Here is a 60,948-nt window from a genome sequence, read left to right as displayed (position 1 = left end):
GGCCGTGGCTTCCCAGGCCAGGATATATGGCTGATCTGTTAGTTTTCAGCAGTGGAACGAATTAATCTAATACCACTGAGAGAAACGCTTACAGAAACATTTAAAATGTTTCTGTGGTAGGCTGCGCCGTCATTGGCAAGCATCTGTAGAAATTTAGAGGCATGAATTTGCAACTAGAATAGAGAGAGTTTTGCAAAAATCCAATGAATACTCAAAAAGCTTTAGGCATCCAACAATTGATGCACTTCAATTAATAAAGCAAACTCTACATGGAGAAACTCCCTGATTTTACTGTAGTACCTGGCTAGAACCTACTTTACAACATCATCAAAAGCTCCTAAAATAATTTCTTTTAAAATAAACTATATACCGAAAGGCTGCAGCCATCCCTAAATTTGAAGAAGGAAGCTTAAACTAGCACTCAGCAACACTCTACAACAGACCAGGATAGACTAATGCCTCATCCATGTTACATCATAAGTGAATTTTAGGTAGTCAGGTGACCTAACAACCCTATTCCTAAAAATAAATAATTTAAAAAAAAAGTCACTTGGGATTTTTTACTGGATTAGAGTCAATAACTCAAATATATGCCTAATCCAAACAGCATTGGAAAACAGAACAGAACAGTTCTCAGGACACTGCTTTACTGCTGACACCAGCTAAACCAACTTCCCTCAGCAGGGAGACTACTCACTGGATTATTAGCAACACTTCCCCACCTCCCACCCCGCCAACTTGACTTGAGTCAACATTGACAGTCAAGTTTCCAGGAAGGGAAGCCAGAGGCCTGCATACAATTCCACCCCAACATTTGCACGTGCAACCAAATAACTAATTAGGAGTCATGTCATCTTACCCATATTTAACCCGAGTTACATGTAAGCAAGTACAAAGATAGTGCGCTTTACACACAGGCCTTCGACACCCTTGTCAGCAAAACATGGCCCTGGCTCTAAAACAGCAAGCCGTTAAACTATTACAGTGTGTGTCACAGAAAACTCCACTGAACCGTGGCTCTCCCCTTTTACATTTTCATAATTTAAGGATGATGCCTGGGTTGCTATTTCTGGATCACTGTTACTAATCCTTCTCGGGAACTCTAGAAAACTAAATGTTATAGAAAGGTTTTATTTGTTTACTAAACATAAAGCTGCCCTATCAAAATGTCAGATCTGTTACCTAGCAACAATAATCGTTTTAATAAAAAAAGTTACAATCTGAAATAAATTAACTACTGTTTTCAGTGTCGTTAGTTAGGCTTTCTGCAAGGTCACTTAATCCAGCTTTGTTCATTGCAGTAATCAGATTCTCAGGTGTTGCATGTATCCCCTCTTGATCCTGCCAGGCAACCAGCAGCTGCTTAGCTCTCATCTTCACATCCTCACTATCGGACTCAATCTGTCTTATATCAGAGTCCTTCATTTCCAAGTAGGGGGCCAGAGTCTTCCATTGTTCTCCAAGCTTGTTAGCAAATGATTCAATTTGTCCCCCTGTCACGGGTTTGTCTCGTTGTACATCTGGACCTGAACACACACACAGAAAGAGTAAGGTTATATCCTCAGGATGATGCAGCACTCCACATTCCTTGCGATCTGCTAAGTTTTAAACCTATTACAGCAAAACCTCAGTTATGGATTTCAGCCACACAGGGGTTGGAGCTGCAGCTGCAGGGGGGACAGGGCTCCACAGAGGGCTCAGGCCTCTACCCCACGGGAGGACTGGGGCTCAGTGCTTTAGATTTGGGGGGAGTGTTTGGGTTCCCGGGTTCAGTCTTGCGGAGGGTGCTGGGTATGCTTCTGGCTTCAGCAGGTGGGGGCCTCAGCTACAGGGGGAGCACTGAAACCTGGGGAACAGAGCCATGGGGCTGTAGCCCTGAGCCCCACCCCCGCCCCCTTCCCAGTGTAAAGCCCTGAGTCCCAGTGTCCGCAGCCCCAACCCCCTATGGCTAAAAGCTCTGAGGCAGTACTGAATTTGCCTTTTAAAAAAGGAAAAAAAAAAGTCTGCGCTGCTGCCTGATTGACGGGTAAGTCTAACTCTGGAGTTCATACCTTTGAGGTTCTACTGTATTTATAAAGAGACTCTGACTGTTTTACCCATTTCAGCTAAGCATCTTATTTTATATTTATGCTCTGAAACAGTCCTTTAAACCCTACTCAAAAACGGTCAGCCGTCAATTTTATATAATCCAATCAATGCCTGAGTAAGAGAAACTCCCCCCATAGGTGTATTATTGAAAGACTGTCCACTATGAGGGTTTCTAAACCACTAGTCCAATCTGGTACAGCTACTATATTCTTAGGTTAATCAGAAGCAACTGTTTCCATTGCTGAGTGTAAGAAGTCTATTCTTACAAGCCAATGCAATTTTCAATACTTAGGTCGATAGGAGCCTTAAAATCTAAAATTGTAACTGGAATTTCACTACATCTGGGAAGGTTTAGGTTAGTTAAATCAAGCAGAGCTAGCCCAGTTTAACTTGTCTGAGTTTGTGAAAAACAAAATTTGCTTCCCTCTAATTGTATAACTAAAAGCACAGAGAGAGAATGAAAACTCTGGTCTTCCTGCTTACAGTGCAGCCTGCACTGGATTATACAGCAGTTAATTTATACAATTAAAAAGCAAATCTTTTTTCTTAGTTAAACGTTTGGCATCAAGATAATAACACTGACCTTTGTGTCTTGCTGAGAAGACAAACATTTGGTGATTATACAAGTGAGTTTACAAACTTGTAGTGTATTACTGCTTGTCGTCTATGTGCTCTGCTGACCATGTTTATAACATTTCCAAAAAACAGCAATGGATGAAGTTACCTATACAAGGAGTTGGATAATGTTCTGCATCAATGTGTCTCTCCTCACCCAGCTTCGAGAGCCAATTGGCATGTTCTGAATGTTTCTAACTCTCTCCACTGCTTATCAGTCCCACTCATTTATAGGACATTTCACAAAAATCTAAAACCATTACATCAAGGGTTAGGAATTGAAGTCCATGAACAGCATGGGACAAAAGCAAACAGAACATTTCCATTATTGCTCAGAGGCAGAGCATGCATATACTGCATCAGACCACAGCCATCTCATCTTTACTTTAAAAGGAGATGGAAAGTCAACAAAATGGAACTGTGAAGGCTGTTCCAGGTATTGTTAAATTGAAGAGAAGGCTCTTGCACCCAAAGTAACAAGATTGTCCTCTCTTCCCTTCTACAAGTGCTAGATGAAAGAAGGCAGTGGAGTAGATACACAGAGAACCATGAAAGGTTTTAAAAATAAGGAAAGATGTTTTTTAATTAGATCCTGAAGTGAATGGGGAGCCAGCAGGGGTGTCTGGGGATGGGAATGAAATCACATGCAACTCCAAGCAGCACACATCACATGGATACTGGAAAGCTCAGCTAGTGAAAGACCACACAGGAAAAAGCTGGAATGAGAGGATTGCATGGATAAGGATGGAGATAGGCAGATTCACTCACATAAGGGAGGAGAGATCAGAGTAAGAATATGCCAGGATTATGGGCAAGAGGCAAATGAGAAGTCTGATTAATGGAAAGGAAAAAAAAAAGGTGGTGGCATTATCAGGAAGAATGCTCTGTCACAGAGAAATTTCTGCATCCGAGACATTTAGCTGAAGAAAGATCTCAGTGATCTTGGAGACAGGTTATATACTACTATTATTGGAAGCACTGCATAGGGTATTTAAGGTCTATAAGTAAACACTATCCCGGGGCAATGTAACTTGTAGTTACAAAATAGACGCAGAGAATTCAGAGAAAGCATTTCACATAACTGTGCCATATTTTTGGCTTTTAACATCTAGTTACACAGTAAACACACCCTACCCAAGAGGAACATTGGGAGAGATTGCTAATTATGTGTTCACACAGTTCAAGTTCACACTCCTCAACTCTGAGGAGTGGAACGCTTTCAGTGATGCAGGGGTCGGGGATATCCAAGTAACTGCTAGCTTTGTGGGACTTGATATGGTGCTGTTTGTCACTTTCAATATGAGCATTGGTGCTAAATGTTGACAGGAGAGAAGCAGAAGGTGAAACAGGACAGATGACCTTGGGGAAAAAGCATGATAAAAAAACACACCTTCTAAATATGGATCAAGAGTGAAACTGGGGGAAAAAAAAAAAAGTAAATCTTACTTTCATTGTTTTCCTTTAATAAAGCATCATTATCTTCCTCATCTTCATCCTCTCCTGTTTTTATTTCTTCAGAAGGAGGCTATAATGAGAGACAAATATCACTTGATGGCTTTTGTGTTTAAAAAGAAATGTTATAGCTGCATGATGGTCCCTGACATGCCTGCTAGAATAGACAATTTGACAAGACATTTGTGTACAAAAAACCCCACACATTATACTTCTGTAGCCGAAAACCCTAACAGCAGCAGCAACAACAAAATACTACTGGCCTGGTCACAGGAGAATCTCCTGCTCTTTTCAAGAAAAGAAAAGCTTGCCTGGAACGTGCTCACTGTAGGAGAAACTAATCATTCCACTATGATCTATGATACTATGGGATATTCAGTGCTGCTTGTTTTTTCCAAACCCTGTTCCCCACTCTCCTGCCCATTTTCCCGTTCATTAGCCGATGGTGACATCCAATGGAAAAAATATTGAGCTTATGGCCTTTTTTGATGGATAAAAAGCCTGAGAGGATTAAAAAAAGGTTCCTGCTTGTTCAACATTTGAAATGTTTTGCTGTAGGACCAGATAGATGACTATACAACTAGTAGGATGACAGAGTAACTATGCCAAGTGAAACATGATTGAAAGGAATGCGATGTTTACTGAGTGTTAAAAACAATTTAACAACTGGTTAATTCAAATGACTGAACATGCTGAAAAAAAAGCTTTTTATTAAGAATTGAGTTTCCTCTCTCTTCATCTTCAGGTTAGGAATAAGAAAACTCCCAAACACAAGTATGGATCCTCCAAGACTGATGACAAACACCACAATCCTGATATTTCTAAGGGATTAAAAAAAGCAGATTTAAAAAACGAAAAATCCCACCTAACTTTTCAGGCCTTCTTCATATAACAATGAAAATAAAAAGGGCACAAACCTAATATTTCTCTTGTTCCTTTTAAGGTCCCCTTTAACACGCTTAAGACAAACTGACCCTACACCCAGGGCTGCCCCGGAGGGGGGGAGGGGGGGAAGAGGAAAAACGTGCAGCAAGTGGGGCAATTTGCCCCAGGCCCCACAGGGGCTCCGCGAGTCGCTCCCAATGAGTACAAGCGCTGCAAGCAGTGGGGGGGGGGGGAAAAAAAAGCCACGATCACGGCACTTAGGCTGCTCTACTGCTGCTGCTTCATTTTTTGGGGGCGGGTCCTTCCCTCCGAGAGGGACCGGCCGCTGAAGACCCGGCCCTGCCCCAGGCCCCCTGAATCCTCTGGGTGGCCCTGCCTACAACACATGAAAGCTGAATGTTTCTGCAAATATTTTAAGAGAGAGTCATAATTAGTTTCTCTAACAAGCCAAAATTTTAAGCACATGACAGCAAATCAAATCTGTTCCAAAGTCTAGCATCAGCAGGGTCTTAATGTATAATACCAGTTTTATTTGCAGTTTTTATTTTAGCACACAACCATATGTATGAATATAATTCTTTTGCCATGAACCAAACATATATATGATCGTAATTTACCATTCTGCAGAATAAGAGACCATCAGTAGGTCAGTTAGCATAATTTGATATAAGTACCAGGAAATATTACTTACAGGCAACTCCTTGGCTAATTTGATTACCATGTTTTCTAAGTATTCTGGTAAACTCTTAAATTGTTGATTGGTTGGCTGGAAGAAGTGGGGACTTCTGCGTGCTAGTAATCTTAATGCTCTCCAGCCATAATTAGAATTGTTCACAGCCCTATAAAAGACAAGCAGTGTTAGTTACATGTTCATCATCTATACATAGGGTTTTGAAGGCAAAGAAAGAAAAATGCAGCTAGAGAACTTATTAGCATTTGATTTAAGGAGATTTACTTTGTATATTTTGATATGTGATGTTGACAATTTGTGTTTTAATGATTGCAAAGCTTTAACTTTTTGAAGCCCAACATCTGTTGTCATTATGTAATTGTCTAATACCCCAACTGTCTGACCCCCCTCAATTTCCCACAATTGTGAAAGTTTAAATAAGCATTTAAAAAAGATTAAAACCCATAATTTTGCAAAAAAGTTTGAAAATTTAAATTTAAATTGACAAAAATTTAAAAAATGTTTTAAAAACAAACATTGATATTTTTGTCAACTACAAAAAACAAATTCTATCGGTTCAAGACAGAAAAAAAAAAAGGGGGGGTCTCATTTCTCAACTAATGTCATGCTGTCCAAGCTTACTAGCCTTCAGGACAGACGTTCAGACCTGCGGAGACATCAATAGTCCAGAGAACAGATTATTTACTTCAGTGACTCAAGCAAACGTTAAAAAGAGGGACACAAATTAAGAATAAAATAAAATCTACTCACTTATATTCATTTTCAACCATGTTTTCAGGATCTGCCTGCTCAATAGCCTCTTCAAAGAACTCCTCCAGTGTCGGCATATATTCCCTATGAAATAAATCAGAGTTTTGATACTCTGACTAATCTCTATTTATCACTCCAATTAATTCATGCATACTTCAGTCTTCCTTATGAGGCAGTGATAGATGTCCTGATTTGGACACTGCACTGAAGTGACAGATCAAGTTTATCTATGCATTGCTAATGTTGCTAAGACATGAACTACTGCTCCATCACTAAAATGCAACAGAGGTGTAACATGATCTATCAGTTCAGCACCATACAAGATAAGACAGAATCCCTGCCCTGAAGAGCTTACAGTCTAGGCCCTGATTCAGCAAAGCACTGACTTCAAATAGGACTTAAGCACATGCTTAAATGCATTACTAGATAGGGATGGGAATAGTCACGTAGTTAAGTGTTCTGCTGAACCAAACTCTAAATTAACATATGACATAAGGAGATACAGTACATATTGGGTGGGAGGGCAAGAGATACAGTAATACGATTACATGGTTGCTTTGATTACTAATATGCATGAGTCTTCAAGATTTTGTAAAAATACTGATTATTATTTAAATTACGAGTATTATGAAGGAAAGACTAGGATGCACAGATTGCATGAGAGAAGTGTGTTTTAAAGAGAGGTCTGAAGAAGAGAGAGAGTGGAGGCATGGCTGATCATATCAAGAAGGGCCAGGCAGATGTAGGAGTCAACAAAGGTTGTTAGTTTTGTGCAACCTGGGTGAAACTGAGTAGGGAAAGCACAGGTCCTTACCACCTCATCTGCTAATCACAGAACAACAAAGTGTTTGATATGGGCCGCATATTTCCCTTCCATTCAGTTTATTTCTGGCCACTGATTTTAGAGGAAAAATTTTAGACATTTTATACTATACTTAACATCAGAGGGGTAGCAGTGTTAGTCTGGATCTGTAAAAGCAGCAAAGAGTCCTGTGGCACCTTATAGACTAACAGACGTATTGGAGCATGAGCTTTCATGAGTGAATACCCACTTCATCGGATGCATGTATTCACCCACGAAAGCTCATGCTCCACGTAGCAGGTTGGTTATCCACTCCTGCCCTGAGGGGTTTAAAAAGCAGCCTGGCAGGGCTTGAAAGCCCAGCTCTAAAAGCTGGGCTGATTGGGGAAACAGCCACAGCTGGGCCACACCCTAATCAGGCCACAGCTGGCCTGTATAAAAAGGCCAGGGAAGCCAGGAGCAAACAGTCTCCCTATGCCTGTAGAGGGAGGAGGGCCTGGCTGCAGGGAGCTAGACACAGTACCTAGAGTGGAGCAGGGCTGGGGAAAGGCAGAGGAGCTGGGGAGCTCCTGCCTGGAAAGCCTCAGGCTGTGGCCTAGCATAAGGCCAAGAGGTACTGGGGGTTGCAGGGGGTGGCCCAGGGGTAGGCAAGGCAGCAGGTCCAAACCCCTTTGCCCATGATGAGTGGCTGATACTACAGTCTGCCCCAGTGAACAGGGGCTAGATGGAGACTGGGCAGTAGCCAATACAGAGGCAAAGTGGGGATAGTGGGGGTTCCCCTGGGAGGGGGAGACCCACTTAAAAGGGCACCGGGGTCCTGTGAGGGGCACCGGGGCCAAAAGGTCAGGCAGATCACCTGCCTGCAGAGGGCGCTCCTGGCTGGAAACTGAGCTAATTCCTGGAAGTCACCAGCAGGAGGTGCCACAGGGGTGAGTCTGGCCCGTCTACACTCCAATACATCTGTTAGTCTACAAGGTGCCACAGGACTCTTTGCTGCTTATACTTAACATGTTATTCCCATGCTGATGGATCCCACTCCTGGTTGAACATTTCAGTAAGTATGGTTTTGCTTGTTTTTCCTTCACTTGCAGTGTGGCACATGAGATAATTACTGTACATTTAAGTTAAAGAAATCAACATACTCCTGAAGACTTAGAGGATCACAAAATTTCTTAGCTTTATTTATAAGTCAGTATCTGTAGTTATCATACACCGTTTTGCTAGCTGCAGTGTTACTGTTATTGCAATAGTCAGCAGCTACTTCTACTGGATAGTCAAATCTGCACTTAATACTCCTGACAGAATATGGTGCAGTTTTCTGTGCCCCCTGTGCAGAACCCCCCTCCCCCAAATCTGCTGGGGGAACATGCCTCTTCCCCAGCAGCACATCTGTTCTGGCATGCTTGGAGTAGCCTCAGAGATGGGGGCTGGGCGTGCATGCCTGCATGGTTGATCACTGAGGGGAGGAAACGGGCCTGGGCATACATGCATACCAACAAGAGAGAAAGAAACAGACTCTGCCCCTCTCTCTTGGGACTGCAGCTCCCTGGCGTGGAAGGGTAGGGCTTATTATATAAGAGGCAGGCTAGAGGCAGAAATGTAGCAGCCTGACTGTGTAGTAACATTGTTAAATGTTCTAATTGTTAGTTAACTGTTCCCATATTCAATCAATTTCCCCAGGAGCATAAAACCTGTGAAAGTTGTAAGGCCATTTTAAAAAAAAAAAACTGAGGGCAAATAAAACATTCACTAAGCAGTCAATAAAATGTCAGGACAATCAGAACCAAGAACTTCCCAAAGTACACAGCCAGGTCCCGGACAATGATTAGTAAAACTGTATGACTTTCATGTGTGAAAGTCTGAGCAATTTAGAAAGACATTCTATTTTATTTTTGGAGGGGAGGGGAGAGGGATTGGCGCTGTTCTATCACGTAATTTAAATGAAAATCCAGGATAACTGGAATGCAGGGTATTAGTTACCAAGTGTTCGTAACTTAACTTCCATGTGTTTAGGAAATGCTGAATATTATTGTGACATTTTTCTGCATTATAGTTTATTTAAACTACCAAAATAATTACAACTGGTGTGATTATACTGTATTATTTTGACAAATAAAATATGCAGAATTTTGCAAAATGATTTTTTTTGGCACAGAATGTTGAATCTGTTGGTGCAGAATCCCCCCAGGAGTAACTTAAGTACCTGATGCATCTAAGAATATGCACAACCATCAAGATAGTCTCTGAAACAGGAACTAAACTATGTTCTTTACAACTATAGGGTACTGTGATATGTGCATTCTTGTATCACAATTACAGCATAAGAAAGATTCATCAGGCATCAAGTCCTCATCTACATGCACCTTATCCGAGGTCCATTCAAGAGAGGTTTCACATTTGCCTGAAGAGGTGGATATCATGGAGCAATAAGGAAGCAGGGAGGACACACTGTAGTACTGTCATGAAGACATCTAGATAAACTGACTGATTTTGTTTTGAAAAGTGGGTTTTGTCCCAATTGAGATTGTGCCAGGTACAGTACAAAGTCAAAACTAGTCCCCACCCAACAGAGTTTACCAATATAGACAGAATACTGGTGTGAGAAAATAAATATTATCCTATTGTATAGATGGGCATCTAAGGCACAGAGCTGAAGTGACTTGCCCAGAGTCTCAGTCCAGTACCTTAACCATTCAATCATCCTTCTCAACCACTCCCATCATGATAAAATAAATGGTAAATGGCTTATTGTTTCAGGTTTTGGCGGGGGGGAAATCAATGTGCTGATGCATGTGGAGTAAGGGGTTGGATTTTTTAAGCACTACTCTATCTGCAGCACTTTTCTGGTACACAGAGGGCCAATCCACTTCAGCCTCCCCAGCCAAGCTAGCATGGCTCCACCCTGGCAGAGATTCTGAGGCTCCCTCCTGCACAGGTTAGAAGCCTCACAGCTGAAGAAAGCACCTCTTGTGCAGAACTACTACAATCTGTGAAAGCAGAGACTCTGCAAAGTTCCAGTGGAGCAGCACAAGCATCTTTCCCTGTGTTTGTTTTGGCCTCCTCAGCCACTGCCTAACACTCTACTGCCCCCATCCAATCTCCATGCTCCCTGGCTAGCCACTGATGCTGCACAAAAATAGATTAATGTAGCAATGTTAGCAAAGACAATTATATGGTCAGGTGTAGAGCCTTATAATTGCACAGTACAGAGGGCCTTGAGAGTGGCACAATTGTAAGGAGTAACTGAAGAGTGCATTTTACATCATTGCCTTAGCACAGCTGGAGTGTTAAATCACAGAGAAATCATGGCAACAGATCTATTCCTAGTACCAGAAATAGTAGCCAGCTTCACCTCAAGTATGCTACAAACATACAGGCTCGCAAATCCCCACCATCTCATTTTATTTCCCTAAGCATTACACTTTTAATACAGCTTAAACATTTCGAACCAGATTCTGCAACCCTCACCTGCCATGACTGGTAACCACTGTTGCCAGAATTATTAAGAGCAATGGGACTACTTGCATTCAGTGAGAGAGGGCTGCAGACTGTGGCCTTTAGTTAGAATTTTACTTTAAAAAAAAAAGTGAACAGAATTGTTGACAGCATAAATAGTTTTATTAAACTGTTAGACAGTTTCTTTGATTTTAAATCTCGTATAGTCACAGTGCAGGAAGTTAGCTTGTAGGTAATGAAGTACTTTTCCTACTTACCTAGTCTCAGATTTACAAGCTTCCATGTTGTCCGGACATAAATTCCAAAGCCGAGTTAGCTCCTCACTGCAAAAAGGAATACAAAAGTGTGTGTTAAAACTGCACATTAATCATTTACTAAAAGAAAAGGTACAAGAAATATTCCTACAGTAGTGCTCATCTAAAAGACCCTTTCACAAATCATGTCAGTTATGAGATGTACATAGAATTGATATGTTCTGGGTTTATAATGTCAATAACTGATGTACTTTTGATACACAAGGGGGGGGAAAAAGGATTCTTGGAGTGTTGCAAAGATCAATGCAATCAGTGTTGCAAAGAACTTCAGCTTGGAGTGTTGCAAAGATCAGATTGTAGGCTTTTCTACAAAAGCGTATCTTAAGAAAAGATGTAAGGCAGAAGAGGGAAAGGTGATTCAATAAGTGGCCGAGAAAAATGGTGAACATGAGCAGCTTCAAAGGGGGTGATTAAAAGGAGGCATGAAATAAGGAATTAGAAGACACTGTTGTACTCTGAAAAGATATTTCAGTAGTTTAGCTCATTCTCAAAATTTCATACTTTTCTTATCACCAAGTCATCAATACAAACAATGAACATACTTCCCCATGAGAATTTTTTTGTTTGGTCCTTTCCCTAGGAAATCCTCTGGAGCTGGCCTCTTTCTCACAAGTCTTGTTGGCTTGGAATCTGATGGTCTAAGTAAAAAAAACAAAAAAACCCACCACTTTTTTCAATGTCAAAATTACAGTATTTGGAGATCCAAAATGAGGACAACAGCTTCTAACTGAATCTCAATGAAAACTTTCCACAGAAAAGATTAGACATTAGGATTTTTCGGGACCCGTCAGATACCTCAGATTCATGAGATAACTGACAAAGACATCTCAGAATTTGTCAAAAAGAAATAATTCCCGTTTATTCCAGCAGTCCATATTATGTGTGATCTACCCTACTGTGCATGTCATCTGCATGCAACCTCTAAGGGATGCAGGTTCCCTCTCCACAATGCCCCTGAAGCCATGGAAGAAAGGAATGGAACTCCCAGACCACTGAGACAGCCAAGGTGAGACTTACCTAAACTCAAAAACTCTGGCTGGGATCTGGAGAAGTAGGTAGGACATTCAGGAGTTATAAAATTTGACTTGTTATAATTATTTGTAGCTTTGTGGTTTGTTAGAAATTCCTCCCTTCCCTCACCTCTTCTCCCATCTCTGCAAATGGGTGGAATCAAAGAAAAGGTGCTACCAAATTCCCTCCTCAGCATATCAAGTGGTGACCCAGCTGTTCTCACCACTGAAGATGCCAGTTAGTCACTTTTTAACTGCATGGGGACCTTTTACTGGCTGTATGCAACAAAACGAAGAAGTTTTCTTTCGGGTCACTCATTGATCATCACTGAGTCCTAGGCCTCACTCCAGCAAAGAGATCCTCAGGTTTTATGTTCACTACAGCCAAACTGCCAGAGACCCTATTACTGGGAATCCACACCACAAGATGTGGGCATATGGGAAAGTATTTCAGCTTGAGCTATCTTACTTTTTCATTCTGAGCTCTGCTAAGTGCAGGAGGTGGGGAAGAACATGACACTCCACCACTCTCCAATCACAGAGTCCTTAGTAGTGTCCAGGGGAAAAACACGCTACCATGGAGGCAGTTGAGCCTCCTCCTCCTGCACAGGAGAGGAAAATCCATATGTGCAGAGTCCCCTATGTACTTGGGAGCACAGGGGCATGACGGGTCCCTAAGATTTTTACCCCAGAGACCTAAATGCTAACACCACACACACCAGGTAGGTCTACACTCGAACGGCAATCACACTTTCAGTTGAAGAGGGCACACTCGCATCAGCTTTAATCTAGCTAACATGACTAAACATAGCAGAGAAGACAAGAACTTCAGCATGGGCTGCACAAGCCCGCACAGAACCCTGGGTATGTACTTGTACCACCAGCCCGTGCCATGGTCTGTGCTGCCCCATGTTCACTGCTACTTTTACCTGTGCTAACTACATTAAAACTAGCATAGGAATGCCTACTCCAGCTGCAAATCACAACTCCAACTGCAGCATAGACATACTCTGGGTGTGATACCCAACTATTCTGTTTAGCAAAGTTACCTGCTAAGTCACAAAATGCATAAATGTAGGTACACATTCTTGAGTGGAATGGTCATTTCAAGATAATTATAAAAGGGAATTTACTATTTTACTAGTACATTTACCTTTCTTTCACAAAACTTGGGCAGCCTTCATTTTTCCAGGTGTTCCAGTTTTCTTCAGTGTTTAATATATGCTGAAAAATAAGTAGACAGCTAACATCATTAAAGGGCACAGTCACCTTCCAAAAACAGTGCCTGCATTTTTTAACTCACTACTATTAGAAATACCTGAGAATGCCAGGCAAAAGTTTAGAGGGGAAAAGTCAGTTTTTCAGTATGTTTGCCCACAAAGTGCTGTAAAATGCACTAAGGAATCAGTTACACCATTTTTCTTGTATAACCAATCTCCCTTTATTTGTTTTATATATGTGTATGTTCATGCATGCATATTTCTCCCCTCAGCAACAGGAGAGAGAAAAGCATTTTAAAGAAATATGAAAATGTGACTGCATAAAAAAATATTGATGGGAGAACTGGAGTTGCTTATGGCACCTAAAACTTCTACCTCATGCCTTAAAAACTGGCTAGATAGATATCAAGTCAATGACATTCTTTTAGGGCCTACTTTGATTCTGTTTAAGACAGATGGAAAAAAAAATTACAATTTAGTATAAATACTTACCTCTACCATTTTTGAGAATCTTTCCCCATCTGGGGGGTTTTCTGAAAGAAGCTGCAATTGGAAGAAATCATATGACTAGTATTAACTTTGGTAATAGAGTATGTAGCAGAACATTTGAATGAAGGTAAACAACCAAAAACTGTGGTAACCACTTAATGGGTAAGAAATGCTATTTATCTACCTTTCTGGTATTTTCCCCAAGATTTCTAGTGTTCTTTCACATTTAGGAAGACAACACAGCTAAACTTCTACAGTACAGCTGTGTTGAATTATTAAAAACTGATAATACAAAACAGCAAATGGAATAAGGAAGCCAATTCAGAGAGTTCCTTTTATGAGTTACAAGAAGAGATTTAGAGCTTGCATTGTTTGTTCTCTACTGTACTGACCTGGTAAACCAATTTTGTAGTATCTTCAATCCAGAGGGACTGTTCATCAGTTAGAACGTAGTTTGAACTGGGGGGGAAGGAGGGGGGGGGGGAGAGAGAAAAAAAGTACTGCGTAAAAACAGGCTGGCACATGAGATGCTATTTGTAATGTGAATATTAAAATTTTCTATATGTGAGGAATAGGTTATGTAGTAAGCCAGCAGTGTTTGAAAGGAACCAATTAATTTAGAAACAGTAAGCAATGAACTACAGTAAAAAACCCACATTCATCTCAAACAATAACTTCAGACTATTCTGTAGCTTTCATAAAACAAAGGACATTGCTTTCTGTATGCATCTGGAATCTCAACAGGAGTGGTAAGAGGGGAATGGGAGGAAGAAGTGAAATAAGATCTATGACTTGAGATTTACAAAAGAGGAGTAATTTTTACAAACTGAAAATGAACTTTAAATTCTATTTTTGAGTTTACACTGGTGAAAGAAAAAAGTCCATTTGTAAAGAGGATCCCTGGGAATATAAAGCCTGAATCAAACCATTCAGTAGCAACACAATATGTAAAATTTCATCTTTTTTGTGAGGCACCAGCTATGTTCAACAGTAAATATAACCATGGTTATTGGTAGTCAACTTATGGCAGAAAGATTTCTGCAAGGAGCCCTCTAGTTAGAAGAATGTGAAATTTGTTAACTTTTTTAGAAAAATCAGTATTATCTTGCTATATCTATATGAAATGTTATGCTGCCACATTCCTATTTTATTCCAGGTTGGTCTACACTAGCCTAATAAATGAATACTTATGTAGACAGGAAAATAAAGTCAGTATGTGTGTCTGAATTGGACTGTAGGGCAGTTTTGCCCAGTGGATAGGACACTGGGGTGGGACTTGGGAGACCTGCATTCTATTTCTGCCTATGTCACTGCCCCGCTGGGAGAGCTTAGGCAAGTCACTTCCTCCTCTCTAGCAAATGGAGATAATACTCCTTTATAAAGTGCTTGGAGATGTGCTAACTAGAAGCACCATAATAAGAAATAAGTATGATTAAATTATAATTAAGGATACAATTTGGTCACAGAGGTCTTGGAGTCTGTGAATACCGTTTCAGCCCCCCACAACTGGCGGGGCTCCGACTTCCATGATTTATGGTTTATTGCCTATGTCCTGCCAGTGAATTTTAATAAAATTCCTCATGCCAAAATCTTAACCTTAATTATAATAAAGGCAGTAAGCAAGTCGTATGTACGCAGCACAAGAAATGAATGATCTAAATGTATTAGTGGGGTAAGTCTGGAAATTGCAAAAATTGTTTTAAATTTAGAATGTTGTTCTCCAAGACAGCAAAATTAGAGTGTTTGGCAACATAAGAAAACTGTTATGTCACTTTAGGATAATAATAACAACAATCACCACCACCACAGCCATTGCTGCTGGTATTTTGGACACACAAAAAACCTTTAGCAAACAAAGGGCCAGATCCTTCAACCACATGTTCCTCACTGTCAGATCTCTCAGCCAGCTCAAATCCCACTGTCAGATCTCTCCCTAAGTTTTACAGAGGATTTTTTTTTTTAAATGGAAAAAGGACCAGAAATTTGGTCTCTCTTTAAAAGTGCTTTAGTCTGCTTAAAGGCATCAAAGAGTCCTGTGGCACCTTATAGACTAACAGACGTATTGGAGCATAAGCTTTCATGGGTGAATACCCACTTCATTAGATGCATGTGTCTGACAAAGTGGGTATTCACCATGAAAGCTTATGCTCCAATACATCTGTTAGTCTATAAGGTGCCACAGGACTCTTTGTTGCTTTTTACAGATCCAGACTAACATAGCTACCCCTCTGATACTTAGTCTGCTTATAAGCCCAATCTCCCCCAATAAGACAAACATTCCCAACTTACCTTTTAAATTTGACCTGTCCCTTTAGATACTGAAATAGTATTAGATACTGCAGCAAGATGTGACGGCGGAAGTTACTGTCACTCAGCTGTAAATCCATTAGCTAAAAAAAAAAAACCAAAAAAGTTGAGTTAAAAAAACCCCACACCAACTACACATGATTCATCTGATCTAACATATTTTCAGATCATCTTCAAGCTTTCAAATGAAAAGCCTGCATGTATTTGATAGGAGCAGTCTCAACTTAGCCTACATAAATCTGAAGTTATTCAAATATAGTGAAATCTATAGTCAAGATTGTCTATATGTGGCAATTCATGTTAATGGTCTTCAAATGTATTATGCATCATTCTACCCCACTTTTATTAGAACGCCTTCTCTATTAAGACACCAACTTTGATGTCTTGGGTGATATATTAATGTGACATCTGTTAAGAAAAGATAAAAGCGTAAAGAATGGTGTATATGGGCGACTCATAGTTCCTTGAATCCATTACAAATATTTTATGCTGTTATGTAGCCCAGTTATACAGCATTCTACCTGAGGCATCATTCACTTCTAAGTGTGCAAGGATTTGGACAACCACCACAAATGCGCTCACAGATGTAAAACTATTTTTCCCTTTACCAGCATACATTTGCAACCCTGAAAATCTATTCTAAAATCTAATTGCATAATTAAAAGTTTAAAAATCAACAAAAAAAGGGGCTCTCACTTTTTTCCAATGCAACATTTGTGTTGCAGCACAGATCTTTCAAAAAACATCTCGTTTTTACTACCAGGTTCAAGTTCTCCCAGCAAAACTTCCTATTGAGGTGGCCCAGTGCTTGGCTCCAAACAGTATCACCGCTACATGACTAGTCAAGGAAAATAATAAATGTTGACAGTTCCCTTTACTGTGCAAAAGGGGCTATCGTGTTAGACACTAACTAGACTTGGGCTCTGTGAAAGGGTATTGGCAACACTATTCTCTGCACCACACTTTTCATTGTCTAAAGTAACAGATATGAAACAGTTTCATGCTCCCCTATACAAGATGGCTAAGGAAACTCAAGGAGAACAGCGAGGAGGTGGGGGGGTGGTACCATATGAATTATTTCAGAGTTAAATGATGTATATTATTTCACAGGGTAGATATTTTAGGATTTATCAACTTAAAATCATGCAATTGCCATAAAGTACATAATTCCTTGCATTCTATGCACACTACAACACTAAGATTTGCAATAATTTCCTCAAAAATTATGATACAATAAAGCAGAAAGTGCAGGTAAAACACAACTGTATGCTCATTTTAAGTGTTGAAAGTTCAGTTGTGTGTGATAAGAAAAAAGCAGATTGTAAATACAGTATTTACTTTTGCTCATTTTCCTTCTAAATTTCAACATTATGGAACAATATAGGTCAGACGGTACAGTTAAAACTGTACCAACTTTTATTGTGATCCAAGCTTTTCCTTCTTTATACAAAAACAGAAGTATAATACCTTTTCACTAGTTAAGAACTTTGCAAAGTAGACATGTTCTCCCCCTGTTTTTAGCTCTTCCAACTTTTTTCTGGAGGCCTGCGTGTCATCCAATTTGTAACTTTTAAAAACAGCCAAAACTTCTTCCGAGTACTGTAAAGCAAATGGTGGTACTTATGTGAAAATACCAGCTATGCATTTTTTATTAGGAGAAGAAAACAAAACAAAACCACACACATACCACACAGGACCAATCCTAGAAGATTTTTGAGCTAGTGAATATAAGTTTGCTATTCACCATCAGTAGAAACATCTGTGTGGAGTGTTAGCCAAAACACAAATGTTATCCACTTAAGTCTGATGAAGAATGAATTTTGCACAGGAAAATCTGTTAGCTTCTTGAATAATCCAAAACGAGGTACGACTATGTTGTCCTTCAAGCGTTAAGTGAAAATTACTGAAAACTTAAATAATTTACAATGTGCAAAAAAGGAAGCTGACTGGTATTATTGAAGCTATGGCTCCCTACAGTTAAAGTTGCAAGACAAGTTCAGTTCTAAGCCCTATATTGTCCCTGTCTCCCTGCTCCATTTTCTAACATTTTCTCATACACAAAAAACTTTGGCCTGAAAAGTCTCTCTCAGAGTTATACGAAAGGAGAGGGTGTGTGAGCACGAAAATTTCACGGAAACTGACAGACACTTAAATCTGGAAAAAAGGAACATGAAATTTTAACTATCCTGTAATTTGTTTAGCCATTTTGGGCTACTCACTTCCCAGAAAGCACTTGTTTCAAACCTTCAATACTTCTGAAGCTCTTCGTTTTCCATAGGAACTAATGCACAGAGTACATTTGACAATTTAATCCTTAAAGTGAAAGTGATATGAACTCTCTATTTTTAAGATATACACAGATTGATTAAACAGGAAAGCACTAAGTGCTTTCTCCATAATGGTTTTAGTGCTATACTCAGGCACCACACTTCCATTTGCACATGCTTGAGCAGGTACTAATAGTTAAAATTAAGTCTCTACTTTTAGAACTAGTTTAAAATGTACTTTAGTATAATTTTTTAATGACAATTCATTTTCACGGAGAACCCTTGTGAGAATTTCCAAAACTTTGGCTTGTTTAAGTCCTGCCATTCTCGGTAACCCAAAACAATACTTTTCTTTTTTTAAAGGGAAAAATGTTTTAAAACCTTAACCAAGATGCATCTTTAAATAACATCTGCTCATGAGATCAGGCATTTTAGCAGTAACACATATAGCAAATGGTTTAAAATAAGAGAGGTTTCCTTCACCTATATAACAAAAGGTAGAATTTTAAGATGAGTGATTATATGCCATTGTCTATTACAGAAACAGTTTAGCAATTACATTTACTAATCATCCCGATATCTACATACCTGGCAAAACTGAAACATTGTTATTCACTATCCAACTGGTAGGATGAGGTACTAGGTGTATATGGCAGCTTCAAGTCACCACAAAGTCCTGACTCTACAAAGGGACCTGCCTAAGCAGAACATGATCTTGCATACAATCCCACTGGAATCAACAGGACTCCAAAGAGGCACATCCGCCTGGATTCATTTGCAAGATTTAAGCCTAAAGCAAATATTTTTTTCTTAGCTAGGAAAAAAACCAAGCTCTGTTTTTTGCTATTAAACAAAAGAAAAACGGCTTTTGATATTCTTGGAACACATCAGCATTTCTATAAACGTCAGGAAAGCATATATACATGTAACTTTGTTAGCTGACCTACTGTGTGTACAAACAAATAACTTCATGTCTAACTTTGCACAAAACGTATAATGCATGAACTCATGCACTCTTACTTTCCAGCATCATGAATAGTTTAACCTTTGGAAACAATACTTTCACTTGTGGAACAAAAGGTGAACTGCTAAACAGGTTTAATATAGGAACACAAATTACCTTAAGAAATGTCTTCCACGAGATCTTCTCATAGCACTGCACAGGATTCCTAAAGTAATCCTGAAGCGACCAGAATTTTCTATACAGGTTGTAATCTATTGGAATGGAGCTAACAAAGCAAATAATTATTTTACTCTGGCTACAGTTTGGGATAAATATGCTAAACAAATAAAGGTCCATTTTCATTAATACAGACAGAATGGCTGAAAACAAAACTACCACTATTCTTGTAAATCAGAAGAACGAAAAGCCAGTAGTAAGCCCTTCCTACAGTCAATAATTCAGAAGATCAGGCCAAAAGAGGGGGAATTCATTCAGCCTGTTCATTTTCAACTGTTATTTTAGGATCAGAACACTTTTCTTGCACCCCTTCTCCAAGTTCAACTTCAACACTTCCATAGGCTGAGAAGCAGTACAACCTCCTCTCCTCAAAGCATACAATAATGACTCATACTATAGCCCGTCTATGGACGCTTGAAGACAATGTATGTTGTCTGTCCTCTTTTAGGCAACCCACATTAAAACATATTAAGACATACTGGGGCAGTGCCTTTACCTTGTAATGGCTAGAGAAACATGAGTCTAGAGACTGGATTTGAGATGGCTGTTGCGGGTAGCAATTTATTATGCAACTATCTGGGCTCCTGAATTGGCCATTTAAATTAAACACCAAACAAGTTTAGGTTCAGATTCTGCACCTTCTAGGAACAAATTTTAGAACTGCTCTCATACGTGATCTGAGACAGTGATTTCACATGCACCGATAGTAACTGTGCATGCATATTAGCCAGTTTGATTTGTAATGGTCATTCACAGTCTCAATCATGTTAAATATGCCTACAAATTCTCTTTCAGCCTTTGGGGCTGAGATCAGGTGGGGAACAAGGCAGAAGAGAACATAACTGCAGGAAGGGACATGACCAAAGACCATCCATTTTAAAGATGAGCTTGCTGCTGTTGCTAAAGCAACAGTTAGCCATTTGAAAGCTGTCTGGCTTCTCTTCCCACTGATGTAGTGCCTTCTAGGAGGAGCTAGCTACACGGTAATAGGCTGAGATAGTAGCTTGTTAATTTCTCTTTTCCAATGGTATTCACATTAGCCATGTGGGTGACTATACTATGTTCCACCCCTCCCACAAACATGAGAGGGTAGGAGAGAGTAAAGAAATTAGGATATTTAAAAATAGTGTGTTTAAAAAAAAAAAAAAACACAACCAAAACCAAAACAAAAAAAAGACCACCACAGGGGAGCACGTGGACAGAAAGGAAGAACAGTACCAACTCACAGACTTAAAGTCAGACTGGACCATCATGATCATCTAGTCTGACCTCCTGCATATTGCAGGCCACAGAACCTCACCCACCCACTCCTAGAAGATACCCATAATCTGAGTTACTGAAGTCCTCATATCGTGATTTAAAGACTTCAAGTTACAGAGAATCCATTATTTACTCTAGTTCAAACCAGCTGTTCCCCTTGCTACAGAGGAAGGTGAAACCCCGCCCCGGGACTCTGACAATCCGACCTAGGGGAAAATTCCCCTCGACCCCAAATATGGTGATCAGTTATTCCCTGAACATATTGGTGAGACCCACAAGCCAGACACCTGGGAAAGAATTCACTGTAGTGACTCAGAATCCTCCACATCTACTGTCCCATCTCCAGGAACTGGAGATATCTGCTATCAGCCATGGATGGGCTATGTCTTTGTAGGCAACCTCATCATACCATCCCCTCCATAAACTTATCAAGCTTAGTCTTGAAACCAGTTATGTTTTTTGCCCCCACTGCTCTCCTTGGGATGCTGTTCCAGAATTCATTCCTCCAATGATTAGAAACTTTTGCCCAATTTCAACCCTAAATTTGTTGATGGCCAGTTTATATCTATTTGTTCTAGTGCCAACATTGGCCCTTACTGTAAACAACTCCTCTTCCTCCCTGGTGTTTATTCCTTGGATGTATTTACAGAAAGCAATCATATCTCCCCTCAGCCTTCTTTTGGTTAAGCTACACAAGCCCAAGCTCTAAGTCTCCTCTTGTAAAGTAGGTTCTCCATTCCTTTGATCATCCTAGTAGCCATTCTCTGTACTTGTGCTAGTTTGAATTCACCTTTCTTAAACATGGGAGGCAAGAACTGCACACAATATTCCAGATGAGATCTCGCCAGTGCCTTGTATAATGGTAGTAACACTTCCTTATCCCTACTGGAAATACCTTGCCTGATGCATTCTAGTATTGCATTAGGCTTTTTCAAAGCTGGATCATATTGGTGGCTCATAGTCGATCAGGTCTTTCTCCTCCTCTGTCATTTCCAACTGATGTGTCCCGCAGCTTATAGCAAAACTTCTTGTTGTTAGTCTCTAAGTACATAACTTTGCACTATTAAATTTCATCCCATTTCTATTACTCCAGTTTTTAAGGTCATCCAAATCTTCTTGTATGATATGCCGATCTTCCTCTTATTGGCAATACCTCCCAACTTTGTGTCATCTGCAAATTTTATTAGTTTACCCTCACTTTTTGTGCTAAGGTCATTAATTTTTCTTTTTAAAGTGTTGAATAAGATTGTCCCAAGACTGATCCCTGAGAAACTCCACCAGTAACCTCACTCCAGCCTGACACTTCACCTTTCAGTATGACTTGCTGTAGTCTCTCTTTAATCAGTTCCTTATCCTTATCCAATTCTCATATTATCTACAGCTTTTCCAATGTAACTAATGTAACTTTTCCCATGTGGAACTGTATCATGCGCTTTACTGAAATCCAGGTAGATTAGATCTACTGCATTTCCTTTGTCTAAAAATATTAGTTATCTTCTCAAAGAAAGAAGATTGGTCTGACGATCTACCTTTTGTGAAACTTTACTGAATTTTATCCCAATTACTTCCATGTCCTTAACTACTTTTTCTTTCAAAATTTGTTCCAAGACCTTGCATACAATTGAGATCATATTTACAGGGTTGTAGTTTCCATGATCATCCCCTTCCCCCCTTAAAAACAGGTTCTATATTAGCACTTCTCCTGTCATGGGGTATGCCCCCCTAGTTTACAGATTCTTGCTGCTGGGCTTGCAATTTCACGTGCCAGTTCCTTTAATATTCTTGGTTGCAAGTTATCTAGTCACTCCAATCTGATCCCATTAAACTGTCTGAGTTTGACTTCCATCTCGGATGTGGTAATTTCTACTTCCATAACCTTGTTTCTATTAGCCACCCTGCCACTATCCCTAAGCTCCTACGTATCCCTTATTAAAAACTGAAAGTCAAGTATTTGTTTAGTTGCAGGGCCATGCCTAGATTATCTTTAACCTCCACCCCATCCTCAGTGCTTAGCAGTTGCCACTTCTTTCCTTGTTTTCCTTTTATTTATATGGCTAAGAACCTTTTACTATTGGTTTTAGTTTCCTTTGCAAGGTCCAACTCTGCTCGGCTTTTGGCAGTTCTCACTTTTCCCCTATGCCTTCTGACTTCCCAGTGGCAGCTTTCCTTGCTGATCATCCCATCTTCCATTCCTTGTAGGCTTTCTGCTTTCATGTGCTCAACTGCTGTCCTGATTCGGAGCAGTCTCTCTCAGGTTATGGTTTATGACAGCATTTTTATATCAGTAATGTCCCTTGAAGTGGGTGCATTAACAAACATTTCTGGCTTTAAGGGAATGCGGTGTTAAGTATGTGTTAACTCATTCCTCAGAAGGGTATGTCAGTGGTAACACTTACAAACTTTGAAACATCAAACAGCGGCAAATCTATAAAGCTATGCATTTTCTCATTCCTTCAGTACTACAATTTTTTTTAAAAAGTGATCATGGTATTGATATATCAATCCTTACTGTTTTAGTGCAATATTTTCTAATTATTTGCATATACTTCACATCTGGCTCATCTGATCTGGAATCCATAGCAACAAAATCCTAGAGCACAGCTTCTCTCACACTAATGATTCAACCACTGTGAATGCAGCACTATTACAAGCTTATATTTACTGCTTCTGCCTCACTGGTCCACTCCTCTAAGAATATAGCAAGATGGCAAAGGGCACCAATTTGTGGCTTAGTATGGCAAAATGAACAAACATGCTGTTTAGTACCTGTAAAACCAATTACACTAATAATCTGAGCAGAAGTGCGTTCTATAAATGCTGACACATTACAAAAAAAAAAAAGCACCTTGTTGATTATGCCTTGCACCTCAGTGTCTCCAGCTCTCCCTCTGGGACAGGTAAAGCCACTTAAATGGAATGTGGATAATCAGAAGGAAGCTTGTTTAACATAAAAGCCTCAGGGAACAAGTTTTTTCCTATTACATTGAGCATTTTCTTGATCGAGGACAATGGTAAACTGTTCAGCCACTTTACTGGAATGATTTTCAATCTCAGTGCCAATTACACTGTCAATTACAATTAAGGTGGTGATGTGAGCTAGAAGTCAAGTACCTTGCAGTTTATCCTCTCTCCATGCACCCTCACATTGCAAACCAGGAAATAGAGAATTTCTTTTAAGTATTCATTTAGTATTTGGAAAATTAGTAATAAGTTTTTGTTTAAGTCTTTTCTTAATTAAACTAATTTACTTCTAACTTAAGTCTTCAGATACATTAACTGAACTGAAGATAGTTATTGCCTATGGGTTTATAGTACACCTCTACCCCGATAGAACGCGACCCGATATAACACGAATTCGGATATAACGCATTTATTCCACCTGAGCCCCGCTGCTTTACCGCATTATATCTGAATTCGCGTGGTGCCCCAGGCCCTTTAGATCCCTACCCAAGCCCAGCTGCCAGAGCTCCGGTGGTGATTTAAAGGGACCAGGGCTCCCCACAGCAGGTGGAGCATCAGGCTCTTTAAATCACTGCTGGGGAAGCTGGTCCAGTCCAGCATGGCATACCGGCTCTTGCCGGTATGCTGTACCAGATCGAACCCGATGTAACGTAGTCCCACCTATAAGGCGGTGAGATTTTTTAGCTCCCGAGGACTGCGTTATATCGGGGTAGAGGTGTATGTCAGTTGTGGGTACTGAAGTTAGGCATCAAATAAGTGGCCTGCTTTTCAGAGCCATCTATTTAAATGCCTAACTTCGTGTACTCACATTTGAAAATTCTGGCCTAAGATCAGTTTGGATAAATACTGTTTAAATGAGATGGATCCCAAATACCAGCTATCAAGAAGTCTTATCATCCGAGGCCTTGTCTATACTACTGCAGTAAATCAACCTAAGTTATGCTACTCCAGTTACGTGAATAAAGCTTAGGTCAATTTACCGCGATATCTACACTGTGCTGTGTTGACGGGAGATGCTCTCCCACTAATTTACTTTACTCTTCTTCGGAGCTGGAGTACAAGAGTCAAGGGCAGAGCCCTCTGCCATTGACTTAGCAGGTCTTCACCAGACTTGCTAAATCAACACCCGCTGCATTGATCACAGCAGTGCTGATCTACTGGTAAGTGTACACTCGAAGTACTAGACCTTATTCTCAGAAAAAAGGATTAAACTGTTAACACAAAAAAGTGTAGGCATGGCCTGTCTTATACTGTATTCAGTTTTTAGTTCAACACCACTATCAAGTGCTTGTTACAGTATTTTCTGGTAATGTCAAAAATGTGGCTTCTTTCATTATTTGAAGACAATATTGTATTAAAATTAATGTGAATGCTTAGATTGGACTGGATGATTTTTTTACATTAGATCATAACTGTTTAGAGAAAGGAATAATTCTGAATACAGCATACAAGAGTATAGTTCCTAAACGATACATTCTTAGGCTAAAACTCCAGGAGTTTTCAATTTACCACTGCATGCTTTCACTTCATAACAATTTCAAAAGCTAAACTAAAACTTTAAGCTCACCAACTTGTAGGAGCTTCATCATCTCCCATTTCACCTTCTTCTACTTCCATTCCTTCATCTCTCTCCTCTATGTGCTGACAGAAACGGGGGGGAAAAACGTACAATAAGTGTAGAAACTACATATACAAATTTTAATCTGCAGGTCACTCTCATTATTCCAGTTTCCTAGACCTTCATTATTCAGTGGAACCAAAACAAAAACATCCTTTGAACAGTTTTTGGTTTGTTCATTCTTAAGCCAGGTCTTCAAATAGCAACTATTAGAACACTGAAGCAGCGTTGCTATAGGTAAAGTAGTGAGTGCTTCAATCTGCATTTTAAGTAAATATGGAAGTTAAAACAGGTCTTAAAGTGTGATGACTTGTAAAGGGAATTCCCCTTCACTTTAATCCTTTCCTCTCTAAAGGCCTAAATTCAGGATAGTCTCCATATGAAGGGTGCGTAAGCATGTAAAGCAGTGGAACTTAAGCATGTGATTAACTGCTTTCCTGAATCTCAGCCTATATTATTTTTCCCTTTCTTCTCTCCCCATCTCTTGGGGAGTTATGCTCAATTTTCTTGAATTGAAAAAAATTAGGAGCGGTCACCTAGTGTAATTTCTGGGACATAGAGAAATACAGGTAGATACAAAATACATCAAAGACATTGGAGGAGGCGGGGGGAAGCCATCAGTAGCATACACTACAATTTTGGTCTCTTAATAAAAAAAGAGGAAGTTAGAAAATTCTGGAATTTAAGAACTGCTTTAATTTTTGGTTCAGAAAATTTAGGACAATACTGAAAAGAAAAAACCTCTAAGTTACTGTATCCTACACTACTTGGTCCCTCTTACAAACTTCACTACCTATTATAAATACACACATTCTCTATATATAGGAGTGAGTATGTGTGTATTTATAATAGGTAGTGAAGTTTGTAAGAGGGACCAAGTAGTGTAGGAAATATAAAATATAAAAATAAATAAAAAGTATCTATGGCCCTGATTCTGTAATCGACTATGCAAGGGCATACTCCCTAACTTCAGTGGAGCACCGTGAGGGCTCGTACAGGCTCTGAAACTGCAAGTAAGAGAGAACGCATGCTAGCACTGCAGTTTCACAAGTAGTCAGGAAAAGCTTATCTGATTAACAAGATATTAAACTCTCAAACCTCAAGTTAAAGGTTCAGAATTCCCACATCCCATCCTACCTATAATGGTTGCTGACAAAGTGGGTGAAATATATGTTAAGTTTCAGACCAGAATGATGTTTTATGGGAGTGCTATAACCTGAGTTAGAAGTATATAATTCTAAATACTCGTTAAAAGTGGTTGTGATTTTTTTGTGCCAGATCTCCTATAGTTTTACATAAATTTTCTGCAGACACATTGAGCATAATGCATCAATTCTCACCTTCTGTCCCAGAGTGCTCTCTTGTTCATTAGTATTGAAAACTGTGACATTTTCCAGATTAAACTGACTTTGCAAATTAAGTCCTGTAAAAAAATACCAACTTTTAAAAAAGAGCAAATATGTCAGTCTGGGAAATGAAGTTCATAAAGCCAGCTCACGATTATTACCCAACATACAATAGCCAATCTGTAGGAAACAATCAAGTAACAGTTTGTTTGTATTTATAAAAAGTGAATAATTTTTAAATTCTATGTTAGACACATATTAATGTCAAAGTTAGAAGCTGATTTCTGGTTAAAGTCAATTTTGTTTGGAATAAGATTATTAGAGACTGGAATATTTAATTTGTTAAGATACTTTTCTTTCATGTGAAATGCACAAAAAAGCTCACCTGACTTCTCTGAAAGAGGAAATAATCTAGCCAGGAATAGCTGAATTCTTCCACAGAAGACTGTGTTCTGTGATTTAGATAATCTTCTTAGGAGATCTAAGTAATGTAAAAACAAGAAAGCAGAGATAAGCATTAATGTTATCACATGTATCATCACCCAACTTTTCATCCATTTTGTCTCTAGCACTCATTTTAAGAGTTCAGATAGGTGAGACCTACATAACTAATGAAATAAAGTTGAGACATCTGTAAATTTAAATGCTACTATCTTAAACGACCCTTCCTCCCTCAGGCCTCAAGTTTTTTTATCTAATGTGTACTAGTGGACCAACTCTCTGAATTCCCACAAACCAAGAGCCCTAAAACTGTCTTTAAAGATAACTGCAGAAAGAAACCCATTGGATCACTCCTTCCAATACAGCCTCTGGCAATGATGAGGGCTTAAATGCTACTCAAACTTTCTTATAGCTTCTCTCTCTCCTTCTCTGTGATGAGAAATCTCCCCATAATCAAAACGGAGCTCATATTGAATAGCAAGGTCTTGAGTACCTACCAAGACAAACAGCTCATCATTTTTAAAACTATTACAGAACATATTCTAATATGACTCAAATATTAAGACCCTAGCTTTGTTCAGCTGTTTCTGGAGCTGCATTGCACTTCCCTGAAAGAGTGCTACTCACCATTGCACATTCTCAGCAAGTAATTCTTCCCAGCCGAATAAAATGTATTCTGAAAAACAAAGCAAATGTATCAGTCTCATTTGGGGGATGCTGCAATCTTCTTCAATAGCTTTTGTCTTTTCAACTCAACAACAATACAAATCACATTGATATTAGAAATAAATCCATCTGAGTCCTTCCTGTTCTTAAATCTCAACTATGAATTTCCACTTATTTAAGAAAGACTCCACAAAATGAAAACACGAACAAAAAAAGTCCCAAAAATTCTAAGAAAATTTCTACTTCATAATGCAACTCAAGCTTAATGCCAACCTCTATTCAAATAGAAGAAATGCCGGTAATTCATGTGCTTTTTCAGAAAAAAAACAACAACAACAACAACGAGTCCAGTGGCCCCTTAAAGACTAACATTTATTTGGGCATAAGCATGTTGCTTTTGTGGATACAGACTAGCACGACTACCCCAGGATACTTTTTCTGAAAGGCTCTTAACACAGTGAGAGATATGGATTTGTATCCCATTTTTATTTTTCCCTGTATGTGTTTTATGCATAAGATGTAAACTTAAGTGAAGCATGTAAACACAAGATTTAGAACAGCATCAGCTGACATTAGAAATCTGCCAGTACAAGGATGATATTCGGGATGATGACAGAAGCAAGTCCTGTTGAGATATCAGAAAGACAAGGCTGCTCTGAAGTGGAAAGGTCTGCATGCCTGTCCCAAATGGCTAGATGGTCACATTTAGATCAAGGAACAGAGAAAAATTATTTGAGGCTGCTGGGAAGCTTTTTATGGATAAATCCAAAGAGCTGCCAACACTAAAGATTTTGTAAATGTTGCAATTCTGGGCTGATTTTGAGGAGTTCTCATGATCATGCAATAAAACTGGAAACTCAGGAATACTGTTTGAAATGTCCAGAGTTTCCCCTTCAACTTCTGGATGCTGCTGTTCTTGTGCTGCAGGCAACCATAATAGCCTGCCCACCCCTCCGGGTTCAATGGTGGCAGCAGCAGATTTACCCCCACCACGAACCACAATCTAGGAAAGGAGAGTTACTGAAGGAAGGAGCCCAAGGGAAGCCCCTTCTCCCGCAGACTAGAGGGGAGGAAGCTGCTGGGGAAGGAAGAACGGGTGGGTGTAGAATGACCAGACAGCAAATGTGAAAAAATCGGGATGGGGTGGGGGGTAATAGGAGCCTATATAAGAAAAAGACCCAAAAATTGGGACTGTCCCTATAAAATCGGGACATCTGGTCACTCTAGGTGGGTGTACATGGCAGCTGAGGCCTGCATTGTGTGTATGCACATTCTGTATGCATTTTGCATTGAATTTCCAACCAGTTATTGTCACAGACCATTTGGGATAGGCAGGGGATTTAATAAAAACAAGACGACAGGCCAAAAATTATTTTTTTTTTAATCAATCACGATTTTTTAACTCCTGAAGTTAGCAGTACTGAATCTGCTATATTAACAAGCTTACCTTTTGTGTTTCCTATAAGCAGGCAATACTGACAATATTTATTCTATTATTTCAACACAAGACTAAAAGACAAAAATCCATCTTGTTAATTGGTCAAAAAATACTCACTGATTTCCATGTAGTGACATTTTTTTCAACAAAGGTAAAAATTTTGTCACACTGATCCAAAGGCAGGCAATCCAGAACATCTCCCAGAAGCACAAAAGGGGTTGATGCTGTGCAGATACCTTTAGAGAGGGGTGGGAGTGCAAGGATCATTTTAGTCAGAAAGACTTGTATCTAATAACTGTATTAACAAAGATGGAAGAAGGAAGTTGCAAAGTATCATCCGAGAGAGAAGTTACCACAAAAAGTTAAAGGGTAGGGACTAAAATGTAAATTCTTCTATTTTCCTGTGTGCGTGTGCACACAAGCATGTACGGTACCTTTGTAGGTACCACTGTACTACAAAGAAGATACTGTAATAGTATCAAAACTCGGTAGGTCCCCAAATTAAGAGATGTTGGAATTTTTGTTTAAATGTAATTTTATTACAATGAAAAGGTATTGGGCAGCTTTTTTCAGATGAAGAAAGTGAAACTATAGTGGGGCCTACTGTTATGCAAGGCTTTTTTAAGTAGAATCTGCCCCCTTCCAAGAAACAATTCAGAAATGCCAGAGTGACTAACTCTTCAGAATTGAAGAGGCAAAGCCTCGTATTCCCCCCAGGGCCCATCCTCATTTTTCAGACTTCCAATTTAACAGTTCTACTTCTACTTCAAAGATAAACCTTTTGATCATGGTTATTATTGTCATTTAGTCTAGTGACTATTACAATGGTGCTCTGATAAATGGATGCAGAAATTACTGGAGGTACACAGCTTATGCAACCACACCTAAATGGTCAGACCTTACACTTAAAATTTATGAAATACAAACATTTTGACAAAAGATGATTACTACCATTAATATAAAATTTTAAATCAACAAATATTGAACATGAATACATAAGTGTTTTCCCATTCATAAACAAATGGAATTGATGACCAGCGGTTCTATGCAAGGGGGGTTCCACCATTGTTTCCATTCACATTTCTAAAAAGACATCGTAAATACAAAGACTCAAACACTACCAACACAACTGTGTTTCAGCAGGTCAGTTACTGCTGGGGGGCCAGCATAGATAGCCAGGAGATAGGTTTCTATTCCAATAAGATGTTATATGACTTTCGGCAATTAACCTCGATGACATTCTCTTCTGAATAGTAAAATCAGGATAACAAAACCCACATTTGTAAAGAGTTTAGAGATCTATGGACGAAAAGTGCTATGTAAGTGCTATTAAAACTTAAGAGAAGAGTCCAGAAATGAACTCCGACTCCCACTATGCTTTAAAAAAAAAAAAAAAAAAGGATCCACTCCAACAGGTACAGCAATTACAAGTTCAGCTAGCAGAAGCTAGTCAGCTGTCCTAGGCAAAGAGCTCTACTACTGTTAGAACAGCATTTGTATTTTGCTCATCACCATAATAGCTTAGCACCAATGCAAACGGTTAAGCTAAGGACCATGCACTAGCGGAGTCAGCGTTGTAAATACTAATAAAAGAGGGTGATATGGTAAATACACTCAAACGTATACCTCAGATCAGGCTGTTTTAGACAATTACTCACCATCTGTAACTCCATTAATAGCAAGAGAAATAATAGCCAAGACATTTTCACATGAAGCTTGATTTATCTAAACAAATGTGAGACAGATTTATTACAGAGTCCAAGTAATTTGTACTATTTTGATCAGATGCATTTACTAAAGCCAGAGAAAGCTAAAGTCTTGTTTTACTCAAGTATATTTTATATTACAAACGTTTAAAAGCTCACTAGGAGCACAAAGAAAAGTCAACGTTCATCTTCCCATTAATTTAAGCACACAAGGAAGTAACATTCAGTAGCAAGCATTTCATATAAAACTCATGCAGTTGAGCGACATTTCCTGATTACTTTTGGTCATTAAAGACTTTATAGCACATTATGCTTGGCCAGCGCTATTTGGAGTACTCTTATTCCAACATGTGTAGTTACAGTATCTCTAGATTTCCTCTGCAATTTCAAATGATCTGATGCCACTCTTTAGGAAAGGTATGATCTATGCTTAAAATTTAGATCCATATAGCTATTGCACTGCAGAGTATGAAAAATCCACACTTTTGAGCACTGCAGCTATGCAGATCTAACCCCAAGTGTAGATGCAGCCAGATTTACAGAATGTTTTTGTCAACCTACCTACTGTTGCTCAGGGACCTGGAGCTCCTACAGTGACATAAAAACTCTTTCATCACTTTGGACTGTGTCTTCACTATGGAGTTATGTCAACATAGCTACAACTATGCTGCTATAATCCCCACATGCTGGGTGCTATTAAACATTTAACATGTTCCCTATCCCCCTTCTCCCCAAGGGATCTGCATTTTGCTGCTGGGTGAAATGATTCTGTCTATATTTTGTAAAGTGCTTTGGAATGAACAGTGATAGTATTCTAATCTAATCTACGATTAAAAGGCACTTATGAGCCTATACTACAAATGTGCAACTTTTTCTTTTTTTAAATGTTTCCTTTCAAAGGGCCAAAGGAAATCCTTTAAGTCTACACTCTGAAAACAATAACTTGCATCAAAAAATATCTGACAGTTTTGTTTTACTTTTAGGATAGTCCTTCAAGGGCTAAATAATGAAAAAGCACTCTTAGATCCTATTTAAAAGCTGTTATCATACCCCCATTCACTATTATGGCACACAAATTTATAATTTGCAACTAAAATACAGCAGGTTTTTAAAAACTACTATAAACAATAAATGCTCCAAGAGAGATTTTATAAAAGTCACTATGCTATAAGACATTTGTGAAAGCATCTTTTAATTGCCATATTTTAAAAATTATCTATCAAAGTGATTCATGTTTCCAACAGATAGCCTAATAGTTTCTGCAAGTTTTTACTAGTAGTCAACATAGTACACTCAAATTAATTTAAATGTACAATTTCAATTTATAATCAACAAATAGAGTTACAGTGCTGTGAATGAAATACTTACAATTTCCTCTTCTAGAACAACTCTGAACGATTGATCCAGGGTGCATTTCTTTTCATTTTCACTACAAATAGACAAGTTTTAGTACTGATGAAATGTTCAGGATCAATAATTATTTGAAAAGACATTTTTTTTTAAATGTAATGATAGCTTCTTACCTTCCAGGAATCTGGTTGAATGCATTCAATAAGGGTTTGATAGTTTTATTGGTCAAAGCATCACGAGTAGAATTCTAAAAAAAAGTTAAATGATAAAATAGGTTGCAAGTAACTCCCAGTACAAAAACAGAAGGAAATCAAAAGCAATCCAGATAGGTCTCCCTTTTTTAAAATCTGACAGAAAAAGGGAAATACTAATGCTTGTGCTATTAACATGGGGATTAGAGCAGATTGACTTCTATTAATAACAAACTTATGCAATTTGGTGGGTCATAATGCCTCAGAAAGTAATGTCCTTTAAAGCACCAACATTTATGTAAAATGAATTAACACACTAACATGACTGACCCCAGTTTGAACACAGGCACGGTTTTAAACTGATTTAACTAAACTGGTTCAAGTTTGCCTGTGGACACTTGTACGGGTTTAGCGCGCAGTGATAAACCGACATAAAGTTGCCCACACAGAACTTTACACCGTTTTAATTTAACTGATTTTTTAAATTGATTAAACTGAAACTGCTGGAGCACCTACGTGCAGGCCAGCCCCGAGATGCAGCACCGATTGGTGGTCCCAGTCAGAAAGCTACCTGCGCAGAACCCTATGGCCAGGCCAGGCCAGGGGCGAGAGTTGGGTTGGTTTTTTTTTTCTTTTCCTTTTTTCCTTTATTCAAAGAAATCTCAGTGTAAAAAACAAATTTAACAGCTACCCCGGCCGAGTGCCCGACTCCACCCCTCGCACTCGGGCGAGCTCCACGTCCCACCCTCTAAAACAACCCTGCCAGCGACACCCATGACATGGGGCTCAGACACTAGACCCTCCCCCCCCAAAGCGCTGGGAGCCAGGTGGCTGCAGCAGGCCCAGGTGCTGGCTGGCATCAGACACCGAGCGGAGGTGGTTGCTGGGTCCGTAGCTGGCTGTTCCTGCCCCCGCAGCAGCCGGGTCACCTGCCCCGCGGCGTGTCGGGGGAACACGCCCCCCCCGCGGACAGGGCCGGGGGCCGCGTGGCGGGGGAGGGGGCGAACCCCCCCGCGGACAGGGACGGGGAGGGGGGACGTGCCCCTCGCGGGTAGGTCGGGGGGAGGCGCGCGGCGGGGGGAGGGGAGGCGCGCGGCGGGGGGAGGGGAGGAGGAGTAAATGCCTGCGCCGGGCTCCGCGCCGAGTACGCAGTGGCGTACACCGGGCACCACCGCCAGGTCCCGCTCCGCGCCAGGCGAGTCCGTGCCTCGGCTCCGCGCCCGCGCTGCTCACCGTGAAGCGGAGCCGCGCCTCGGGAAGGCTGAAGAGCGGCGGCGACATCGTCCCTCTTGCAGGCCCGGCGCTCAAGGCCCGCGCTTATGACGCCATCGCTCAGCGGCTCTGTGTAGAAACCATAGAGAACACCGAGCTCCCCCCCCCCTTCCTCGGCCTAGAGCGCCCTCAGCCAACGGTCTGTCGCATCCCAAGGGCCAGAGAGATGCAGGGCCCCGGCTAGAGGAACCCCTGGGGAGGGGTCACGTGACTGAAAACACCGCCTTGTTCCGCCCCCCTCCCAACGCTGCCCTGGGTTAGGCGGCCGCGCCCCTAGCAGCCCCCGGCCCGCCCGCAGCGCTGGGACCCAGGGTGCGAAGTGGCCCCAGACTGCCTGAGTCTGGCGGGAGCCTGATGCAATGGCTCTGAGCGTGCCCTGCCTGCGGGGCGCTGGCCCCGTGTCACCGCCGCTGCTCTTGTGAGCAGAAATCAACTCTATTTGTTGATATAACACACTCCACACAGGGCATCCCATAGCTCCGTAGGTGTCAAGGCCCCGGCTGCCTTCTTCTCAGCCCCCAAAACCTCCCTCTTCCCCCCGGCGCTTCCTACAATTCACTTATGTGCTGTCCAGACAAAAGTGTTGGCATATCAAGAACTTCAAATGTGGGGCGAACATGAAATAGACGGAATTGACCATCAACAGGGGCGGCTCCAGGCCCCAGCACTCCAAGCGCGTGCTTGGGGCGGCATGCCGCGGGGGGCGCTCTGCCGGTCACCGGGAGGGTGGCAGGCGGCTCTGGTGGACCTCCCGCAGGCGTGTCTGCGGAGGGTCTGCTGGTCCCGCGGCTCCGGTAGACGGTGGCGTGCCTGCGGGAGGTCCACCAAAGCCGCGGGACCAGCGGACCCTCTGCAGGCACACCTGCGGGAGGTCCACCACAGCCGCCTGCCGCCCTCCTGGCGACCGGCAGAGCGCCCCCTGCGGCACCCTGCCCTGCTTGGGGTGGCGAAATGTCTAGAGCCGCCCCTGACCATCAAAATAAGTAGCAGAGGGGCTGCTGTGCTGATCATATTATTCAATTCAATGGACTAAATGAAGATGTAATTTTCCAGTGTTTCACATGGGAGTGCCCCATAATCCAAGAGAGCTCACAGGGTCTTGATCATCCCAGAGAGCTTTCCTTTCTGTCTTGCCTTCACTGTAGAGCAGTGGTCCCCAAACTGTGGGGTGCCCCCTCTACGAGGGCATGGAGGAACTTTGAGCGGGGGGCATGGTGGGACCTTAGCCAGCCGCCATGGGGGGCAGGGAGGGAGTGCCACACAGACCTGCTCTGCCCCCAGCCCAGCTCTACTTCTGGCCACAGCCCCTGGCTCCAACTATGGTCCTCAGTTCCCAGTCCAAACCACAGCCCTACTCCCAGCCCTGCCCCTCTCTCCCCCATGACTCTGGCTTTGGCTCACAACCACAGCTCCTGGGCGGGGGGTGGGGAGAAGGGCGGTGTGTGCAGACCCAAAGTAAGGGGGGATGCAAGTGAAAAAGTTTGGGGACCACTGCTGTAGAGGCTCTAGAACCTTCCCCAGCTCCCCTCTTGTCTGGTTTTCTGCTGCAGATTTAAAGAGTACACACATCTTCATAAAAACACCTTTACCCCAATTATGTGTATGAACAATATTTAACAATAATTCATATTTAACAACAAATTGTTAAACAAATCTCCAGCTTTGCCACTCATCCAGATGTTATCATCTTTGTCAGGTGATGGGTTTTGTCTGTATTCCAGTGTTGAAAAAGGAAAGCTTGAGATCTCTTAGGTCAGCAGTTCTCAAACTATGGGGTGGGCCTCCCTAGGGGAGGCATGGGAATGTGTCAAGGGAGGTATGAGCTGTGTAGCTTGATTTTTTAAGTGCTTTGGCTGACAGCCCCAGGTGGCTGGGGCTTGGGCAGAAGGGCTGTGCACACCTGGTAGGTGGGGCTAAAGTGGACATCTGGAGCCCCACCACCTGGGCTTGGGCTCTTCCCCCCACAATCCTTCACTGAGAGGCAGTTTGGGCTCAGGCTCTCCTTCTCTCTTTCCCCCCAGTCCCTCACCTGGAGGTTGCAGGGCTCTGGCTGACAGCCCCGGGGTGGAGAGCAACGGATGCTGGCTGGGTACCCAACTTTGTAGGCAGTGCTGCGCCCACGCCAGTAATAGCACAGAAGTAAGGGTGGCAATGTGAAAAGTGGTATTCATCAATATAACTTTTCAGAGCAAATTTAGCACCCCATTGCCACCGTTACTTCTGCACTGCCTTCAAAGCTGGGTGCCCCGGCCAGCAGCCACCGCTCTCTACTCTGCCTTCAGGGTTGGGTGACGGTATATGTACTTGCGGGCAGGGGCGGCTCTAGCAATTTGGCCGCCCCAAGCAGTCATGCGTGCGGGAGGTGCACTGGAGCGGGGGGACCAGCGGACCTCCCGCAGGCATGACTGCGGAGGATCCGCTGGTCCCGCGGCTCCAGTGGACCTCCCGCAGCTGCGGAGGGTTCGCTGGTCCGGCGGCTCCGGTGGAGTATCCGCAGGCATGTCTGCGGGAGGTCCACCCAAGCCGCGGGACCAGAGCACCCTCCGCAGTCATGCCTGTGGGAGGTCCGCTGTCCTGCGGCTCCAGTGGACCTCCCGCAGGCATGACTGCGGAAGGTCCGCCAGACCCGCCTGCCGCCCTTCAGGGAAAATGCCGCCCCCACGCGCGCACTTGGCGCACTGGGGTCTGGAGCCAGCCCTGCTTGTGGGGGTGAGGGGTGTAAACGACTACAGACACAAAAAAGGGGAGGCTCAATCAAATAAGTCTGAGAACCATTGTCTTAGATACATTATTTTTCAACCACACATCCTTTAAGTAGGGCCACTTAGGACAATGATCTACCGCTATGGTTGGCAGAATTGTTCCGATCCATTGAAGGAAGCAGCTGAGCAGTGCTGACTTCAGCACTCTGTGCTGCCCTCTAATATGTTTCTATATTGCATTAATAGGAAAATATGAAAGGAATAAAATCTGTAAGCTGACAGGAGAGAGCTCTCCCATCAGCTTAATAACTCCACCTCTATGAGAGGTGCTAGCTATGTCGGCGGGAGAAGCTCTCTCACCGACATAGAGCTATCTACATGGGGAGGGTAAGGTCAGTATAACTACATTGCTCAGGGGTGTGGATTTTCATACCTCTGAGTGATGTAGTTATACCGAAGTAAGCGTGTAGTGTGTAGACAGTTTCAAAGACATTCTTGTTGGGCGGGACCTAACACCTTCTGTAGGAAGCCAGTATTTGCATTGAAGAAGGCTTCTTTCCTGTTTGATGAGTTACATAGTTACAGAGGTTTACAATGCAAACATTTGCTATGGCTTTAGAACATGGGGACAGATAAGACTAATACATGCAGCATCTTACAAGCTATTCATAAGATCTAAACACCAAACACATTCTTACAACTCTTATATGTATCTTAATAATACTAACATACAGGTAAGCCAGACTGGTTTCCAGTTATACATTTGTCAGTGTTCAGTGAAATCTGGGCCCCTGTCATGAGCTGGCACCTGGCCTGCCAGTATCATAACCAGAATGTAGGGCACCTGGTACATTACTCCCCAACCAAGTCTTCTTATAAATATGGAGACAGTGTTCAGTTATCTATCAACACTAGTGGCTAGTTTAATATGTCCTAATTTCTATAGTGAGGTTGGCAAGAGACTCAAAAATGGCATTCATGTGTATGCTTCTGTATAATCCCCAGACTCTAACTTAACAATAGGACTCATTAGTAACATGGAGCCACCTCTAGGGACATACCTGGTGGATATTCAGCAGTAGGTTTAAATCTCAAATACTTGAGCCACAGGCGCCGACTTCCTCCTTTCCCCAGGGGTGCTCAACCCCCGCTCAGCCCCAGGCCCTGCCCCCACTCCACTCCTTCCCTAGCCCCGCCCCACCTCTTCTTGCCCATGCTCCGTCCCTGCCCTGCCTCTTCCCACCCCATTCCACCCCCTCCCCCAAGTGCACCCCATCTCTGCTCCTCCCTCTCCCCACCAGCACCTCCTGCACGCCACAGAACAGCTGATCATGGCAGGTGGGAGGTGCTGGGAGGGAGGGGAAGGAGTTGATTGGCGGGGCTGCAGGCGGGCAGGGTCATTGCCTATGACTTGAGCAACCTCTAGAACCCCTTTGCCAAGATCTTTACTGTTTATTAATGGTATGAGAGACTTTTCTGTCACAGACTTGCCCTATTTGTGGTCAGGTTAGCTGCAGCAGGGCCCTGCATGCATGTAGACCAAAGAGCAGCCACATCGTCGGAGCTATGTCCATACATGTCTTTGAGGATCTGGCCTCCTACATCTTCAGCAGTGAGCATGCTTCACTTCTGCTGTACAGCTGAAGAGCAGGAGGCGCTGCTCAGCTAGCTAGAAATCCCAGGATTATAAAGAAATCAGGACAAGCCCTAGTTTAATGGAATTATTTTGTGAAACCAAGATAACAGACACTGGTTATAGTTCTACAATGTGGGCTGTGGCTGCCCTCGTCTTTAATACAGAGGTGCAGTACATGAAAAATGTGCGCCTGCATTTATTGCTTCGTGTTTGAGTGGCTCCACTGCATTCTGAGACTTGCCAATTCTTACTTTAGCCAATTTGTCAATCCTTGATCTACCAGTGAACAGAATTTGCTTGAACTTACAGTGAATTTTAAAAATATTATTTAAAAAATCTCTCTCCATATGTTTCTGTTACATTAGTAGGAAAATATGAAAGGAATGAATAGGTGATTCAGTTCAGACACATAAACAGCAGCAGGTTCGCAAAGATTTTTTCATTGTTGGATTATAAACCTGCTGCAAAACTTGTGGGTTATGTTTTCTGGAATTTCATAAAGTAAATTAAAAGGAAATGGCTCATTCTGCCCGCATATGTTGGGTAGGATCTTCCAATTAGGACATTTGGGAGAAAGGAGTCTAGTAACAACTCATGAGAAATGCCATGGGCTTATTGAAAACTAGATCATGCCAAACAAATCTAATAGCTTTCTTTGACATAATGATTTAGTAGCTAAAAGGAATGCACTAGAGGTAGTATATTAGGATTTTAGTAAGGCATTTAGTATAGTGTAACATAACATATATTACAAGGAATTGAATAAATATCAGATCAAGTAGATAATAATGCCATAGTGTGGATAAGAAATTGCTTGAAGCACAGAGAACAAAGAGTGATCTGAAGACCAAGGATGGAATTATCCATTGAGGAGAGAATAGGTTTTGTCATAAAGAGTATGTGTAAACTACTTTTTGTTAACATGTTTATATTATTATTAAGGATTAGACTCTAATAGCCTTACTCCCATTAAGTGGTAATTTACAGCACAGATAGTCCCATTGAAAGCTTGCCTGCCCTAAGAGATGTCATCATGTTATAACAGTTGTTAACTAATGTATTAATTAACAGGATGTTAAACATTCAGAGCCAAATCCTCAGGTAATGTAAATTGATGTCGCGCCACTGGAGTCAGGTAGATGGGTTAAGGTAGATTGTGTGATGCTGGCAGGCCAAGCGCCAGCTTTTGTCAAGGCTGCAGGCATTAGCTAAGAACTGACAAACTCATAGCTGGAGACCAGATCAGTTCACTTATGTGCTAGTGTTGCTTAAAATAGGTATTAGTCTTATAAGAATATATTTTGTGTTTAGATTCTATAGAATGCTTGTAAATTGGTGAATGCATTCAGCTTATTTGTAATATCTATATTCCATGCTGTAAGGAAATATGTAAGTTTTGCTTTACAATTTGGAAAAGATTTGCTCTAAACTTGTGAATTCAGATGGGAAGAGTGTTTCTCCTTCCTTCCCTGTCCAGAACAACTATCACAATCATGTGTGCAATCAAGAAACATCACAATACACCTCTACCCTGCTATAACGCTGTCCTTGGGAGCCAAAAAATCTTACCGCGTTATAGGTGAAACTGTGTTATATCGAACTTGCTTTGATCCGCCGGAGTGCACAGCCCCCGACCCCCACCCCCGGAGCGCTGCTTTACCACGTTATACCTGAATTTGTGTTATATCGGGGTAGAGGTGTACAAAGAATTGGTTAATGGCCCTATCACACCTTGGAAATGCTACATGCAATGAAGCTCATTCTAGGGACTTGGAGGCTGAATGAAGGAAATAATAAAACAAAGTCACAGGAAAAATTTCTATCTCTTGCTGTTTGATTCACAGGGCCAGAGATACCAAACTGAAGCCAGAGATTCCCCGGGGTGCCGTGGGAGACACATTGAATTGACAGATTACTACAACTCTGTCAGTTTTAGGAATTAGCTCACAACTCATTTGTGTATATGTTTGCTTGTTTTAACCTATAAATAACTCTCTTTTCTTTTTCCTAGTTAATTAACTTTTAAGTTAGTTTACTATAGGATTGGCTACACGCGTTGTCTTTGGTGTGGAATCTAAGATACAAATTGATCTCGGGTAAGAGAGACTGGTCTCTTGGGACTGGAAGTAACCTAAATATTTTGTGATTTTTGGTGTGTGTGACCATTTATCACTAAGTCCAGCTTGCCTAAGTGACAAGATAGACTGAAATGACCAAGGGGACTGTCAGTGACTCCATGGTGAGACTGTTACAGTGATCCAGGAGTTCACATTTGTTTCTGGTGTGGCAAAATCTAATTATAGAACATATCACCAGCTGGAGGTGTCTGCCCTGTTTTTGACTGTCTTCCCCAAGGCAGGCATTCGCTATTGTGCACCACTCCAAACAGCGTGACAGATGGATAGAAAATTGTTCTTACATCCTAGGGGTAATCACAACCAGCTGATATAATTTAAAGATGAGAATCCTTGTCTGCACAGACTGTTACCACAATTTTCACACTGTGTTAGATAACACTTGTTATAATACAATGCCATATCCCAGTGCAGACAAGTCCTATGACATTAGAATATGGACCTAAATATTCCTATTGCGGTAGTGTCCAAAGGCCCCTATCCACCCCATCGCACAGGGCACTGTACAAACACACCTTCCCAATGTGAGGAGCTTACAGTAGGATTGGTGAAAAAAATTGTATTTTTTGTAAAATCAAAAATCAGATTTCATTGTGTTTGAAATATTTCACTTTTTTTGTCAAAATGAAACAAAGAAAAATGTTGGTTCATTTCAAATTGGAAAATTTTGTTTTGGTTCAGCTTTTGGGGTTTCTATATTTTAATATTTTCCCCACTTTGTCTCCCTTTTATTTCTCTTCTCTAAAAAATTAAATAAAATTTTCAGATTCAAAATGAAAGGAACATTTTTATTTATTATTATAATTATAGCCCCTAGCATCTAGGAGCCCCAGTCATGGGCCAGGACATCATTGTGGAAGATGCTGGGTTAGCTGAAAAAAACCCAGAAAATGTATAAATGAAATGAAATTTTTCCGTGATGATTTCTGTTCCATTCAGTCATCCACTTTTCATCAAAAGCAATATCAATGGCCTCCTCTAGCTTACACTCTAAGCCAGTGGTTCCCAAACTTGTTCCACCGCTTGTGCAGGGAAAGCCCCTGGCAGGCTGGGCTGGTTTGTGTACCTGCTACGTCTGCAGGTTTGGCCGATCGCAGCTCCCAGTGGCCGTGGTTCGCTGCTCCAGGCCAATGGGAGCTGCTGGAAGTGGCGTGGTCCAAGGAACGTACTGGCCGCCGCTTCCAGCTGCTCCCATTGGCCTGGAGCAACGAACCGCGGACACTGGGAGCCGCGATCGGCCGAATCTGTGGATGCGACAGGTACACAAACTGGCCCAGCCCGGCCCGCCGGGGGCTTTCCCTAAACAAGCAGCGGAACAAGTTTGGGAACCACTGATCTAAGCTATATGTTTAATTACAGTGCGATGCAGAACATCTGAGACATACAGAAACAAGATGACAAATTCCTCTCTTGCTGTGAGCTGTCACATTGCATAGATGCTACAGTGTTCAGTGCCACACAAAATACCTAAGAAAAGATAGATAATAAATTGTTTTCTTGCAGGAACCACTGACTAGTCCTGTAGATGTTTTTATTTCCTTAGCTCCCTCCTCTGCTCATACTGCCAAATGAGTCTGAGACAGCACTGATTCAGCTACAAGTAAGTCCACTTCCATAGTTTTACTGGATTAATCCCGTCTGGTTGTTAACTAAAAGAGCTATTTCTTCCTGATTGCTTTTACGGTCTATTGAGAAAGCTGGATGAAATGTTTCTGATTTCTGTTGACATTGTAATTTGTTCATGCACTGTTCAGGATGGCAAAGGCCTCAGTTCCATAACAAGTGTGTTTTCTCCACATCCCCTGCCACTCTAAAGCCAGTAACAGTATGTTAGCTTGACATTAACGCAGAAGCACACCAATTCTCTGTGGAATGGGAACATTTTGGGGCTGAATTACAAATGATTGCTTTTCCTTGGGAGAGAGATTCAGTCCTTGGCTGTTCATGAACTTTTAAAAGTATCTGAATCAATCTGTGCAGTGGGGTGAACTGATTTTCTTTGTTTCCTTTTAGCTCTCATTCTCTTTTAGTAAATAGATATATCTTATTAAATAAGTTGGTAGTAAACTTGGTTGATTTCAGTTTGGCAGTGAAGCATTGTGTATTTTAGAGCATTTGTTTTACCCTCCTCCAGTGCTAGATCTTCCCAACCTCACATAACTGAGTCAGTCTTGGTGTATCCCCATTTAGTACTGTTAGCCAAAAGGGCTCGTTTCCCCCTGGAGCTTACCTAATTACACCAAGGAGGCACGGAGACAGAGGAAAGGTACCACCACCTTTTGATGATCGGTCAGGTGAGCTGAGCTCCCTCTCTAGTGCCAGAGAAAGAGACACCACCACATGGCCAACGGCCTACCTACTTTATAAAGCAAAACACACAACTTAGCCTACGCGTTTGTCGTCATTTTGGGTTGACCTATAAACTGGTGGATAATTGGATTGGATACGATATATATATCATTTTGGGGGGCTACAGACAACAGCTGCTGTTGAGGGATACATTTGTCATTCTGGGACACAAGATACAGATACATGGACCCTTTGTACTGTATACTTGGATGCATACATGTGAACGCAGCTGCATACATATGGGGAGCCAACATAATATAGGGGGGCCAAAAAAAAAAAATAAAAAGAAATATGCTGACTTTGGTAGATACTGGCCTTTTCAGTCTAATGAGTTCTTCTAGCTTTCCAACACAGTTTGGACAATAATAACATAACTTTGGTTTACTTAAAGGCCTAGGCTAGGCTTCATTTTTTTATTTTTTTTTCCAGTACAACCCTTCCTATTCTTGTGTTTGGAATTTCCCCCTATGGAGCAATCTGGTCAGATAATTAAATCAGAGATCTAAGAAGCAGGGGATCAGGGTTAAACATTCCTCTAATGTAGCCTCCTACGGTCTCTACACAAGCTCCAGTATTCTATGATTGCTCTTAGTTTAGGAGGGCTGACCCAAACTACATCTGTATTTCAGTTTAAAATAGTCAAACTAAAACTCTGGGCTTCTGTCTCTCAGTCTAGTGACCTGACACACAACCATGTCAGCATTACCTGAAGCTACTGAATTAACTAACATATTTTAACTAACATTTAAACATGACCTTAGTTTAGACAGGGGCAGTTGTTTAAAAAGGTCTGGAGCATAGACAGGCAGGCAGTCTGTATTGTTCCTCAGACAGCTCCCCTCCGTGGCTTCCTGGTTTAAGTACTGGTATTGGCCCATCAGGGGACTGTGCAGGACTGCCACTCAGGTCCTCTGGGTAGTACTTCCTGCCAAGACCAGTCTCACAGGGTCCTCCCATAGGAGCCCAGCCTAAGCCAGCTGTGGCATTGTGGAGACATCAGCAGCCCAGAACCTCCCAGGTTCCAGACCTGCAGGTTTTAATACTAATTTTCTGGAATTGCTGTAAGAACAAGGTCATTGTAGACTTTAATGTCTTTCTCTAAAGCCTTTTCTTCTTCCATAGGTGGCTATTGAATTGGAGCTCTCACTTTAGTGTCTGCTGCGGTGAGTGCTTTCTCTGCTATGTGTTCAGAGTTGAAAGAAAATTGCATCAGCCGAAGTCTAAATCTTTGAATCCTAAATGGAAGGTTTTCCAGTGATTTTAAACCCAATAATGCCACTAAGAGCTAGTGATCAGTTTCTGCATTATTTTGGCCAGCACAGGTATAATAGGGTTGCCAACTGTCTAATTGCACAAACCCAAACACCCTTGCCATGCCCCCTGCCTAGCCCCTTCCCCGAGTCCTTGCCCCTTCCCTGTCCCACCCCTTCTCACTCCATCCTCCCTCCCTCCATTGCTTGCTTTCCCCTACCCTCGCTCACTTTCACCAGCAGGGGGCTGGGGTGCCGGAGGGAGTGTGGGCTCTGGGCTGGGACGGAGGGATTCGGAGTGTGGGAGGGGGCTTTGCACTGAGCCTGGTGCAGGGAGTTGGGGTGTAGGAGGGGGTGTGGGCTATGGGAGGGAGTTTGGGTGCAGGAGGGGGCTCAGGGCTGGGGTTGGCACTTGGGGTGCGGGATGGGGTGAGGGCTCTGGCTGGGAAGTGCTTAACTCAGGCGGTTCCCAGAAGCGACTGGCATGTCCCTGCAGCTCCTAGTCTTGGGGCGGCCAGGTGGCTCTGTGCACTGCCCCTGCCTGCAGGCACTGCCCCCGCAGCTCCCATTGGCTGCAGTTCCCAACCAGTGGGAGCTGCAGAGCTGGTGCTTGGGGCGGAGGCAGTGCATGGAGCCTCCCTGATTGCCCCCGTGCTTAGGGGCCATGGGCATGGGCGCCAACTTATATGGGCTCCTGGGTCTAAAGCCCCAGGAATATTCAAAGTCAGGGGCTCTGCTCCACCAATATTTGAAGCCGCGGGGAGCCCAGAGCCCTTTAAATCCCATCCGTGGCCGGGAATTAAAAGGCTCTGGGCTGCCTGCAGGGGGTCTGGGTCAGTGGGGGGAGAGCCCAGGATGGGGGCAGCTGGGGGGTACAGGAGGGAGCCCAGGGCTGGGACGGGGGGCAGACAATTTTTTTTTTGCTTGGGGCAGCAAAAAACCTAGAGCTGACACTGCCGGGTTCCCCCAGCCGCCGGAGCCCCGAGCCCTTTAATTTGACCCTGAGTGCTCCCAGCCACCTCTTCAGCTGGAAGCCCCCGGTTGATTTAAAATAAGGTATCACCTCCCCACCCCCAACCTTCCTCTCTCAGAGCATACTGTCTCCAGGGAAAGAAGCTTACACCTTCCTGGGTCTGACCTCGGAGCATTCAGCATGCCCTTCCACATCATGCACTTTCCACAGCGAGTCTGGCCAGGCAGGTCCTGGGGCAACCAGAGGTCCCTGCACCCCAACTCCGCAGTCAGATGTGACTCTCAGCCAGACAGTAAAACAGAAGGTTTATTAGATGACGGGAACACAGTTTAAGCAGAGCTTGTTGGTACAGAAAACAGAACCGCTCTGTCAGGTCCATCTTGGGGGGTGGGGAGCCCAGAACCAAGTTCTGGGTCTCTCCCCATTTCCCCAGCCAGCTCCAAACTGACACTCCCTCCTCTGGCCTCTGTGTCTCTTCCGGACAAGGAGGCCACCTGATCTCTTTGTCCCCAACACCTTCAGTTGGCATCTTGCAAGGGAAACTGAGGCACCCACACAGTATTCAGAGAAAATATTAAGAACATTCCCACTTCATCACAACAGGTGCAACAAAATATAATACTGTATATTGAAGTAGGCAAGTGCTGCTTCTGACTTTCCACTTTTAATTGACCCTTGTAATCTTGTGGCACTGACACGTTGTAGCTTCATTTTATATTGGCTTACAGGGCAGGAGCGGGTGGGCACCACCATTTTGGGCCCCACCAAAAATTATACAAACCTGCCGCCTATGGCCATGGGGACATGCTGGTTGCTTCTGGGAGCTGCACAGAGCCAGGGAAGATAGGGAGCTTGCCTTAGCTCCGCTGTACCACCAACTGGACTTTTGGCCTAATAAAATCTCCCGGATTGCTTTCAGTAGCAACTGGGAGATTGAGGCTGATTCCAGGAGACTCCCAGCCAGTCTGGGAGGGTTGGCAACCTTAGGTATAAATAACATGTGGATGGTAAGGCACTGTTTAGGTGAGTAGAGACACGCCAGAACCTCCACACATGCAAGCAGTGTCTCCCCTAGCTACACTGCTATTTTTAGCAAAGTACTGTAGTGTCCTGTTTTCTCTTCACTACCAGACACTTTCTCTGCCACAGGGAGTTGTTGAAGCCTTCCTCTGCCTCAGAGGAAGACTCTGGCTTTGGGAAAGGCTCTGTCAAGGGGAGGCAGCAGGGAAAGGCTCCGGCAGCTCCCTGTTGCCAGAGACTTTCCCTGCTGCCTTCCCCCTGCCGGAGCCTTTCACTGCCACATGTAGCTACACACTGCAATGTGGATGCAGCCTACTTTTCACCGCGGCATATAGCTACACATACCCTACATGCTGCTGCCAGCACGGACAAGGCCTCAGTGGGAAGCCTCGGGTTAATGTGATGTGTTAAAATACAACTGGCCCTGTCTACATCAGAGTTTTAAAACATGTTAGTTAAAATGTATTTGTTGGTAAGTTTAAAAAACAAAACAAAACATTTTTTAACCTAGTCTAGACAGAATTCAAGAAACGAGGGTGCTCAGCACATTTCAGGACTGGGTCCTTGTAATGCTGCTGAATACTCACCACACCACTCTTGTATTTCAAACAGTAGAAGAGCTCTGCAGCCAAGACAGTTTCTTTGAGTAAAGAGTCTGAGTCAGGAAGAGCCTTCTGGCATTACTTTCTGGTGGTCATACTGGTCACTTGGGATGAATTCTGCCCTTGATGTGTCTTCCTTTTCTTGCTTGTATATGGTAATAAACAGTCATATGGACTTGGCTTGTGTTTTAGCTCAAAGGGCCTAAACAAACCCAGTGGTTTAGCCCTGATGTGGTTTCCCTAACTACCAGACATATTATTTTATGACAGGCTAACAACCGTAGTTACTGAAAATTCCAATTGACTAGCTGGGAAACTGGTTTAATGGATCAAAATACTTCAACTTCTCTATGGATCTGTACATCAAAGATGCTTTGATTTATTTATTTTACCACATCTTTACAATAAGAAAAGGACAGTGTTATTTTAAATTCTACTTCCTGTATTTTCTGATGGTGTGACTGTAGTTAGTTATTAAACCACTAGAGGACAGTGTTTACATAGAAAAGTGTATACTTACAAACAGCTTGCTTAGTTACAGGTTTCAGAGTAGCGGTCTTGTTAGTCTGTATCGGCAAAAAGAACAAGAGTACTTGTCGCACCTTAGAGACTAACAAATTTATTTGAGCATAAGCTCTTCATCGGATGCATAGAATATATGTGTATATATATCTCCTTACTATATGTTCCATTCTATGCATCCGATGAAGTGGGCTGTAGCCCACGAAAGCTTATGCTCAAATAAATTTGTTAGTCTCTAAGGTGCCACAAGTACTCCTGTTCTTTTTGTTTAGTTACAGTTAGACTTGGTTTGAAGCAGTTTCTAGCATTGATGATGCGCTGCTAATGGAAATCCAACAGTATTTGGCCAACTGAAAGTTTATCACCTCACTTAAAAATCAGACTATTGTTTCTCATTGTCTGACAACTTCTGAATGCATCATAATCAGGTCCTCTCATTTCAAGCAATTAGAAAAAGAAGAGGGGGGTTCATAACATTGAAAGTACCTGGATATGTTTTCTGTTTATTGTTTTGAATTAGTTGTCTTCATAATACTAGTCCCACAAGATATGTGGACCATTATTCATTCAGGCTCACAAGAAAGTTTGCTAGCTTTTTTTCAGGGCTTGCATTGCAGAGGCATCTATTTCTACTACTCTTATGATCTCATTTTGATAAATTTCTTCTGCACATTTACAGTTAATCTAGGATAATGGTCTGGCCCTCTCAGTTCATTAGTCCTTCTATTCTGAGTATATCTCTTGATTCACTTCTTGCTTCTCTGCACCCATGCTGTGAATGAGAAGCAGTAAAGAGCTCTCTGAATAGTAAACATGTTTTAAACTTTGATAAAGACATTATTAAAACAAATCACAAGTACCCTACAGGCATTTACTGTGTTACCAAAGTAAATGGAGATTTCTTTTCAGTATAGGCTCCTTAAGCCATTATGGGTAATACAAGGACAGAGACAAACTGCCAGCTAACTGAAAAGTAATACAAGTGTTAGCAGGGACAGCTTGGGGAATTACTCTTCCCCAGGAAGAAAAGTGGGAAGTGGAAGCAAAATGCTACCACTCCAATGTGGTAATATTTTTACACCTATTTTTCACTCACTTTGAACTTGTGTAAATGAGCATATGAGGTGCAGGGCAATGGTGAATCCAGTCCTAAGGCTTTAATCACTTAAAATCACTTGGCCACTTGCCACTAGGTCTTGTCTAGACTAGGATTTAAGGTGTGATATTAGCACACAGTTGCTAACACACTTCAAAAATCTGGTGTAGATAAGACCCTTATCTTTACAATGTGCTAGACTGGTGATTTAAAGCTTAGGAGGAGCTCCCGTACTAACATCACATCTTTAAATCCTAGTCTAGACAAGACCTTATTCAGCTACACATTTTTTTTCAGCTGCTTTTCCCTTGCCTGCTTTCAGTAATGAACTTCTGGAGACAGTAGAGACTCAAATGAGAGTCCCAAACACAGCTATCCAGTTTGAGCTGGGGGTCCCTTTGGGCACTGGTTTGGTTACCTTTTTGACCTACAGCAGAAATCAATTGCAGGCCAAATGACCCCAACAGCAGCTAATTAAACCAAGAGTCTCCTTGGGAAGAGAAGATCCTCCACTAAGCAGGAAGACTTGCAAGTCTGTTGTCCTAGCAGCAGCAGCAGCAGCAGCAGCAGCAGCAATCATTATGACACAATCAGAAAGTACCTCATCGAGACTCCCTGCTATGCCATATCTCTGATTAATGCATGTACCTGAAACCACTAAAATTATAAAAAAAACCCTCATGTCTGATATAGCTCATCATTTCCCTACATTTTGCAAAGCAGATACCATCAAAATCAGCTAAGATACTTGTCACTCATGTTGGACATGACTTTTAGAAGCAGATGACTAAAATGGTTCTTATTTGGCTGTAACACAAACTCTACTTTAAAAAATTCCTACTTAAGATATTTGCTTTTCTATGAGGCATCAGGAAGATAGAATTCTTAAGATAAAATATATATTGCTAAATTAAGAGTGTCCTTCGTTCATCATCCTCCCCAATAACACTAGGTGTTTAACAATAATTTTTTAACGACTTTCCCCTGCTTCCCCCCCACCTCCAATGGTTTGGAAAACAATTGAAAATCCAGATGGCCCAAAGCACTTAAAAAAGAATCAAGATCTCAGAACATTGGTGTGTTTAGAGGATCATTGATACACCAGATATCATGTTATCTGATATCAATAAGTTGTAGAGTTGTCAATTTTGGTTGGATGTATTCCTGGAGGTTTCATCACATGACATAATTTTTAATTAAACTTTAATTCTTGGAGACTCCAGGATAATCCTGGAGGGTTGGTAACCCTAATAAGTTGGGTAGCTTGAATTACACAGGACTCCACTTACACCAGATGCTTTTTGTCTAGACAAAATCCTTTTCCAAACCCAAACTGTATAGCTTGTGCTATCGTTTGTACAGACAATGGTATATTTTAAACCATTTAAAACTTATTTCCCTGATGTTTTCCAGCAGCCTCTGCTACTTCTCTTCCTTTCCCTGATGGTTCCACTGACTGAGCTTCTGTCTCACTTTTTGCTGCCTCCCTCTTCCCTGCCCAAAGAAACCCTCCACTAGTTTGAAAAAGACTAGATCCCACAACATCCACCTGCTTAGAATGGACAGTGTGTAAGATGAATAAATCACTTCATTGGCCTAGTTTAAACAGTTTACCTTGTATGTTTAAACTGGTCATGGGGAGTTACACAAATTGGAGCATCTTTAAGACAATTAGTGTCCTTGAAGCACAAGCCACACTCCCCTTGGTACTTAATGTCACCTGGATGGCATCCTGCCAGACATTCTAACTTGTTATGAACGCTGAGATATACAGTATAACTTGTATGGAGTCAGGAGGGAGAAGCCAGATGAGCACAAAAATAGCTTTTGAAAAAATTAAAGTTACTATTAAAAAAAATGACTTGACTTGACGTCTCACTTTCTATCTTTGGGTTTCCTATAATACTTATCAGCCTAGCATATAAATGCTTCCCAGATAAATTAAATTTGCATAGTGAGGTCTCTAGTGGACTTGAAGTTGTTTTCTGTGCTTCTCTTCTCCCATCCCTAAATAAAGGCAGCTTTGCCTTATATGCATGTGTGCGCGTATCTATATCTTCAGCATTTATAACTGCTTTTTAATATATTTCCCTATTGTTTCCCTTATGTGTACCAAACATCCACTGTCTCTTCATCTGAATCCCTGTTTAAAACGTACATCTTCTGCAAAGTCTTCCAGCAATACATTAGCGTAGACAGAAAAGAAAAAAAGGATATCAGCACTGCTTTGAGGTTGGAACTTTTCCTGGCATATTGTGTCTGAATTGTAGTGTGGCTGAATTGTCCTGTCTGTCTGATTTACAACATAAACTACTTGCAGCAGACACCATGTCTTCCTTTTATGTCTGTACAAGGCAGGGCATGCTGATTGCAATCATCAACAATAATATTAAATTATTCATTTTTTATAGCACCTATCACACACAATTGGAATGACATGTAAACTTCAAAGTATTTTAACAGAACTGGTCCAAGTGGACTAGACAAAAAAGTACTCACAAAGGGGAAGAAAAAACAAAGGGGTAAAAATGATCAAAGATGAGCTAACTAACATAGAAGAAGGGCTTGCTCCAACTCCCGCAAGCAGCTGCTTATAACCAGGACATGGTGTGGAGGCATTACCCATTCCTCAGGAGTCAGGCAGCAAACAATAGCACTGATCTACTAACCCATTGTGAGACTGGTACAATAAAGAGTCATGCCAAAACTGATCCAGAGACTGCAGCCTCTTAAGGCTCTTAATCTGTCATGGGATAACAGGGAAGGTCCTCTCATGGATTGCTAACTGGTTAAAAGACTGGAAACAAAGGGTAGAAATAAATGGTCAGTTTTCAGAGTGGAGAGAGGTAAATAGTGGTGTCCCCCAGAGATCTGTACTGGGGCCCAGTCTTATTTAACATATTCATAAACGATCTGGAGAAAGGGGTAAACAGTGAGGTAGCAAAATTCGCAGATGATACAAAACTACTCAAGATAGTTAAGTCCCAGGCAGACTGCGAAGAGCTACAAAAGGATCTCTCAAAACTGGGTGACTGGGCAACGAAATGGCAGATAAAATTCAATGTTGATAAATGCAAAGTAATGCATACTGGAAATCGTAATCCCAACTATAGATATAAAATGATGGGGGTCTCAATTAGCTGTTACCACTCAAGAAAGAGATCTTGGAGTCATTGTGAATAGTTCTCTGAAAACATCCACTCAATATGCAGTGGCAGTCAAAAAAGTGAACAGAATGTTGGGACTCATTAAGAAAAGGATTGATAATAAGACAGAAAATATCATATTGGCGCTATACAAATCCGTGGTATACCCACATCTTGAATACTGCGTACAGATGTGGTTGCCCTATCTCAAAAAAGATATATTGGAATTGGAAAAGGTTCAGAAAAGGGCAACAAAAATGATTAGGGGCATGGAACTGCTTCCATATGAGGAGAGATTAATAATACTGGGATTTTTTAGCTTGGAAAAGAGAAAAGTGAGAGGGGATACGATAGACATTTATAAAATCATGCCTGGTGTGCAGAAAGTAAATAAGGAAATGTTATTTACTCCTTCTCATAACACAAGAACTAGGGGTCACCAAATGAAATTAATAGGCAGCAGATTTAAAACAAACAAAAGGAAGTATTTTTTCACACAACGCAAAGTCAACCTGTGGAACTCCTTGCCAGAGGATGTTGTAAAGGCCAAGACTATAACAAGGTTAAGAACTAGATAAATTCATGAAGGATAGGTCCATCAATGGCTATTAGGCAGGATGGACAGGGATGGTGTCCCTAGCCTCTGTTTGCCAGAAGCTGGGAATGGGTGACAGGGGGTGGATCACTTGATGATTACCTGTTGTGTTCATTCTCTCTGGGGCACCTGGCATTGGCCACTGTGGGAAGACAGGATACTGGGCTAGATGGACATTTGGTCTGACCCAATATGGCCATTCTTATGGACCTCCTGAAAAGGCCTGACTTCCCTGATAATTGTATGCAGAATTGCAAAACTGACATCTGGAAAGCCAAATACAATCCGAAAACCAGGCTAAGGATATGTCCTTCTCTATGTGTGCTCTCTGTAACTACCCGAGTCACATTTACTGATGCCATTAATAATGAAGCACTATCCATATGGAGTTTGAAATCTCTCAGGATCAAATTTTCATGCAATCTGAACACTATCTCCTGGATTTCCATGTGGCATTTTGTGAAATAGTGAGCCAGACTATACACCAAAAAATCCCTGCAAATAAGTTTATTACAGGATATACTGGAGATTTGTATGCTATTAACATACTGATTTTTTAGGATCAATCTTTAGAACATTACAGTATTGAAAGAAATGATATATTGACCAATATATTCTGTTTGCTTTTTGTAAATAATGTATAGATATTTTTAATGGAGATTTATGAGAAATTCGTTATTGCACCACAACTAGAAATTCTCGCACTAAGACACTTCAATTAATGATGATAATTCTGGGCAACAAGACAAAATGTAATGCCCTTGCTTTTGTGACAAGTTGACAAACTCACTTCTCATTAGCTGCTTTTATTTTCTTTTTAATATTTATGTTAAGTCCTAGGAGACCCCCTGAATTAGTGTAATTCTATTACACCTTTTGCCTAAATGACAAATCATTATATTACTGGTCGTGGAAAAAATGCTGAAAAAAGAAGTATAATTTTTTCTATGCATTTTCTTCTGTCTGACATAAAATATTATTTATTATTATTTGTTGAGTGCCTGAAATGTGCTCAGTGCTGTACAGAAAAAGAGGAGACACGGATCCTTCCTTCAAGTTTATAATCTTTGGGCTCAGGCCTGCAAATGAGTGTGTAAACAGGCAATCTCGTTAACTACTCATGGACTGGATCTTGAAAGGTGCTGAGCACTTTGGGACTGAATGCTGGGGGCTGAGTACTCAGAGCAAAAAGTGGAAACACGCAACACGGGTCAGGCAGGACATTTCAGGAGTAGGGGGCCAGCAGGAAAAAAGGCAGAAAGTGGAAGAAGGAAATGAGGGTGGCATGTAAATTAAGGCTGCTGAGATGAGAGTCTTTCAGTTGATCTCAGTGGGCCTTGGATTAGGCTCCTAATAGATAGTCCGTGTTCAAAATTTTATCAGCTAGTTGATCAAAGCCGAAAAATCAAGTTGTTCTGAACGTGTTCTTCTAGGCAGCCAATTTGATACGGATTTAAAAGTTTAGCATTATTATCGAGCAGTTTCATTTTATTCAGGAATGTCTTATAATTCCTGGGATATTAAAGAATGCTACATACACCAAGACATTTTTTAGACCACAGACCCCATGTTTCCATACCGTGAATTTTTGGGGTTATTTCCTTTACCTTTGTATCAGTTATTGCTATGAATTCCTAGATGCAGCCCTGGTGTTTGTGCTATAATTCTAAACCTCTACCCAATGTGGATAGATTTTTTTTTCGTATTAGATTCTGGTAGACCGAGCTATTGGAGCTGATTTATTGGTATTAATCATTATTATTAATTTGAGCATGCTCCAAAAAACTTAAAATCTATTTCAAACACAAATACTACAGAAAAGACCCAAAGAGGAGTGGTTGATGTAAGAATCTGGCAGTATTCATTTTGTAAAAAGGCTTTGCAGAAAAAGTTTTCTTTGAGGAGGACTTTGAAGCAAGAGAATGAAATTGTTCGGTATATGAGATGAGTGAGGCTATTCCAAGGATGAAGGACAGCATGGAAGAAGGAGGAGGTGAGAGACAAAGGCATCAGGGCCTTCCCAAAAGTGGGAGGGCCAGGAGCCAAGGGACCCTGCCCCAAGGTCCTGCCCCCACCCTCGAGGCCCCACCCCACCCCTCCTCTTCCCCTGAGGCCATGACCCCTGGCCAAATTTGGAAGCTGGCACGGCCTTGTGGACAGGGCCGGCTCCAGGCACCAGCCGAGCAAGCTGGTGCTTGGGGCGGCAGATTCCAAGGGGCGGCACTCCGCCCAATCCTTTATTTTTTTTTTTTTTTGCGCTTCGCCACTTCCGCCGCCCCTGCAGGATTTTTTCTTTTGGTTTGCTGCTCCTGCCGCCCTGTAGGGGGTGGCGGCGCAGAGGGGGGGAGTTGCTGGGAGTGGTGCCAGTTCTGCAGCAAGCCCGGCACAGCAGCCTGCATCCCTCCCTCCCTGCCTGCCCCCGGAGCGGTGCGGAGCCCTCCCAGCAGGTGGCATGGCAGGAGGGGCCGCATGGCGAGCGCCTCGCTTAAGGAAGCCCTGGCCGCCCCCTTCTCTCTCTCCCCCTCCCCCCCCACTAGCTGGGGTGTGCACTCCGCTGCCTGGGGTCTGCAGGGCTGGGAGTCCCCCTGCACCCGCGCTCCCGTCGCCCCACAGGTATTTTTTTTTCTTTTTGTTTTTTTGTTTTTTCTTCCCTTTGCCACTCCGGCCGGCCGGGTGGTTTGTTTCACGCCCCTCCCCCCCTTCATTGCTCCGCCCGGCTGGCAGGTTTCCTGGAATTCCTCCCCCACACCCTTTGCTGCTCCAGCCGGCTGTCAGGTAGGTTGGTTCCCCCCCCCCCCCCCATTTGCTGCTCCAGCTGGGTGGCAGGTTGGTTTCCCGCTCCCCCCTTTGGTGCTCCGGCCGGCCGGCAGGTAGGTTGGTTTCCACCCCCCCCCTTTGCTGCTCCAGCCGGGTGGCAGGTTGGTTTCCCACCCCCCCCCCCCACCCCTTTGCTACTCCAGGAGGGATAGCTCAGTGGTTTGAGCATTGGCCTCCTAAACCCAGGGTTGTGAGCTCAATCCTTGAGGGGGCTGCTTAGGGATCTGGGGCAAAAATTGGTCCTGCTAGTGAAGGCAGGGGGCTAGACTCAATGACCTTTCAAGGTCCCTTCCAGTTCTAGGAGATTGGTATATCTCCAATCATAGGGCAACAAAAATGATTAGGGGGCTGGAGCACATGACGTATGAGGAGAGGCTGAGGGAACTGGGATTGTTTAGTCTGCAGAAGAGAAGAATGAGGGGGGATTTGATAGCTGCTTTCAACTATCTGAAAGGGGGTTCCAAAGAGGATGGATCTAGACTGTTCTTAGTGGTAGAAGATGACAGAACAAGGAGTAATGGTCTCAAGTTGCAGAGGGGGAGGTTTAGGTTGGACATTAGGAAAAACTTTTTCACTAGTAGGGTGGTGAAGAACTGGAATGGGTTACCTAGGGAGGTAGTGGAATCTCCTTCCTTAGAGGTTTTTAAGGTCCGGCTTGACAGAGCCCTGGCTGGGATGATTTAGTTGGGTTTGGTCCTGCTTTGAGCAGGGGGTTGGACTAGATGACCTCCTGAGGTCCCTTCCAACCCTGAGATTCTATGATTCTATGATTCCAGCTGGGTGGCAGGTTGGTTTCCCGACCCCGCCCCCCCCGCCCCTTTGCTGCTCCAGCCAGCCGGCAGGTTGGTTTCCCGCCCCCCACACCCCCCTTTGCTGTTCCGGCCGCCACACAGGTGGTTTTTTTTTTTTTTTTTGCTTGGGGTGGCAAAAAAGCTAGAGCCGGCCCTGCTTGTGGACCCTCCACCTCTACTTGCCCTGGGCCTGGCAGGTAGCCTAGAGGGTGAGGACAAGGTCCGGGGTGGGGCTGCTCTCAAATGCAGGGCCCCCCCAAACCGCAGGTGAGTGGAAGGTCTGCATGGCTCCCACAACTGATTGAGCTCCCTGACCAGGCTCCACGCTGGCCTGGCCGGGGAGTGATCTTGGGGGGAAGAGAAGAGGAAGGGGATGGGGTCCGCCCATGAAAAGTGATGGGCCAGGCCCGTACACTTTCAAAAAGTAGGAGGGTTATGGCCCCCTTTGTCCCCCCAGTTCTGGTGCCACTGGTGAGAGAAGGACACAAAGAGGGCAGATAAGAGGGAACAGGGCCAGATTTAGGGGTGACCGACCCAGGTGACCACCTGAGGTGCCAGGCTTGGGGGGCACTGGGCTTGGGGGTGCTCTTTTTATTGTTAGTGAGAAAATAGAATGTTTGAAGTAAGATATTTCAGGTATTCCGTTATGTGGATTCATTTTTAACTAACCTCCTAAAATGTTATGCACCTTTGTAGAATCTTGTGGAACCTTCCAAACTTTCTGAGAACTACATTTTCCTTGACCCTCCTAGAATGTCCTTGTGGGTATATAAGGGGTGGGGCGTTGCCAGTCAGTCAGTGAGATATAAGAACGAAGTGAAGTGAAGTGAGAGCCCAGCTGTGATATTGTGAACCATGTTTTATTGTGTAAGTGTACTTATGTTTTAAGACTTGAAGAGTGTTAAGTAGTGACTAATAAAGAACATATTTAATGATGTCATGTGTGAGCACTTACATTGATTAGTTTGTAAAGAAGCTATGGACCATTACTTCAGCAAAACAATTCAAAATAAATTGATTAACCTTATGGCACAGAAGGTGCTTGATAACATATTGATGCGGCTTGGCAAAGTGAAGTACTACACCGTAATAATGGACTGCGCTCCCGACATTAGTCACAGTGAAAAGATGTCATTTACAGTAAGGTTTGTTGATGACAAGGATGGCTGTATCCAAGTGAAGGAACACGTTATCTGTTTCTGGTCTGTGGGTGACTCTACTGAAAGAAGAATATGCATAAAAAAGCATAAAAGAACTGTTTATGAACCTTTTGAATGAGAATAAAATAAAGATTCAGGACTGCCGCAGCCAAGGCTACAACAACGTTGTGAACACGACGGGAAGAAGCAGTGGCATCCAGGCAAGGTTCCTTGCTCTGAATCCAAGAGCTTTCTTTGTGCCTTGTGGCTGTCATTCCCTCAACCTAGTTGTGTCAGATGCAGCGTCATCTTCTTTAGATTCACTATCTCACTTTAGAGTACTGCAAAGGAGGTTACGTCATGTTTTCAGCATCAACTCTCAGGTGGAAGATCCTCACGGACAATGCTACAAATCTGACCATGAAGCTGCTAAATAAAACTTGCTGGGGGAGCCGCATTGATAGTGTAAGGCCAGTGAGGTACCAAATGACTGAGGTTTATGATGCCCTGATCGAACTGGTGCAGCCGTGTAAAGCCAAGGCTGGAATCTGACATGAGGCGCAAAGCCTGGCAAACCAGATCACGGACTTCAAAGTTTTGGTCTTAATTGTGGTTTGACACAAAATCCTGTTCCAAGTAAACATTGTAAGCAAGGCATTACAAACTCAGTGGATGGACATCGCGACCGCCACTACTTTGATGAAAAGCTGCCTTGATTTTGTTGTGGCCTACAGAGACAACAGATTTGAAGATGCCATCACTGCTGCCAAAGAAATGGTGGGAAACTTAGGAGTTGAGCCTGTTTTCAAGGAAACTCATATTCATTGGAAGAAGAGACAATTTGGTTATGAGAGCAGAGATGAGGTGATGGGAAGCTTGGAATTAAAATTCAAGAAGGGGTTTTTGCTTGAGTATCCATTGAAGAAAGGTTTGGACAAATGATAAAGACCTTGAACTGGACAACAGCCATCCATCACATTTTGCAACACGGGAAGCACTCTTCACTCCAAGTTCTCCAATTAATTAACGATGCAGAGCTGAAGGATATTTTTCCTAATGTGTGGATAGCTTTGAGGATTCTGCTCACACTGCAGGTCACAGTTCTGAGTGGTGAGCACAGGTTTTCGAAGCTCAGGCGCATTAAAACATAACTTTGATTGACGATGGCTGATGAGAGACTGACATTGCTTGCTATTTTATGGCTTGAAAATGCCATTGGCCGGTCTATGGATCTTTCTGATGCTGTGATTCAGTTCGTGAGGGCAAAGGCGAGAAAAGTGACCTTTTGAACTAAAAGACTAGAGTTAACATTCTCAGGCTGTCACCTACTGTAACACTATTTAATACTGGTGCACCCATATTGGTGGACAGTTCAATTTCTTGATCTTAGCACACTTCAGTTACTCTTAAAATTAAAAAGTTTCTATAAGCTTAGCGGAAACAATTTTTTTTTGCTTATAAATGGCATGGTTAAATACAGATTTACAGACCATAGCATGCAAATTTATCGTCTTATATGACAGGGATAAATCATGCATGCAAATTGTGCATCAAAGTCGTGAAATGGGCTACAAATGCAATAAAAAAATAAGATATTCAAAAGTTTAATAAATGGGGGAGAGAGAGCACTGAAGACGCTCCTTGCCTGGGGCACCATTTGGTCTAGGGCCGCCGGCCCTAAGAAGGAAGACTCAGCTGAGCAAAAGGGAGTAGTAGGGAGGGAGAAAGTGAGGCAGGAATGAGAACTGAGGTGTAGAAAGGGTCAGAATTACATAGGGCCTTGAAGATGTGGATGAGGAACTTGAACTTGCCATGCAAGGTGAGTGGCAGCCAGTGAAAGGATTCAAAAAGAAGGTAAGAACAGAGAGAGAGGATCCTATCCCAAACATCCTGGGCAAATCTGCCCCTGGATGGAAGACTCCAAAGGAAAATCCACGATGCTGCAGGAAGTGATGATTCCTTCTCAATTAATACTGTCCCAGTGGATCTATATGATGTTAGGTTGGTTAATGATGAACATAAGTTCCAGACCACTTGCTGCCCCTGGAAATCCCCTAGCAGTTTTCAGAAAAGTAATGGTGTCAGTTTTGTTGTCTGGGCAATTTCTATTTTGGGCAATGAGATTCTGCCTACCTTAGTTCTTCCTGGTGTTGCAACTGGTGTTCTTGTCTTCCTGTCCTAAATTGTTGTGTAGAATTACTATTGGCTGTTAAATTGCTGCCATGTTCTTCACTAGAGGTGACGCTTATGTGGAAAAACTGTCAAGGATGAAAGAAAAAGAAAGAAAGAAAGAAAGAAAGAAAGAAAGAAAATACTGTGAAGTATCAAATATATATTAAAATAGAAAAAGGGTAGGGGAAAAATGTAAGAAAAGCATGGAACAGGCAGGCATTAAATATAAATACTTTTAAACAAGTAAGAAAAGACTAGGCCTAAAATAATATAACTAGGCCATGATTAAATATATTAGTAAAAATAGGAAAAATCTATGGCCAAATTTATATTAAAATAAAAATAAAGTTGGTTGATGGGGAGGGATAAGAAGGGGAGTGTGGAATTAACAAGCCATTTGCCTACTGTCATCCTGACCACTTTGCTGGTATGTTGTATTCTTTTCCTTCACCCTTCATCTGCTTTTTATCTTTGAAAGATTGTAAGCTCTCCAGGCCAAAGCTGGTGTATGTATAGCACCTTGGGGCCATGCTCCCCATTTTGGTGCTGCTGCAATACAAATAACAACAATAATGCTCATCATTCTGGGTTATTTGTGCACGGGGTCTCTTGTTTGTCTCACTGCGGTTGGAAATATCCATTTTATGGCAGCTGATGAGATTCCTTAAAAGTCAATTGAACACAAAAATGGAAAATCCTGCTGTGTCCTTGTGTAAATTATGACTAAAGCATGTGTCATTGATAAACTTTGCTATCGGGGCTTTCTATTACATTTTATTTATATCAGCTTCAAGCCTGTAAGAATGTTTTGGCTGCTTTTCAGAACATGAATGCCTAGCATATGTGGATTCACTGAAAAGGAAATTAGTCACTCCTATTAGCTCAGAGTATCCAATCACTTTAAAATCCCTGCAACATCAATATGTCTCAGCATGAAACAAACTCCCTTGTGGCTTTCTTGTTTGCAACATTCTTTTAATACAATTGTCTCTCTATCTACGGGAGTATAGATCGTCTACTGAAGTATAAATAGCATATGGGTGCACAACTGTTCTTTTGGAAGAGTTGGGATGATACCACAGCCTTGAAATTAACCCAGGGCTTGTGTTTTGTGTTGTCTCATAATGCTTATTCCTAATACAATTACTCATATTGTCATAGCTTGAGGTGTCATGTGACCATGATAAAGGCTCACAGTCATTCTTTTCAAATGCTGAACAAGGAATCCTATCAGAATAAGGAAAACAGAATTAGCCCCAGAGCTCTTGTGTTTCTCTTTCTAGCCTGGTCTACATCAGAGTTAGGTCATAGGAAGCTGCCTTAAGTCGACCTGTTAATGTATGTGTCTACACTACCGGGTCCTTTACGTTGACCTAAGTCACCTCTGATGTTGACTTCTGTAATCCACCTCTGCGAGAGGCTTAGTGCTCAGTTCGATTTTCATGGGCCGACTACAAGGTAGTGCAGACGCAGCATTGTGTAATTTGACTTTATTGGCCTCCAGGTGGTTTCCCACAATGCTCATCTGTGACTGCTCAGGAGATCATTCTCAACTCTGCTGCATTGCAGCCAGGTACTCAGGAAACAGCCCCTCCCCTGCTAAAACCCCAGGAACTTTTGATTTCCCATTTCTTGTTTGATCAGCATTGGGAGCATGCCAGCTGAGCACAGCTGATAATGGAGACTACACATCCCAAACCCTCTCCAGCCTGGTCTGCACAGGATGTATCTCATCACTGTATGGGGAGAAGAGTCTGCAGGCAGAGCTCCGATCCAGCAGAAGAAATGCTGATATCTATGCAAAAATCGCTTGTGGATTGGGACTACAGGAGGGAAAATAAAATAACTTCGCCAAGCGTAGCGGAAGGCAAGGGAGGCGAACAGTTATTCTGGTGCTGAACCCCACACATGCCGGTTCTACAAAGATCTGCATGTGATTCTCGGGAGTGACCCTACCAGTACCCCCACAAGCAATGTGGATATCTCAGAGGTGTGTGATTCTAGGGACAACAAGGAGGATGATATGGTGGATGAGGAAGAGGAGGAGGATGGGAGATAGGTAAGCAGTGGATCCAATCTCCCCAAGAGACAGGAAATATTTTTAACCCTGGATCCTGGTGGGTCGCAGGACATCACGGTGGCCGACCATGATGCCAGGGAAGGCACCTCTGGAAAGTATACAATTACAATGAAAGTCCAGTTAAACTTTAGTGGGCACACACATTTGG

The 60,948-nt window shown here is 42.2% G+C and overlaps 1 protein-coding gene across 2 annotated transcripts; it reads right to left on the bottom strand.

Moving 5' to 3' along the window:
• Positions 1 to 350: 350 nt before the first annotated feature.
• THOC1 (THO complex 1) lies at positions 351 to 33,910 on the bottom strand. Of its 2 annotated transcripts, XM_039525675.1 has the most exons (21): positions 33,737 to 33,906; positions 32,486 to 32,559; positions 32,331 to 32,391; positions 30,915 to 30,981; positions 29,374 to 29,492; positions 27,780 to 27,828; positions 27,097 to 27,192; positions 26,706 to 26,788; positions 25,315 to 25,388; positions 19,467 to 19,575; positions 17,547 to 17,678; positions 16,062 to 16,162; positions 14,165 to 14,231; positions 13,776 to 13,826; positions 13,217 to 13,287; positions 11,596 to 11,691; positions 10,997 to 11,062; positions 6,482 to 6,565; positions 5,732 to 5,879; positions 4,150 to 4,228; positions 351 to 1,526 (listed from the first exon to the last, which is right to left on the bottom strand). In XM_039525675.1, the coding sequence occupies exons 1-21, from the start codon at positions 33,782 to 33,784 to the stop codon at positions 1,231 to 1,233; spliced, it is 1,971 nt and encodes a 656-aa protein (XP_039381609.1). In that variant the 5' UTR covers positions 33,785 to 33,906; the 3' UTR covers positions 351 to 1,230. The 2 variants fall into 2 exon arrangements, with proteins under 2 accessions (XP_039381609.1, XP_039381610.1); XM_039525676.1 differs by lacking the exons at positions 351 to 1,526; positions 4,150 to 4,228 and adding an exon at positions 4,256 to 4,976 and having other exon boundaries at positions 33,737 to 33,910.
• Between the last annotated feature and the right edge of the window lie 27,038 nt (positions 33,911 to 60,948).

Source organism: Mauremys reevesii, linkage group 2 (assembly GCF_016161935.1).
Source record: "Mauremys reevesii isolate NIE-2019 linkage group 2, ASM1616193v1, whole genome shotgun sequence".
NCBI lineage: Eukaryota > Metazoa > Chordata > Testudines > Geoemydidae > Mauremys > Mauremys reevesii.
The sequence above is the reverse complement of the archived record's forward strand: the minus strand, read 5'-3'. Positions and strand labels throughout refer to the sequence as shown.

Coding starts and splice junctions, on each gene's coding strand:
- THOC1 (XM_039525675.1), bottom strand. CDS start 33,784: ATGTCGCCGCCGCTCTTCAGCCTTCCCGAGGCGCGGCTCCGCTTCACG. Junction 13,827..14,164: donor CTACAAAATTGGTTTACCAG/GTCAGTACAGTA, acceptor TTCCAATTGCAG/CTTCTTTCAGAAAACCCCCC. Junction 1,527..4,149: donor ATTAAAGGAAAACAATGAAA/GTAAGATTTACT, acceptor GTGTGTGTTCAG/GTCCAGATGTACAACGAGAC.